General features: G+C 44.1%; 2 protein-coding genes across 7 annotated transcripts; one reads left to right on the top strand and one right to left on the bottom strand.

Annotated features, from left to right (window-relative positions):
- Positions 1–35,003: 35,003 nt before the first annotated feature.
- LOC120962107 (uncharacterized) lies at positions 35,004–49,042 on the bottom strand. Of its 4 annotated transcripts, none has more exons than XM_073511346.1 (8): positions 48,735–49,042; positions 47,735–47,774; positions 47,603–47,665; positions 47,466–47,528; positions 36,286–36,381; positions 35,817–35,933; positions 35,481–35,730; positions 35,060–35,397 (listed from the first exon to the last, which is right to left on the bottom strand). In XM_073511346.1, exons 2-8 carry the CDS (start codon positions 47,738–47,740, stop codon positions 35,393–35,395), a joined length of 600 nt encoding a protein of 199 aa, XP_073367447.1. In that variant the 5' UTR covers positions 47,741–47,774; positions 48,735–49,042; the 3' UTR covers positions 35,060–35,392. The 4 variants fall into 4 exon arrangements, with proteins under 4 accessions (XP_073367449.1, XP_073367448.1, XP_073367447.1 ...); XM_073511345.1 differs by having other exon boundaries at positions 35,066–35,397; positions 35,485–35,730; XM_073511348.1 differs by lacking the exon at positions 35,817–35,933 and having other exon boundaries at positions 35,004–35,397; positions 35,485–35,730.
- A 1,718-nt stretch (positions 49,043–50,760) lies between these two features.
- LOC120962108 (uncharacterized) lies at positions 50,761–53,888 on the top strand. 3 transcript variants are annotated; one of them, XM_045233976.2, is made up of 3 exons: positions 50,761–51,727; positions 53,379–53,475; positions 53,548–53,888. In XM_045233976.2, exons 1-3 carry the CDS (start codon positions 51,618–51,620, stop codon positions 53,881–53,883), a joined length of 543 nt encoding a protein of 180 aa, XP_045089911.1. In that variant the 5' UTR covers positions 50,761–51,617; the 3' UTR covers positions 53,884–53,888. The 3 variants fall into 3 exon arrangements, 1 of the variants encoding a protein (XP_045089911.1); XR_012205782.1 differs by lacking the exon at positions 50,761–51,727 and adding an exon at positions 51,760–53,302; XR_005752938.3 differs by lacking the exon at positions 50,761–51,727 and adding an exon at positions 51,760–53,302 and having other exon boundaries at positions 53,379–53,888.
- The last annotated feature ends 7,060 nt before the right edge of the window (positions 53,889–60,948 follow it).

Raw genomic sequence — 60,948 nt, forward strand, 5'->3', positions numbered from 1 at the left:
GCAAACCAAATGGGCGTGTAGCAGTGTTCAAAACTGCATGTAGGCACTAACACGTTCTCTTCTTTTGCAGTGCATATTAGGCCCGGTAGAAGATGTTGATAACGACAATCACATCGAATGCCTGGATCTGCATCTCTCAAATATTACTTTGAACTCCTACCGAGGGACCCCACCGGAGATTACACTCGCCATGTTCTTTCTTGCCAGAGCAAAGGTGCTGAGGGTACTGAGGTTGAACACGCATTTAATAAGGAAAGATAAATGGTATGATTATCAGAGGCGGCTGGTACTGCAGAATGGAAGTGCCTCCAAAAATGCCAAACTTCGTTTTGGAAGAGCATATGGCAAAGCAATTGGAAGTTATTGTGTCAAACCAATACATGACTTGTCAGCGGCTGATCCCTTTTCAGAAATAACGCAGCTTGCAATGTTTGAATTTGGGCATTGTAATCTTTGAACTTGAACATTGCAATATTTATGGTATTTGTTATATTGAACCATTTCTGTTCTCTTTTCTCAACGCAAACAGTTCATCCGGGTGAACCGAATGTCGTACATCGCACACACCTTGATCTGGCTGACCGTTTCTTTTGTGTTGCCCAATCACAAACAGTTCATCCGAGTGAACTGTATGCTGTACATCGCACACACCTTCATCTGGCTGACCATTTCTTTTGTGTTGCCTAATCACGAACAGTTCATCCGAGTGAACCGTATGCTGTACATCGCACACACCTTCATTTGGCTGCCCATTTCTTTTGTTCCTCCTCATCGAAAATGGTTAATTGAACTGAACCGTATGCACTGAATCGCACACGCAACTAAAATTTGAACCGTGTTTGATGCATCCGTCATTGCAAACGTTTTGCACCTTTTTTGATGATTTTTTACAGCACCGTTTGCGATTATTGCATCACACACAGTTTCGTCGAAGGGTCTCTGATTGTAGTGTCACGTTAGCAGCATCCTGCAGTAGTGATTCTATAGCCTATAACAATTCTTTGTGGAATAAGTTCATTCTTATCATTAGGAACAACAGTAATACCTCCTTTCTTAGGAACACAATGAACAGGACTTACCTATCTACTATCAGCTATGGAATAGATTAGACCTTCTTCCAGATGTTTTAGGATTTCCGTTCTTACCACTTCCTTCATTTTTGGATTCAACCGAAGTTGGTGATCAACAACGGGTTTAGCATCAGGTTCCATATTAATTTTGTGCTGACATAGAGTGGGACTAATGCCCTTTAAATCATCAAGAGTATATCCAATAGCAGCCTGGTGCTTCCTTAGAACTTTCAATAATCTTTCTTCTTCATGTTCTAAAAGGTTACACTACTAGGGAAAAGCCTAGCAGTAGCGTGGGTTTTAGGTATAGCAGTAGCGCGGGGTCCCGCGCTCCTGATATGGCGCTACAGCTAACCTGTAGCAGCAGCGCGTGTACACCGCACTCCTGTTATACAAGCGTAGCAGCAGCGAGCGCTATGAAAGCGCGCTACTGATAATAGCTCTAGCGCACTTTATTAGGACGTGCTACTGCTAGTGCCACGTTGCTGCTTACTTTTCTCCACTCGCTACTGCTAATTTTATTAGTTTTTGTTTTTTTCCTGCATATTTGTTTTGTATTTGAACAGGCTTTATACAAGAATCCTTAGCACATACAAATGTCATCATCATACACATACAAATGGCCGCGAGACCACAAATGTAATCATAGCATATACATACAAATAGTCTCATCATAATCATCATCCAACACAAAGTGGTCTCTCGTCATCATCTCGAAAATAGCGATACATGCAAGTCTCGAATACTTGCAACTACAATGTCATCCATCTAAAGAAAGATATACGCGAGAAGTGCTATCACTATGAGTGATAGCAGAACTATGCAGTACATGAGGCGGCGGTTATGAGGCCTCTCTCGCGCTAGCGTGTACCTCAAGTAACTAGCTTGTGCTTCTTGTCTGCTTTTGAAGCCTTTATGGCTGGCGCCCGAGACCCCGTCCACTTGCGCCTGGCACTCATACCACTCGTCTTACACTCCCGGAACCTTCCCTTCGTACACGACATAGCACTCCTTCGCCATCAAGAGTCTAGGTACCTGTTAGAGATGCATCTTCATCAAGAGAATGTACGATCATATGCAACAAAATATACTAGAGCAACGCGAAAAATAAAGAGTTAGCAACTAGATGCAACATATAGTACGCAAACTAATTAACTAGAGGTACGCATGTCATCGTACCCAAACTAACAAAGTAGCGTTACACAAGTTCGGCAGGGACCGTGGACATCACAAAGTTCAATCGCTACAGAAAGTATACAAGTTCAACCGACACATATCATCATCATCGGCATCGTAAATCACTAGAAGTTCCATCCTTCCATATCATCAAGGATGGACCCTAGCTTCTTGAACGGCGTGAGGTCATGACGTTGCATGCCTATGCGAGTTCAGACGTCAGCTCGCGATATAGGGCCGTGGTGGAACATCCCCTTCTCATCGACGACTTCTTTCATGATGATTGTCGCAATGTCCCTTTGGATGTGAAAGAAGTCATCTCTAAGTTTATAATCCGCTTCTCCATGAGATTCTAACCACTTGCGGATATGATCATCGTTTTTGGTTGCCATACGAAGCTTTTGGTGATCCGTGTTGAACTCAATCATGAGATGGAGGAGGTAGAATCCATCTTTCTTGCTTGGTTTTGGAACATGGATGCAGCAGAAGTTAGTTTTATGCGAGAAACCCAACTTCTTGTTCCTTTGTTTCCTGATCTGCAGGTGGCCACCCCTAATGCTGAAGCCTTGCAGAGCATCATCTAGAATATTCATTATGTGGGTGTAGTCCTTCTCCTCGTAGTCTCTGGTAGGGTCGAAATACACGGCGTGGGAGACTCCCAGGTAAAGAACGATAAGGACGGCGCGCCCGTTGCTGTGGGGAAAAGACACCTCAAATTATTCTCCATATGACCGAGAAGGAATGATTGAAATGTACGAAAGTGTTGTCTGAAACTGACTTACTTTGGATGATAAGGGAGGAGGACAATTACCTCGTCATTATTCTGTACCATGAAGTTTTCGAGGTAGTCCCTAGCAGTTTCACGCTCAAAGTCGCCAAGACTCAAGAAAGACTCGAGCATGTAGTACAGATCCGCCACACAGATTTGCGAGACTTCTTCTCTCTTCATAACGGAGCTCATATGTAGCGCAAAAAGGCGGACGATTTTAAAATCGAGCCGCCTTGTTAGAAACATATCAAAGATATGGTCAAACTGCAGGAAGAACACCTCCGCTGGCCGTGTGTCGACGTAGCACTTCCCCTCAGGCACACGAGCCGCGTATGTCGGATATCCTGGATCCTTCGAGGCTAGTAGGCATTTCTCAATCGATAACACATGGTCGTGCAGTCTCCTGAGATCCCTTGATAGTGCCTCCAGCGGTTTTGGCGGTAGCATCGGCTCGCCCGTGAGATGGAACATGGCCGCACCTTTCACGGGTACATGCTCTTCAGAAACCACCGTCTGGCTGCTACGTGCTTTGGCTTGTTTGGAGGCAGCTATCTTCCCCGGTCTCTTCCTCTCCTTTTTCTTGGGCACACCTTCCAGACCCTTCCTTAACCCCTGCCCCAGTGTTGCCAGGCTAAGCACTGTACAACCCCCGGCTAGTTGAGCCTGTGTTGAGGCGGCATCTTCAGGCGTGTCCTGTGAGGATTTCATGAAGAGAGACTTCTTGCAATCCCCACTATGACGTTCCTACCCGGGCAGATCATCCATATCCTCATTAGCATGCTGATAACCTAATTCGTCATATGGTTGACTCATCATATCTATGTCACCCTCATGCACGTTTGTATTGAGGAAACCCATTGGGTCCTCCATCTCCTCCGTCTCATCATCCATTCTCTGTTCTATGGGACCGATTACATCAGCCAGTACTATTGCACCCCCTTCATCACGTCGTCCGCCACTCTCACCCGACACTACAGAAGCTGGTAATTGCGTAGGTGGGGTGGTGATCTCCATACATGCTTGTTGATGTGTGGTTATTGGTGTGCTCTCGGTCAGCTCCAGACGAAGAAGATTCTTCGGCCATAGCAGCACCCAACCCTTGCAGCTTCCAATCCACGGCGGGGCCTCGTCGTCATCTCCCCCTAGGCGTAATGGAGGAGGCAAATCCTCGTGCCTCGATGTCACACTCGACAAGGTAACCCTGAAGTGCCCAGCAGGCATCGGCTGGTTGTGGAACATGAGATCTAAGGGCTTCGTTATCACCCCCTTTCCCACGTCCACCTTCTGACCTTTGATCAAGTAGAGTACGGTGCACGGGGTTTCGTCGGCCTGCAAACACATGTCTGCGGCGTAAAACATCCGAAAGGCAATGTAAATGGAATATTCTAGATATATATGTCCGTGCGACATGTAATTACCGTGAGGGCGTCGAGCTCAGCCAAAGAAGAAGGCGCGCCTAGCAAGCCAGAGACTGAGGACGGCCTGCGATGAGCGGGTGCGGGTGCGAGAGGAGGCCCGCTTGCGTGAGCAAGTGATGGTGCGGTGGTGTTGTTGTTCATGGAGTTGCTCGCGACGAAAATGGGCAACGGGAAATCATGTACCGTCTTGTCTGGATTTTCCTTCGTCCAGTTGATGATAGCCAAGACTGCTACCTCTTGAGCATGCATTGGTTTTCCCTTGAAGAGGTAAGGGTGATGCAGCAAAGTAGCGTAAGTATTTCCCTCAGTTTTTGAGAACCAAGGTATCAATCCAGTAGGAGATTACACGCAAATCGCCTAGTACCTGCACAAACAATCAAGAACCTTGCAACCAACGCGATAAAGGGGTTGTCAATCCCTTCACGGCCACTTGCAAAAGTGAGATCTGATAAAGATAATAAGATACATATTTTTGGTATTTTTGTTGTATAGATTGAAAAGTAAAGATTGCAAAATAGTAAAACGAGATGTGATGTAAATAAAAGAGATGCAATATAATAAGAAAGAGACCCGGGGGCCATAGGTTTCACTAGTGGCTTCTCTCAAGATAGCATATATTACGGTGGTGAACAAATTACTGCCGAGCAATTGATAGAAAAGCGCATAGTTATGAGAATATCTAGGCATGATCATGAACATAGGCATCACGTCCATGTCAAGTAGACCGAAATGATTCTGCATCTACTACTATTACTCCACACATCGACCGCTATGCAGCATGCATCTAGAGTATTAAGTTCATAAGAACAGAGTAACGCATTAAGCAAGATGACATGATGTAGAGGGATAAACTCAAGCAATATGATATAAACCCCATCTTTTTATCCTCGATGGCAACAATACAATACTTGTCGGTTCCCTTTCTATCACTCGGATCGAGCACCGCAAGATTGAACCCAAAGCTAAGCACTTCTCCCATTGCAAGAAAGATCAATCTAGTAGGCCAAACTAAACCGATAATTCGAAGAGACTTGCAAAGATATCAAATCATGCATAGAAGAATTCGGAGAAGAATCAAATATTGTTCATAGTTAATCTTGATCATAGACACACAATTCATCGGATTTCGACAAACACACCGCAAAAAGTATTACATCGAATAGATCTCCAAGAACATCGAGGAGAACTTTGTATTGAGAACCAAAGAGAGAGAAGAAGCCATCTAGCTAATAACTATGGACCCGAAGGTCTGTGGTAAACTACTCACACATCATCGGAGAGGCTATGGTGTTGATGTAGAAGCCCTCCGTTATCGAATCCCCCTCCGGCAGATCGCCGAAAAAGGCCCCAAGATGGGATCTCACGGGTACAGAAGGTTGCGGCGGTGGAAAAGTGGTTTCGTGGCTCCCCCGGATGTTTTCAGGGTATAAGAGTATATATAGGCAAAAGAAGTAGGTCGGTGGAGCTAGGAGGGGCCCATGAGGGTGGGGGGAGCGCCCTCCTGCCTCGTGGCCGCCTCGTTGCGTCTCTGACTTCCACTCAAAGTCTCCTGGATTGCATTTCTTCCAAGAAAGATCCTCGCGAAGGTTTTGTTCCGTTTGGATTCCGTTTGATATTCCTTTTCTGCGAAACACTGATATAGGCAAAAAAACAGCAACTGGCACTGGGCCTCCGGTTAATAGGTTAGTCCCAAAAATAATATAAAAGAGCATATTAAAGCCCATTAAACATCCAAAACAGATAATATAATAGCATGGAACAACAAAAAATTATAGATACGTTGGAGATGTATCAGCATCCCCAAGCTTAATTCCTGCTCGTCCTCGAGTAGCTAAATGATAAAAACAAAATTTTTGATGTGGAATGCTATCTAACATAATTTTCAATGTAATTTTCTTTATTGTGGCATGAATGTTCAGATCCGAAAGATTCAAGACAAAAGTTCAATATTGACGTAAAAATAATAATACTTCAAGCATACTAACAAAGCAATCATGTCCTCTCAAAATAACATGGCCAAAGAAAGTTATCCCTACAAAATCATATAGTCTGGCTATGCTCTATCTTCATCACACAAAATATTTAAATCATGCACAACCCCAATGACAAGCCAAGCAATTGTTTCATACTTTTGATGTTCTCAAACTTTTTCAACTTTCACGCAATACATGAGCATGAGCCATGGACATAGCACTATAGGTGGAATAGAATGGAGGTTGTGGAGAAGACAAAAAGGAGAAGATAGTCTCACATCAACTAGGCGTATCAACGGGCTATAGAGATGCCCATCAATAGATATCAATGTGAGTGAGTAGGGATTGCCATGCAACGGATGCACTAGAGCTATAAGTGTATGAAAGCTCAACAAGAAACTAAGTGGGTGTGCATCCAACTCGCTTGCTCACGAAGACCTAGGGCAATTTGAGGAAGCCCGGCATTGGAATATACAAGCCAAGTTCTTATAATGAAAATTTCCCACTAGTATATAAAAGTGACAACATAGGAGACTCTCTATCATGAAGATCATGGTGCTACTTTGAAGCACAAGTGTGGTAAAAGGGTAGTAGCATTGTCCCTTCTCTTCTTTTCTCTCATTTTTTATTTTTTTATTTGGCCTTTCTCTTTTTTTATGGCCTCTTTTATTTTTTATTTTTCGTCCGGAGTCTCATGCCGACTTATGGAGGAATCATAGTCTCCATCATCCTTTCCTCACTGGGACAATGCTCTAATAATGATGATCATCACACTTTTATTTACTTACAGCTCAAGAATTACAACTCGATACTTAGAACAAAATATGACTCTATGTGAATGCCTCCGGCGGTGTACCAGGATGTGCAATGAATCAAGAGTGACATGTATGAAAGAATTATGAAGGTGGCTTTGCCACAAATACGATGTCAACTACATGATCATGCAAAGCAATATGACAATGATGGAGCGTGTCATAATAAATGGAACGGTGGAAAGTTGCATGGCAATATATCTCGGAATGGCTATGGAAATGCCATAATAGGTAGGTATGGTGGCTGTTTTGAGGAAGGTATATGGTGGGTGTATGATACCGGTGAAAGGTGCGCGGTATTAGAGAGGCTAGCAATGATGGAAAGGTGAGAGTGCGTATAATCCATGGACTCAACATTAGTCATGAAGAAGTCACAAACTTATTGCAAAAATCTATTAGTTATCGAAACAAAGTACTACGCGCATGCTCCTAGGGGGATAGATTGGTAGGAAAAGACCATCGCTCGTCCCCGGCCGCCACTCTTACGGAAGACAATCAATAAAGAAATCATGATCTGACTTCATCACATAACGGTTCACCATACGTGCATGCTACGGGAATCACCAACTTTAACACAACACTACTAGGGAAATGCTTATAGACAGGACCTCAGGAGTAGCGCTGGAAAAAAGAAAACGCTGCTGCTAGTTAGCAGTAGCGCCGATCCTAGTAAGCGCTACTACTAACACCTTAGCAATAGTGCTTGTTATCAAAAACGCGCTACTACTATGTGGGACCAGACGATGCCACCGACGGTAGCTCTAGTAGAAGCGTTGCCCAAAATCCAACGCTACTGCTAAGTGTTTAGCAGTACCGCTTCGTTTTGCAGCACCGCTACTGCTAGTGGGCCCCACTTAGTAGTAGCGCTCGCGGGGGACAAGCGCTACTACTAGTAGAATAGCAGCAGCACTTTCTTGTATGCAGCGCTACCGCTAGTTGCGGCTGGTGCCACATTTTCACCCCCTCCCCCTCCTCTCCCCCATTTCCCCTCTCTCCCCCTCATTTCCCCTCTCCACTCTCCACCATTGTTGCTCTTCTTCTCTATTCCTCCTACCTATCTTCTCTCCTCATTAATGTCCCCCTCCACCATAACTCTCCTTCATAAATGGCCTCTCTCACAACTCTCTTTGTCCTACCTCTCTTCCTCTCCCCATTAATGCCCCCCTCCACCATAACTCCCTCTCCATTAGTTAGATAGCTAGATTCACCTCTCCTCCCCAGCAACTAGATCTAGCTAGCTATTTAGCCATCCACGCTTGCTCTTTCGATCGGTCTCTCATCATCTCTCTCGATCGGTCTCTCTCGGGAGATATATATAGGTGAGTAAAAAGTTGTTCATTTCAAGAATGGGAATATGTGTGTGAATGAGAATATGTGTGTTTGGGACATATATATATATATATAGACATTTCGGCAAAACATATATATATATATATATATGGAGAGATTTGTGCTAGTGTCATGCCCTCGAGTTGCTTATGTTTTGCCGAAATGTCGATTTATTTCCGTTTCGGTGAATTTCGAGCAAACTCATATGTCCTATTTTTAGGCAAGGTCATGCCAAAATTATATTTATATATATATATATATATATATATATATATATATATGGCTTTGAAGCATGCATTATTTATTTCATAACCCTTTTGCTTGTTATACCATGCAGTCGGTCATGAAGGTGAGTGGATGGAAGGTGGAGCGGTACATGCAATCCGCGGTGATGGACATGTATGCAAATAATCGGACTAGGATTAGATGTCCGTGTGCAAGATGCAAGGAAGGAGCCCTTTTGGACCCTTTTGATCGTGGCACTTTGAAGGCGCACCTGCTGATGAATGGTTTCATGGATGGCTATACTCAGTGGATAAGTGAAGAAGATGATGAGGAGGAGGACGTCCACATGGCAAGGAATGACGACATGGGGCTAGACGAAGAGATGACCGATTGACAAGAAGACGATGGCGCCGGACATGTCGGCGGGGAAGAGTCCGGAAATGACGACGGTGGCGGAGAAGATTCCGGACATGGCGAAGAAGAGTCCGGACATGGCGGAGAAGAGGTGGTGGTCACGTCGCAGTCTTCGACGCTACTAAGTGCAGTCGTGCAGGACCCTCATGTTCGAGACCTCCTTCGCAAGAGTACGACTACCGAGAGAGCTGCTTCTAGAGAGGAGGCCAAGCTGGCGTAACTTGAAGTAGACTCGAGGACTCCATTGTATGACGGTTGCGATCCCGAGGTGACCCGCTTGAGTTTCACACTCGAACTTCTAAAGACGAAGGCCAAAAACAAATGGACAGACAAAAGCCTCGATGAGCATTTGAAGTTTGTACATAATAAAGTTCTTCCCACGGGGAACCTGTGTCCTACTAGTGTCGAGGAGGCCAATAAAATCGTTTTCCCTTTTGATTTGCCGCACATTAGGTACCACGCATGCATCAACGATTGCATCATTTATCGGGGGGAGCACGCGGGAAAAACCAGTTGTCCAGTGTGTAATACTTCTCGATACAAGAAGGCAGGAAAGTAAGCTCCTTAGAAAGTTGTATGGTACTTTCCGATCACTCCCCGTCTGCAGCGGTATTTTGTAGATCCTAAGGACGCAAAGCTCATGCGCTGGCACTCGGAGAGGAAGAAGCCCGACGATGGAGATGATCCGAGGCTGAGACACCTCGTAGATGGTAGCCAGTGGAGAGCATTCAACGCCGTATATGGATTTGCTGCAGAAGATCCAAGGAACATGGTGCTTGGTGCGAGTACCGATGGCATGAATCCGTTTGGAAACCAGAACACCAACCACAGCACATGGCCCATGTTTGTATGGATGTACAACCTCCCCCATGGAAGTGCATGAAGACAAAGTACATACACATGAGCATGCTGATTCAAGGGTCGAAACAACCGGGAAATAGTATTAACCTATATATGGGGCTTCTGCAAGAGGAGCTAGACACGTTATGGAAAACACCGGCATGGACATGGGACGCCAGCAAAGGAGAATATTTCCATATGAGAGTTGCGCTGATGACGACGATGCACGACTATCTCGGTTACGGGTACACCTCAGGCCAGGTGTGCCACGGATACTACGGATGCACGAGGTGCATGGATGATACAACGTCTCAGCAGCTTACGTCAACGAAAGATGGTGGGTCCGGGAATATCGTGTACATGGGGCATCGTAGATGGCTCGAGAAGGATGACCCGTGGAGAAAGCGTGGAGATCTATTCAATGGGATGGCTGAGCTTCGAGGGCGTCCACGTAAGAGGAGCAGCGCCGAAATCGACGAGTTGTTGAGAAACTGGGAACAATGCCCCGCGCCGGGAAAGATCAAAAAGGCGCCAGAGCCGCTGCTGAAGGTATGGATAAAGAGGTCTGTTTTCTTGGACTTGGAGTACTGGCCCAATCATGACACACCTCATTGCCTTGATCCAATGCATATCACGAAGAATGTCCTCGAGAGCTTGCTTGGCACACTGATGAACATGCCGGAGAAGACCAAGGATGGGCCGAAGGCAAGGAATGACTTGGAAGATTTGAAGATCAGGAATGATCTACACCGTAAAAAGTTGATGGAGGAGACGGAGACGGAGGCGGAGGATGGGGAAAGGGGCAGAAAAGTCAACAAGAAGGAGGAGAATTATTGCCCCCCTTCTTGCTTCACCTTAAGTGCGAAGGAGATCAATCAATTCATCAAGTGCCTTATGGTAATCAAAGTCAGTTCCGGTTACTGTGGGAAGATAAGAAGATTTCTATACCCCAAGAAGAAAAGGTTCAGCGAGATGAAGTCTCATGACTGTCACGTGATGATGACGCAGATACTCCCGGTTTCCATTAGAGGGATAATGGAGAAGCACGTCCGTGGCACGCTTACTGGTCTCTGCAACTTCTTTGACGTTATATCTCGAAAGTCCATAAGTGTGAAGCAGCTCCAAAGGCTACAGGAAGAGATCATTGTCATACTATGTGAGCTTGAGATGTACTTCCCGCCCGCGTTCTTTGATGTCATGGTGCATCTGTGTGTCCACATCGTGGATGACATCATCGACCTTGGGCCGACATTCCTTCACAGCATGATGCCGTTCGAGAGGATGAAAGCGATCATCAAAGGATTCATTCGTAACATGTCCCGTCTAGAAGGGAGCATCTTCCAGGGGTATCTGACGCATGAGTGTGTCTCCTTTTGCGAGAATGATATAAGCGTCGGAGACCCTGTTGTTGGTTTGCCCGTCAAGAAGCACGATGGGAAGCTCGAAGGAGATGGTCACAACAACGGCCGCAGGGAATTGCACATGGACTACTCGGATAGACGAAACGACTTTGACAGGGCTAACTTAGTAGTGCTACAACACCTAGATGTGGTAGATGATTATGTGGCACAGCACAAAGAAACCATCGCAAAGAGGTACCGTGATAAGGGGATGCTCAAGACGGATGACGAAGTTACTGTAGAGCACAACGCCACTTTCTTGCGCTGGTTTAAACAACAAGTTCTTGAAAATCCCCCGGAAGAGGGCAGTTCAGACGGATTGCTTGTAGACGCCTTAGCACATGGCCCCGCGCCCAAGCTCGCGACCTATCAGTCCTACGATATCAATGGGTACACGTTCTACACAGAGGCCAAAGACATGGACAGTGATTACCAGATCTCTGGGGATGACAATTCGATGTGTGACTGACGCCAATGGCACAACTGAGAGATTCTACGGAAGGGTCAAAGAGATCTGGGAGCTTGACTATGCCGGAATGCACGATGCGACGATGTTCCGTGTTAGATGGGCCAAGGACGTCGTAAGAGAAAACAAGTATTTCACCACCATGTCTATACCCGACGCGAAGAGCACTCCCATGAACTTTAACGTCATCGCCAAAAATGAGCCATGAGTACACGCTAAGCACGTGACACAATGCTTCTTCATAACCGACCCGGCCAATCCCAGCCGTGTTGTCAAGAGGAGATCCAAAAGGAGCATCGTCGGAATGGATGGAGTAGCCAGACTACGACCAATACGGCAACCCAATGAGGGAAGATGACGATGACGATGAAGCATACGTGAAAAGAAGAATCGATACTACATTACCTAAGAAAGATCGTAATCCATGGCTCCGGAAAAGTCACAAGGAGGGGCTCAATTACTCGGCAACGAACAAGAAAGGGAAGAAGCTCAATGTGAAACGTCGTCGACGCAGTTGATCAGAAACCTACATTTATATATATGTATCTATTTTGTGTACGCACTTAAGTGACCGTTATCGGTCAACTGATATGTTACCACCACATGCATGGTTCCGGTGATATTCGCACAGTGGGGGAGAGGGAGACGCCCTCGTCGGAAGAAAAACAAAAAAACAAAAACAAAAGGGAGAAAGCAGTACAAAAGAAAAAGTAAAGTAAACACAAAAGAAAAGAAAAATAATAAATAAATAACAAAAGGACAATAATAAAAGAAAATAAAACTGAAAACTAGAAAAGGAAAATAAAAAATAAAAAAATAAAAATTAGAAAAGATAGCGGTAGCGCTGGTTTGTAAACAAGCGCTATAGCTAACTTAGCTATAGCGCTTGTTTACAAGCAAGCGCTACCGTTATTGTGAGTCAACACCCACCGCGCGGGCTCAAAATTTCACCAAGTCCTTTTCCCCCCATCTCCACCTCGCCCCTGCTCCCGCCGTCGACGCCCTCGTGACCTCGCCGCCCTCGCTGCCCTCGTCGCCCCGGTCCGTCGGCCGTCGCCCCTCGACCTGGACCTCAACGCCAGCTCGAGCCCCTGCCCGCCCTCGGCCTCGACGCCATCCTCCTCCTCCTCCTCCGCGCCACTCCAACCTCCTCCTCATCTACGCTGCCGCCACTCCGACCTCCTCCTCGTCCGCTCCGGCCTCCTCCTCCTCCTTGTCCTCTCCGGCCTCCTCCTCCTCCTGAGATACTGCCAACCCCCTTCCCCCACCTCCCCCTGTCTCTGGCTCTTAGGTTTTCTTTTTTTAGAAATGAAAATAGGTTTTCAATTAAGGGTTCAATTAGGTAGGGTAAATTTAGCAAATACAGTACTCCCTCCGTTCCTAGATATAGGGTGTATAGTTTTTTGCACGGAAATTAAAGAACACACGTGGAGGGAAAATTTCACAAGTTTTGAGTGAGATTACACATGACTAATTGACATGAGAAAATAGAGGAGCTTACATGATATAAGGAAATGCAATCAAATCCCTAAAAAAATTATCCAAACGAGTGGTGCAACGCAATACACCTTATATTTCGGACTTTTTCTCAAAAAATCTATACACCTTATATCAAGGAATGGAGGGAGTAGCTAACTAGTAGCGAATTTTAGGGCAAATTTAGCAAATTTTAGGGCAAATTTAGGAAATTTAGCAATTTTTTTAGCAAAGTTAGCAAATTAGGGCAGTAGCAAGTTAGCAAATTTTTAGCAGAGAGAGAGCAAATTTTTTTTAGCAAGAGGGCAAATTTTTAGCAGAGAGTGAGAGCAAGTTTTTGTGTATAGCATATGCCATTTTGTCATTTTTGTGTATTTAAGTACAAGCATGCTTTTGCTTGAATCATATATTTTGCAAATGATATATGTCATTGATGTTATATGTTGGTTTTCCAATGTTGGTTGAATGTCGAAGAATATCCGAGTGGCCTATGTTTTGCCGGAATGTTGATTCTTTTCCGTTCCGGTAAAAATTAGGACATATGTAGTACCCGGAATTTGCCGGAAGGGGAATGAATCAACATTCCGACCAAATATAGGCCCCTTTTTTCTTTTCATTATATCTTTTATTTACAATTGCTGAATAGGAAACATGTCTACCGACGCCGAAGTCGCGGGTGGTTCTGCTCGCCTCGAAGACCCCATCAAGGCAGCAAATCACTATTTCGATTACCTGGACCAACACCAGATGGGGTTGCATGGTGGCGGCAGTGGCACCAACCCCGACACTGACACTGGCACCAACACCGGCACCGACACCGACACCATCCCCGAGACCGGCAACGATGCCGTTGTAGCCGGTAAAGCACCGAAAAAGAAGAGGACACGAAGACGAAACGAGCTTGGCATCGGACATATTGTGGTCACGGAGATGCACCCCAAGAAGTTTGAGCCAACAGCGCCGGAGGAAGCGCGCTCGTGCTAGGCAATCAACTTGGATGCATCCTCAGGGAAACCGCCAACATCAACGACGAGAGGTTGAGGTGGATACCACATATGGAGAACATGCTCCTAAAGAAGTTGCACAATAGATTCTTGTTCCCCGACCGCAATGAAAAAGAATATGAAGATCCGTGGAAAGACATCGCCATGACAAAGATAAACGACAAGGCGATGGTGACGTTCACCAACGACTTGTCCTCCTGGAAAGTTCGGGTGAAAAAAGCGATTGCGAAGAATGAACCATGGTCCAAGATTCATGCTGACAATCCGTCAATAACGGAAGAGTACTTTGCAAAATTCAAGGAGGATTGTGCTAAAGAAGAAGTCAAGGCAAAGTCGGAGAAAATGAAGGCGCTCCAGGCCAGGAACACGCCTCCCCACCGCCTCGGAAGCCGTGGTTACAAGGGGAAGAGGGCCGTATGGGCCAAGGAGGACGCCGAACGTGAAAGTCACAGAATCCCAGACCCCTTGGCGGAGTTCACTGACCCGCTGGAGCATGACTGGATCAGGGCCCGGTACAAGTGGGACAAAGAAAAAAAGCTCTTTTACACGGAACTGATCACGAGGGACTTCATGAGACTTCTGGTAATTGTTATATTACCACATTATAATATTATAGCTTCCAATCAATTCAACTGCAAGTTTTGTCACATTAGTAAACCATCCACGTTCCTTTTGCAGAAAGAGCAGCACCAAAAGGCAGCCGAAAGCGACGAGTCGTCACAGTCGTCAGCGAGGCCCAAGTGGGACACCCCATTCAACCGGGCCCTGAACATACTGAAGAAGGTCCCGGTGGACAAGCCGCCGTCCTATGGACGTGTGCACGGCGTCGGAGATGGCACCTCGTGGAAGACGTGCTACCCCGAGGATCTAGAGGAAAGAAGGAAGAGACGCTCGGTCGTCACTCAGCAGAGCATCGACGAGAAGGTCAAGATTGCGGTCGATAAGACCAAAGCTGAGACCAAAGAAGAGTTGCTCGGGGCCGTCAATGCAGCGGTCACTGACGCGGTGGTCAGCTTGCTTCCGGCACTATGGGATTTCACGAAGAACAATCCAAATGCACGGACGGAGGACTTTCCCCTTCCCAGCTTTGTCGGGAGCAATTCGGTGAACACCAGAGCACCAGCACCTGCTCAAGCAACCGCAAAAGGTCCCGCTCCTGTTCATAGCAGCCCGACCTCCGTCTCTTGCATGGTCGGTGGGCCTTCAACGCTGGCTGAGCTCGACGCCCTCACGGTAATTACGCCTTTTCAGCAGCATGTCTATAGTCTTCTGTTTCAGTTGCCTTTCGGATGTTTGACGTCGCAGACATGTCTCCTTCGTAGGCCGACGACACCCCGTGCACCCTACTCTACGACATCAAGGGCTAGAAGGTGGTCGTGGGAAAGGCAACGATCGTGAAGCCTAAGGACCGCATGTTCCACAACCGAGAGATGCCCGATGGCGTCTTCAAGGTTAACGTCGCCAGTGTCTTAGCGGGCTTCGAGGATTTGCCTCCTCCTGTACCAGTCGATGACGACGAGACCCCTAAGATGATTGGCGCATGCAAGAGCTAGTTCTTGCCTTGGCCCAAGTCTCTTCTTCGTCTCGAGGCTCCTAGTATCACGCCAACGCCACCTTCTCAAGAAGGTATGAACACCACCCCACCTACCACATTACCTGCACCTGTCGTGGCGAGTGATAGCAGACGACGCGAGGGGGAGCCTCCATTAGTGCCAGATGATGTAGCCCCCATTGTTGAAGAAGCAAATGTTGATGATGACATGGAGGATGATGATGATGATGACCCAGACAAGTATTTCAATACCGCCTATGATGCTGGAGGATTGATGGCTCAGGACGGCGAAGACTCGGGCTATGAGCGTCGAGATGATGACTTGATGCTGCCTGATTTGCCGGAGCCGGAACGTCCTAAGGCGGAATGCAAAAAGTCTCTCTTCAAGCGATCCTCGCAGGAGACGCCTCCAGATGCCGCCTGTACCCAGCAACCCCCCGACGCCCATCCACTTATTAGCCCGACGACACTGGGTGGTGGTTAGGGAAGGTATGGTGGGCTCACTACCACCACCCACCAAGAAGCAAAGGAGGAGACCGAAGAAAGGCCCTAAAGGAGCCAGAGCTGCTTCAAGCAGCCAGCCAGAGCCCCGGGTGGTAGACAGAATACCTGTCCAAGGTGCGCAGCGCTTCCATGAGGCCGGCCAGCCGATCCTACCTGCGAAAGCGCTAGAGCACATATTGAACAATGATCTAAGGAGACTCCATGAAGATGTGCTGGCCAGAGAGAAAAGCCTTCTGGTCGTGGAAAAACCAGGATACCCGCTTTACGCGGCTCAGGTGTCGGGTGGGAGGTTGTACATCGAGAGATGGCCCGCGAATAAGTTCATCCTGCGATTTGACTACATCTACGACATGTTCCACATGACCAAGCTGGATTTCCAGTTCATCCGCATGTATGCTCCGTATCTGAACTACTTCATCAGGGTCGAGAACATCAAATATATCTGCGTCGCGGACCCGTTCTATATGCACGAGAGCTTCTTGGAAGTTTGCAAAGAGCACCGTGACTATGCGAGCAAGTACCTCAGCGAATTCATGATCGCTAATAAGGACAAGGAAGTGATTCTCTTTCCTTACCATCCCACGTCAGTCATTCGCACATATCCTTTCATAATTGTTAATCGTTCCTTTGCAAGCATGGAGGCTAATTTGAGGTGTACTTAATTTGCGCAGCGAGCGGGGGGGGGGGTGCGCCATCCTCATTGTTCTGTCCCCGGAATACTCCCATGCGATGTACTTGGACTCATCGAAGAACCTCAGGAAAAAGGATTACAAGCACATAAAGAGTGTTCTCGATAGTGCCCTGTTAACCTCCAGCCTGTCTGGTGGATATATCAAGGTGAAAAAGTACAGGAATCGCCGGCTGGCTTTCGGTCATAAGACCGACTTCTGCTGCATCCAGCAACCGCACACCAGTATGGCTGATGGATTCTACCTCATGCATCACCTGCTCGAGTACAGAAGGGATAATCAACGCCTTCGCATGTCACCTACTACCAACGATGCCGAGATTGTCAGCTGGGACACAAGCATAGGAAGGACACCGGATCATCAAATCAGAGCTGAGTTTTATCACGTACAGTGTGAACTTGCCCAAGTGATCATGAAGCAGGTCCTCGAACCAACAGGGATGTTCTACCATGGGCCAATCACGCGGGAAGATGTCCCAGCACTGCTACTCGCTCAGCATCTGGACTTGAAGCCTTTCAAAAATCTCGGGTGCTTCCTCCCTGACTATGAAGGTTGGACCGCCGACATGGAGGACTGATTGTTGATGACAATGTGTCACTACTGTCTTTCTATGGCAAAACTTTTAATTTATGCACGGCGAAACTATGTGATGTAACTAAACCGTGGTCCTGAACTAGCGTAGATCGCTCTAGTTAATTAGTTTGGGTATGAGGAACTTCGTCATTTATGTTTACTATTGTTTGATTGTATTTTGCTAATTATGCCTCCTTGTTTTCTTAAGTACATTATGTTGCATATTATCGTTCAATTCATCAACTCCACGATGCAGGTACATACATCAGAGATGGCGAAGGGCTACTATGCCGTGTACGTTGGGAGGGTTCCAGGAGTCTACGACCACTGGCCAGCCGCTCAGGCCCAGGTGCACAGGTACCCGGGTGCTAGCCACAGAGGGTTCGACAGCAGAGCCGAAGCGGAAAGTAGTTACTTGAGGTGGACACTCCAGCATGAGCAGGGGCGGGACCGCCGGTACTACATAGTTGCGCTCTTGCTCATGCTGATTGCTCTTCTCTTCAACATCATTGGTTTAGATAGAGATGATGAAACTTGTGTGTGTGCCATGACCATGCAGTTGCACTTATTCGAGACATGACATGATCGCACTTGTGTATCGCTATTTTCGAGATTTGATGATATTTGTGTTGAATGATGATGATAGTATGATGAGACTACTGTATGTCTATGATATGATGAGAATAATGTATGTTTAGTATGATCTGATGAAACTATTGTATAGAGCCTGTATAAATACACCATAAATACTTAGGGGGTGAGGGTCGTTGGCGAAAGCAGGAACATTAGCAATAGCGCTGGAGAATAACTATCAGTAGCACTAGTCTAGGAAGCGCTACTGCTAACAATACTTTGTAGTAGTTCTACCTATACCAGCGCTACTGCTACAACTTAGCTGTAGCGCGCTAGCAGTAGCGCTGGACCCAGCGCTACTGCTATGCATATTTATAGCGCTACTACTAGGGTTTTCCCTAGTAGTGCAAGTATTACTCAAATTCACAACTACTCAACTAGCATGACTATAATATCACCATCTTCATATCTCAAAACAATCATAAACAATTAAACTTCTCATAGTATTCAATGCACTTTATATGATAGTTTTTATTATACCCATCTTGGATGCCCATCATATTAGGACTAATTTTATAGCCAAAGCAAATTACCATGCTGTTCTAAAAGAATCTCAAAATAATATAAGTGAAGCATGAGAGATCAATAATTTCTATAAAATAAAACCACCACCATGCTCTAAAAAGATATAAGTGAAGCACTAGAGCAAATTATCTAGCTCAAAAGATATAAGTGAAGCACATAGAGTATTCTAATAAATTCCGATTCATGCATGTCTCTCCCAAAAGGTGTGTACAACAAGGATGATTGTGGTAAACTAAAAAGCAAAGACTCAAATCATACAAGACGCTCCAAGCAAAACACATATCATGTATTGAATAAAAATATAGCCTCAAGTAAAGTTACCTATAGACAAAGACGAAAGAGGGGATGCCTTCCGGGGCATCCCCAAGCTTAGGCTTTTGGTTGTCCTTGAATTTAACCTTGGGGTGCCTTGGGCATCCCCAAGATTAGTCTCTTGGCACTCTTTATTCCAAAATCCATCAAATCTTTACCCAAAAACTTGAAAACTTCACAACACAAAACTTAAACAGAAAATCTCATGAGCTCCGTTAGTGTAAGAAAACAAACCACCACTTTAAGGTACTGTAATGAACTCATTCTTTATTTATATTGGTGTTAAACCTACTGTATTCCAACTTCTCGATGGTTCATACCCCCCGATACTATCCATAGATTCATCAAAATACATGAAAAACAGAATCTGTCAAAAACAGAACAGTCTGTAGTAATCTGTATCAAACGTATACTTCTGGAACTCCAAAAATTCTGAAATAAATTGGTGGACGTTAGGAATTTATCTATTAATCATCTCCAAAAAGAATCAACCTAAAATAACTCTCCAGTAAACAATGGCAGCTAATCTCGTCAGCTCTAAAGTTTCTGTTTTTTACAGCAAGATCGCAAAGACTTCACCCAAGTCTTCCCAAAGGTTCTACTTGGCACAAACACTAATTAAAAATAAAACCACATCTAAACAGAGGCTAGAAGAAGTATTTATTACTAAACAGGAACAAAAAGCAAGGAACAAAAATAAAATTGGGTTGCCTCCCAACAAGCGCTATCGTTTAACGCCCCTAGCTAGGCATAAAAACAAGAATAGATCTAGGTATTATCCTCTTTGGTATGCAATTCTTAAATTTAACACTTATAACCCTTAAAAGTTTCTTTCTTTTTATTGATGATCAAACTCCTAGGCAAGAAATCAAGAAATTCATTTGTAGCAAAAGGTTCCTTAATTATAGCGAAAAAGTTGGGGTGAACACTTATTGATTTGAAATCTTTATTCTCCTTACAAGAAGATTCACCCTTATTTTTAGGAACATACATAAACTTGGCAACTTTGGTAGGAGGAGGGTTTGAAGTGTTTCTCATGGCAGAAAAGGTAGACCCCAAGTTGGTAATAATATCCTCAAGTTTATCAATTCTAGTGGAATCTTGATCTATCTTTTCATTAACTATGGGTTCTTTTTCTCTAAAAAAATTCAGAGTAACTCCTACCTTAGATCCATATTGGGTAATTTGGTTGTACATCTTTTTATCCAAATTATCGATCAACTCTACAGTGGCAACTTTATTTTCAATAATTTGAAGCCTTTGCATCACATGTTCCAAAGTTAAAATAGTTCCATTAACCATAAGAGGTGGTGGACCAAACAAATCTATCATAGCATTATAAGAATCAAAAGTATGGCTACCCAAGAAATTCCCTCCGGTAATGGTATCAAGAATATATCTATTCCAAGGAGTGATGCCTACATAAAAATTGCGAAGGAGAACGGAAGTAGATTGCTTCCTAGTGGATGTATTCTGAGCATTGCAAATTCTATACCAAGCATCTTTTAGATTTTCTCCCTCCCTTTGTTTAAAATTAAGAACTTCATTAGCGGGAGTACTAACAATGATAGAAGGACTGGCCATGATGGCAAAACAAAGGATCTAACACACGGATACACAAGAAGCAAGCAAAAAGAGGCGAACGAAAAAGGGTGAATAAAACGGCAAAGGTGAAGTGGGGGAGAGGAAAACGAGAGGCAAATGGCAAATAATGTAATGCGAGGGAGAAGAGTTTGTGATGGGTACTTGGTATGTCTTGACTTGAGCGTAGATCTCCCCGGCATCGGCGCCAGAAATCGGCAAGTTGATGGGAGATCAAATCTTGACTTGACTTGGCGTAAACCTCCATGGCAACGGCGCTAGAAATCCTTCTTGCTGCCTCTTGAGCATGCGTTAGTTTTCCCTTGAAGAGGAAAGGGTGATGCAGCAAAGTAGCGTAAGTATTTCCCTCAGTTTTTGAGAACCAAGGTATCAATCCAGTAGGAGATTACACGCAAATCGCCTAGTACCTGCACAAACAATCAAGAACCTTGCAACCAACGCGATAAAGGGGTTGTCAATCCCTTCACGACCACTTGCAAAAGTGAGATCTGATAAAGATAATAAGATAAATATTTTTGGTATTTTTGTTGTATAGATTGAAAAGTAAAGATTGCAAAATAGTAAAACGAGATGTGATGTAAATAAAAGAGATGCAATATAATAAGAAAGAGACCCGGGGGCCATAGGTTTCACTAGTGGCTTCTCTCAAGATAGTATAGATTACGGTGGGTGAACAAATTACTGCCGAGCAATTGATAGAAAAGCGCATAGTTATGACAATATCTAGGAATGATCATGAACATAGGCATCACGTCCATGTCAAGTAGACCAAAATGATTCTGCATCTACTACTATTACTCCACACATCGACCGCTATCCAGCATGCATCTAGAGTATTAAGTTCATAAGAACAGAGTAACGCATTAAGCAAGATGACATGATGTAGAGGGATAAACTCAAGCAATATGATATAAACCCCATCTTTTTATCCTCGATGGCAACAATACAATATGCGTCGGTTCAATTTCTGTCACTGGGATCGAGCACCGCAAGATTGAACCCAAAGCTAAGCACTTATCCCGTTGCAAGAAAGATAAATCTAGTAGGCCAAACTAAACCGATATTCGAAGAGACTTGCAAAGATATCAAATCATGCATATGAGAATTCAGAGAAGAATCAAATATTGATCATAGTTAATCTTGATCATAAACCCACAATTCATCAGATCTCGACAAACACACCGCAAAAAGTATTACATCGAATAGCTCTCCAAGAACATCGAGGAGAACTTTGTATTGAGAACCAAAGAGAGGGATGAAGCCATCTAGCTAATAACTATGGACCCGAAGGTCTGTGGTAAACTACTCACACATCATCGGAGAGGATATGGTGTTGATGTAGAAGCCCTCCGTGATCGAATCCCCCTCCGGCAGATCGCCGGAAAAGGCCTCAAGATGGCATCTCACGGGTACAGAAGGTTGCGGCGGTGGAAAAGTGGTTTCGTGGCTCCCCCAGATGTTTTCAGGGTATAAGAGTATATATAGGCAAAAGAAGTAGGTCGGTGGAGCTTGGTGGGGCCCATGAGGTTGGGGGGAGCGCCCTCCTGCCTCGTGGCCGCCTCGTTGCGTCTCTGACTTCCACTCCAAGTCTCCTGGATTGCGTTTGTTCCAAGAAAGATCGTCGCGAAGGTTTCTTTCCGTTTGGATTCCGTTTGATATTCCTTTTCTGCGAAACACTGAAATAGGCAAAAAACAGCAACTGGCACTGGGCCTCCGGTCAATGGGTTAGTCCCAAAAATAATATAAAAGAGCATATTAAAGCCCATTAAACATCCAAAACAGATAATATAATACCATGGAACAATAAAAAATTATAGATACGTTGGAGACGTATTAGGGACCAAGTTAGTAGCGAAATCATTTCTGCAGGCAGTTACAGCGGCACTGACTGCGTGCTGCAGCAACTCATTTTCTCCTCCGCTGTTTTTTTCGCGTACTCAGCTGCTTTTTTCTCGAACACAAGCTTCACCTTCTCATTGATGTACGCCTGACTAAACTTGTTTTTCTGCTTCTTGGCCTCCGGGCCCTCATTGTAAAACACCTTCCACGTGGCGTCGTCTCCGGCGCCGTGCACACGACCATATTGCGGCCGCTGGCCCAAAGGCAGTCCCTTAAGTTCGTTCAAGGCCCGGTTGAGAGGGGTGTCCCACTTGGGCCTCATCGGATAAGTAGGGCTTTCGGCTGCAAGCTGGTGTTCCTTCTCCTGCAGAAGGAACATGAACTGTTTACGAATGTGTAGTCGACTAGATCTTGAGCTAAATGTAAGGTGGTAAAAGAATAATTACCAGTAGTCTAATCAATTTCCTCATGATCTGGTCCGTGTAAAAAACATTCTTTTCCTTGTCCCACTTGTAGCGGGCCCTGATGAAGTCACGCTCCAAGGGGTTGGTGAACTTCGCGAAGGGGTTCGGGAGACCCGCGGCTTCACGTTCCGCGTCCTCCTTATCCCATATGGGCCTTTTACCGAGGTAGCCACGGCTTCCAAGGCGATGCTTCCCAGTGTTCCTTTGCTGAAGGCTCTTGAATTTCGCAGCCTTAGCCTTGGCTGCCTCGGTAGCGCAAGTGTCCTTGAACTTTTCGAACCGCTCTTCCGTAAGTGTCGGATTTTCCTCCAGAATCTTGGACAGGGGTTCCTCAGCCTCAATAGATAGTTTCACCCTCCCTTTCCAGGAGGCCAAATCATTGTTGAACATGCCCATGGCGTGATTGTTAATATTTTTCATCTTCGGATCATCCCACGGTAGTTCTATGTTATCATCCCGGTCGGGGAACTTGAATCTCTTGTGCAGCTTCGTTAGGAGCAACTGCCTCAAATGTTCTTTACTCCTTCAGTCATCGTCGTTGATGCTCGCGCATTCCCGTAGGATGCATCCTACTTGGTTCCCATAGCACTTGCGAGGTTCTTCCGACTCTAATGGCTCAAACTTGCCAGGTGCTATCTTTGTGATCACTAGTCGTCCAATGCCTAGTTTGTTAGGTTTTCATATCCTCTGCTTCTTCTTTTCGGTAGCGGCATCGGCGTTGGTACGTTCCCCGCCGGTATCTTCCCCGCATGTACCTTCCCCACCGATCTCGGCTCCGCCATCGGTGCCGGTGCCTTCGGTGTCGATGTCGGCGTCAGTACCATCATCGAGGCCGACCTGCAAACCTTGACTGTGCTTAGGAGACAAATAGTCGAGGTACTCTTGTTCACCCTCATAATCCATCTCGTCTGCATCTTGGTCAGAAGGCCCGGTTTCTTCGTTGTTTGACATCTTTCCTATGATTAAGTCTCCTCGTTTAATTCTAAAACTATGAAAAAATGAGAAATGACATAAAAGATCTATGTTTGCCGGAATGCCGTTTCCCAGCAACTCCTGACACTCGATATGCCTACTATCTAGCACAAGTCATGCCAAAATTCACGGAAAAATTCGGCATGACCTTTGCTAAAAAATTGACATATCAAGCGCCTGAAATTCACCAGAACGGAAATGAATCAACATTCCGGCGTAACATAGGCCACTCGGATCATTTACCCTGCACATAGTCATCATTTTCCAGATATGACATGTCCAAAACATCACATGTCCAAATGACATATCCAAATTCCAAATATGACATGTCCAAAACATCACATGTCCACTTCAAATTTGCATATAAAAAGGAAGAAAAATATAGAACTTGAAGAAAAATGCAAGAACTATATTTGAAAGTGAAATTAAAATTTGCTTAAACTTATTTGCTTTAACAAGGGATGTTGATTTGGACAATTGCTTAAACTAATTCTGTTTTTTTAATGCTAATTCCAATTAACTAACTAGCAATATAAAATTTAAATAGCAACAAATACTTAAACTAGAAAACCTAGCCAAATTCATAACTAAATAGATAACCTAATTAACCTACTGCCCTAACTAAAACCTAAGTAAATTAACCAAATAACCCTAGCTAGCAGAGAGAGGAGGAGCGGTGGGGGGGTTACAGAGTGTGCAGGCCCGACGACGGCCGAGGTTGGGAGGGGTCGGGTCGGGGTCGGAGTCGGGGTCGAGCGCCGGGGCCGGAGCCGAGGTCGGGGTCGGGGCCGGCCGGGGCCGGGGGCGAGCGCCGGGGTCGGGGGCGAGCGCAGGGGCGCGGCGAGGGCACGGCTCCAGTGGCGCGACGGGGGAAGAGAGAGTGGGGATTTGGGGGGGAAAAGAGGCGGGATGAAGCAGAGGGAAAAGGATTTTGAGGGTTATGTGGACATAGCAGTAGCACGTTTAAACCAAACGCGCTATAGCTAAATTAACTATAGCGGTTTTACGCAGACCGCGCTACTGCTATTACATGTAGCTATAGCGATTTTATAAGGAAACCGCTACTGCTACCTTTACTAGCAGTAGCTCTTTTTCAGAAAAGCGCTACTGCTATTACCAGTACCTATAGCAGTTTTCCTGTTTGTTTTCTTCTATTTTCTTTTTCCTTTATTTTCTCTCACTTTTTTTTCTGAGAGCAGTCAACGAAGGGAAGGTGATATATATTGCATCATTTGATGGTTAAGTAAGTATACAAAATAGGAACATATATATTACGTCATTGGACCCATGCATAATGGCTAAGTGTGTATACAAAATAGGAACATATATATTACATCATTTAACCGATAACATTAGGTTCCTCAGCGCTGACGTTTTCATTTTTGAGTGAGCTTATTTACCTTCTTGTTCGTTGAAGAATAATTGAGCCCCTCATTGGGACTTTTCCGTTTCCATGGAGTATGATTTTTCTTAGGTAATGTAGTATTGATTCTTCTTTTGACATATACTTCATCGTCATCGTCATCTTCCCTCATTAGGTTGCCGTACTGATCGTAATCTTCCTCGTTGGCGACTCCATCCATTCCAATCATGTTCCTTTTGCCTCTCCTCACAACAACAAGGTTGGGATTGCACGGGTCGGTTATGAAGAAGCATTGTTTCACGTGCTTAGCGTGTACCCATGGCTCGTTTTTTGCGATAGCGTTCACGGTAGCGCTCTTGGCGTCGGGTATAGTCATGGCAGTGAAATACCCCTTTTCTCTTTCGACATTCTTAGCCCATCTGACACGGAACATCATCGTGTTGTGCAGTCCAGAGTAGTCAAGCTCCCAGATCTCCTCGACCCTTCCGTAAAATCTCTCAGTTGCACCATTGTCGCTGCCGGTCATGCATTCCATCGTCACCCCTGAGTTATGATCATCACTGTTCCATATCTTTGGCCTCCGTGTAGAACGTGTATCCGTTGATATCGTATGCCTGATAGGTGACGAGGTTGGGCGAGGGGCCATGTGCTAAGGCGTATATGAGCAATCCATCCTTAGAGCCCTCCTCTGGGGGATTAACAATAATATGCTCTTTGAACCAATGCAGGAAAGTGGAGTTGTGCTCTCTAGTAACTTCGGTGTCCGTCCTGCATACCCCCCGATCACGATACTTCTTTGCGATAATTTCTTTGTGCACTGCCACGAAAGGATGTACCTCGTCTAGGTGTTGTAGCACTACCAAGTTTGCTCTGTCAAAGTCGTTGCGTCGATCTGAGTATGCCACGTGCAGTTCCCTGCGACCGTTGGAGTGACCTTCTCGTTTGAGCCTCCCATCGTGCTTGTTAACGGGAAAACCAACACCAACACCAGGCGGCTGGTCTACGCCATATAGAAAATTCTCGCAGAAAGAGATGCACTCTTGTGTCAGATAGCCCCGGACGATGCTCCCATCCGGACAGGACATGTTACGAACGAATCCTTTAATGATCCCATTCATCCTCTCAAAGGGCATCATCTTGTGCAGGAATGACGGCCCCAGATCTATTATGTCATCCACAATATGGACACACAGATGCACCATGACGTCAAAGAACGCGGGCAGGAAGTACATCTCAAGCTCATTCAGTATCACAACGATGTCTTCCTGTAGCCTTCGGAGTTGCTTCACACTGATCGACTTTCGAGAGATGACGTCGAAAAAGTTGCAGAGACCAATAAGCGTGTCACAGACGTGCTTGTCCATTATCACTCTAAGGGCAACAGGTAGTATCTGCGTCATCATCACATGCCAGTCATGGGACTTCATCCTGCTGAACCTTTTCTTGTTCGTGTCTAGATATCTGCTTATCTTGCCACAGTAACCGGAACTAACTTTGACTCCGGTAAGGCACTTAAAGAATTGATCGATCTCAGCCTGACTTAAGGTGAAGCAAGAAGTGGGGCAATAATCCTCTTCCTTTACTTTCTTGCCCTTCTTCTCCCGCGCCTCTGTCTCCGTCACTGTCTCGTCTGTCTTTTTACGGGGCGGCATGTGCGGATCTTCCCTGATATTCAAATCTTGCAAGTCTTTTCTTGCCTTCGGCCCATCCTTGGTCTTCTCAGGCATGTTCATTAGTGTCGCGAGCAAGCTCTCAAGGACATTCTTACATATATGCATTTGATCAAGGCAATGAGGTGTGTTGAGTTTGTGCCAGTACTCCAAGTCCCAGAACACAAACCTTGTCTTCCATACCTTCAGCAGCGGCTCCGGCGCCTTTTTCATCGTCTTTCCCGGCGCGGGGCACTATTCCCAGTTTTTCAACAGCTCATCGATTTCGGTGCCGCTCCGCTTACGTGGAGGTCCTCGATGCTCAGCGTGACCATTGAATATATCTCCACGGTTTCTCCACGGGTCATCCGGATCGAGCCATCTTCGATGCCTCATGTACACGATTTTCCCAGACCCGCCATCTTTCCCTGATGTTAGATGCTGAGACGTCGTATCATCCATGCACCGCGTGCATCCGCAATATCCATGGCACACCTGGCCTGCGACATATCCGTAACCGAGATAGTCGTGCACTGTCGTGATCAGTGTGGCTCTCATGTAGAAATACTCGCCTTTGCTGGTGTCCCATGTCTTGGCCGGTGTTTTCCTTAACGTGTCTAACTCCTCTTGAAGTAGCCTCAGATACAGATTAATATTATTTCCTTGTTGCTTCGGCCCTTGAATCATCATGCTCATGTGAATGTACTTCGACTTCATGCACAACCAGGGGGGAGGTTGTACATCCATACAAACATGGGCCATGTGCTATGGTTGGTGTTCTGGTTGCCAAACGGATTCATGCCATCGGTACACGTGTCGAGCACGATGTTCCTTGCATCACATTTGAAATACCGATAGAAGCCCTTCAACATTCTCCACTGGCTTCCATCCTTGACGTGTCTCAGCTTCGGATCATCTCCATCGTTGGGCTTCTTCCTCTCTACATGCCAGCGCAAGAGCATTGCTTCCTTGGGATCTACGAAATACTGTTGGAGACAGGGAGTGATCGGTAAGTACCATACGACTTTCTGGGGACATTTCTTCCCGCCTTTCTTGTATCGAGAAGCACTGCACACCGGACAGCTTGTTTTTACCGGGTGCTCCTTCCGATAAATTATGCAATCATTGATGCATGCATGGTATCTAACGTGCGGCGGATCAAGAGGGCACACGGTCTTCTTGGCCTCATCCACACTAGTAGGACATAGATTCCTCGCGGGAAGAACATCCTTTAGGTACTTCAGATGCTCATCGAGGCTAGTGTCGGTCCATTTGTTTTTAGCCTTCGTCTTCAGGAGTTGGAGCGTGAAACTCAAGCGGGTCACCTCAGGATTGCAACCATCATACAATGGAGTGTTCGAGCCTACCACGAGTTGCTACAGCTTAGCCTCCTCTCTAGAAGCAGCTCTCTCAGTACTCGTCTCCTTGCGAAGCAGTGCTTGAACATGAGGGTCCCGAACGATTGAACTTAGTACCGACGAACTCTGCGGCATGGAGTCCACGTTCTCTCCGCCGCCATGTCCGGCCCCTTCTCTGCCGCCATGTCCGGCCTCTTCCACGCCGCCATTATCAATCATCTCTTCGTCTTGCCCCGGGTCATCATTGCCTGCCCCGTCGGCGTCCTCAACATCATCATCCTCATCTTCAATTATCCACCGAGTATAGCCATCCATGAAACCAATCATGAGTAGGTGTGCTTCGACACGACCTTCGTCATAGGGGTCGAGCCAAACTATTCCTTTGCATCTTCGACACAGACATAAAACCTTTGTCAGGTTATTTTCTTTCATGTCCTGCACCGCCGACCGCAACCACCTGTCCACCATCGTTCCACTGACTATCATGAATGCCTGCATGGTAATAATAAACAAATGGATTATAAAAATGCGTGCATGCATCAAAGTCATAAAAAATTCGGCATGACCTTCCCTAAAAATAGGACATATAGATCTAGAGTTTGCCCGGAATTCGCCGAAACGGAAATAAATCGACATTTCGGTAAAACATAGGCAAGTCACAAGCACAATTCGGCGTCAACTCATGCCACACACACAATTTCCATCATATCGCCCAATTATCATATCGCGCACACATATACATATTTCCATTCTTGCAAAAGCATGAATTTTTAATCACACACCTATCTCGAGATCGAGCACACGGTGGAGAGATGATGATGTAGTAGGGAGATCAAAAGTGGACAAAGCTCTTCTTGACAAAGCTAGATCTAGTTAGGGGGCACATAGGTCACTCCACTAAATGCTACATCTACCTAGCTAGCTAATTTGGGAGGAGACAACTTCAAGTAGTGGAGGGGGAAGGAAAAAGAGAAAGGAGATGCTTTAATGGAGGTGGTGGCAGAAGAGTAATGGGGGGAGAAGTATTGAGGAAGAGAGGAGATGGGTGAGGAGGAGGGGGAGGGGGGAAAGGTGGCATTATGTTGCGTCTTAGCAGTAGCGCGGGTGGCTGAGTGCGCTACTGCTAAGAGAATAGCAGCAGCACGCTTCCTGTGCACGCGCTACTGCTAAGCGGGACCCGCCATGTGGCCAGTTTCAAAATTAGCAGTAGCGACAAGAAAAAAAGCGCGTTACTGCTATTACTTTAGCAGTAGCACGGGTCGCGTAAGCGCGCTGCTGCTAAACCTAGGTTGGTGGGTACCGTCGGTCGCTTTTAGTAGCAGCGCGGTTCTGCTCGGCCACGCTACTGCTAACTGAGTAGTAGTAGCGCTTGTTCCGTACCCACGCTACTGAATGTTAGCAGTAGCGCCTCTTTTTGTACCGCGTTGCTGCTAAGATTCTGTGTATAAGGTTTTCCCTAGTAGTGTTAGCACTAATAATAACAGGATATATATTCTTTTCATCAAGATAAGCATATTTCAAAGTGTCTGGCAATTGTTTTAATTCAAACACAGGATCACCTTTAGGTGGAGGAGGACCTCCTAGAGTTTCAATAGGCAAATTGTGTTTAAGCAGAGGGCGTTGTTCAAAGAAAATTTTAACTATTTCATTTCTTTCATGCATATGTAAATCATTTTCATGGTCCAGTAGATATTGTTCTAAAGGATCAGTAGGTGTAACAACAATAAAAGCAAGACCAGTTAATTCATCCTTACTAGGCAATTCTTTTTCATGAAGATTTCTACTAAACTTGGAAAAATTAAATTCATGAGACTCATCATCAAAGCTAATACCAACAATTTGTTTCTTACAATCTATCTTAGCATTAACTGTATTCAAGAAAGGTCTACCAAAGATAATGGGACAAAAGTCATCTTGTGGGGACCAAGAACAAGAAAATCAGTAGGGTATTTTATTTTCCCACACAAGACTTCAACATCTCTAACAATCCCAAATGGTGATATGGTGTCTCTATTATCAGGTTTAATAGTAACATCTATGTCTTCTAACTCTGGAGGTGCTATGTCTTTCATAATTTCTTGATATAAAGTGTAAGGAATAGCATTCACACTAGCACCCATGTCACATAAACCATGATAATAGTGATCTCCTATTTTAACTAAGATGACAGGCATGCTAACAATAGGTCTATGTTTATCCTTTTTATCAGGTTTGGCAATTCTAGCAGCTTCTTCATAGAAGTAAATAACATGCCCATCTATATCTTCTTCTAGGAGATCTTTAACCATAGCAATACTAGGTTCAACTTTAATTTGTTCATCAGGTTTAGGTGTTCTAATGTAGCTTTTGTTAACCACAGTTGAAACTTTAGCATGTTCCTTTATCCTAACAGGGAAAGGTGGTTTCTCAATATAAGCAGAAGGAACAACTGGATCAACATAATAAAGTATAGTTTCTTCTTTAATTGGTACCGGTTCTTTAGTTTCTTCTTTAACAGGTGGGTGATATTTAAACCACTTCTCTTTAGGGATTTCAACATGAGTAGCAAATGATTCACAAAAGGAGGCTACTATCTCATAGTCAAGTCCATATTTAGTGCTAAACTTTGAAAAGCATCGGTATCCATAAAAGATTTCACACAATCATATTTAATTTTAATACCTGACTCTTTACCTTTGTCGAGTTCCCAATCTTCAGAGTTGCATTTAATTCTTTCCAAAAGATCCCACCGGAATTCAATAGTCTTCTTCATAAAAGAACCAGCACAAGAAGTATCAAGCATGGTTTGATCATTACGAGAAAGCCGAGCATAAAAATTCTGGATAATAATTTCTCTTGAGAGCTCATGATTGGGGCATGAATATAACATTGACTTAAGCCTCCCCCAAGCTAGAGCGATACTTTCTCCTTCACGAGGCCAAAAGTTATATATATAATTCCGATCACGATGAAGTAGATGCATAGGATAAAATTTCTGGTAGAACTCTAATTTCAAACGATTCCAATTCCATGATTAAATATCATCGCATAACCTATACCATGCCAATGCTTTTCCCTTCAAAGATAAAGGGAAAACCTTTTTCATAACTTGATCCCTGGGTAAGCCTGCAAGCTCAAACAATCCACAAATTTGTTCCACATATATCAAGTGCATATTAGGATGTTCGGTTCCATCTCCTGCATAAGGATTAGCTAGCAGTTGTTCTATCATACCCGAAGGAATTTCATATTCAATATTTTCAGTAGGTGCAATAGGTTGAGGGGTAATTAATTTTGGTTCCAAACGAGGTGAAGATACCCCAAACAAACCCCTCAAAGGATTGTTTTCCATAGTAAAAAGTGACAATAAATTTCAGCACACTATATAAATGTTTCCTTACCAAATTCCACTTACCAAAGGCGCTTCACTCCCCAGCAACGGCACCATAAAATAGCCTTGATGACCCACAAGTATAGGGGATCAATTGTAGCTCTTTTCGATAAGTAAGAGTGTCGAACCCAACGAGGAGCAGAAGGAAATGACAAGTAGTTTTCAGTAAGGTAGTGTCTGCAAGTGCTGAAATTGTAAGTAGCGGAGTAGTTTGATAGCAAGCTAATTTGTAACGAGCAAGTAACGATAGTAGTACAAAAAGTGCAGCAAGGTAGCCCAATCCTTTTGAGGCAAAGGACAGGCCAAAACGGTCTCTTATCATAAGCAAAGCGTTCTTGAGGGTACACGGGAATTTCATCTAGTCACTTTCATCATGTTGGTTCGATTCGTGTTCGCTACTTTGATAATTTGATATGTGGGTGGACCGGTGCTTAGGTGTTGTTCTTAGTTGAACAAACCTCCTACTTATGATTAACCCTCCCGCAAGCATCCGCAGCTACGAGAAAGGTATTAAGAATAAATTCTAACCATAGCATTAAACTTTGGGGGTCCAATCGGTCCCTTACGGAATAGCGCATAAACTGAGGTTTAAGTTTCTGTCACTCTCGAAACCTACCATCTAATTGCTACTCCACAATGCATTCCCTTAGACCCAAATATGGTGAAATGTCATGTAGTCGACGTTCACATGACACCACTAAGGGAATCACAACATACATACTATCAAAATATCGAACACATATCAAGTTCACTTGATTACTTGCAACATGATTTCTCCCGTGACCTCAAGAACAAAAGTAACTACTCACAATTGATACATGCTCATAATCAGAGGAGTATTAAATAGCATATTGGATCTGAACATATAATCTTCCACCAAATAAACCATATAGTAATCAACTACAAGATGTAATCAACACTACTGGTCACCCACAAGCACCAATCTATAGTTCCGGTAACAAGATTGAACACAAGAGATGAAGTAGGGTGTGAGAGGAGATGGTGTTCTTGAAGATTTTGATGGAGATTGCCGTCCCCAAGATGGGAGAGTTGTTGGTGATGATGATGACGATGATTTCCCCCTCCGAGAGGGAAGTTCCCCCGTCGGAACAGCTCCGCCGAAGGGCAAAAGTGCTCCTGCCCAAGTTCCGCCTCGAGGCGGCGGCGCTTCGTCCCGAAAATCCTCCTCTTCTTTTTTCTAGGTCAAAACGACCTATATACCAGAAGATGGGTACCGGAGGTGGGCCGAGGAGGCCACAACCCCCCAGGGCGCGCCAGGGGGGCCTGGCGCGCCCAGGTGGGTTGTGCCACCCTGGTGGCCCCCCTCTGGTAGTTATTTGTTCCAGTAATTCTGATTTATTCCATAAAAAATCCCCATGAAGTTTCAGCTTGTTTGGAGTTGTGCAGAATAGGTAGCCTGGCGTAGCTTTTTCAGGTCCAGATTTCCAGCTGCCGGAATTCTCCCTCTTGGTGTGTACCTTGCAAACTATGAGAGAAAATGCATTATAATTACTCCAAAAAGCATTATTATGGATAAAAACATTATAAATAACAGTAAGAAAACATGGTGCAAAATGGACGTATCACAAGTGGTTTTCAGCAAGGTAATGTCTGCAAGTGCTGAAATTGTAAGTAGCAGAGTAGTTTGATAGTAACATATTTTGTAACGAGCAAGTAATGATAGTAGTAACAAAAGTGCAGCAAGGTAGCCCAATGCTTTTGAGGCAAAGGACAGGCCAAAATGGTCTCTTATGATAAGCAAAGTGTTCTTGAGGGTACGCGGAAATTTCATCTAGTCACTTTCACCATGTTGGTTCGATTTGTGTTCGCTACTTTGATAATTTAATATGTGGGTGGACCGGTGCTTAGGTGTTGTTCTTACTTGAACAAACCTCATACTTATGATTAACCCTCCCGCAAGCATCCACAACTACGAGAAAAGTATTAAGAATAAATTCTAACCATAGCATTAAACTTTTGGATCCAATCGGTACCTTACGGAATAACGCATAAACTGGGGTTTAAGCTTCTGTCACTCTCGCAACCCATCATCTAATTGCTACTCCACAATGCATTCTCTTAGGCCCAAAGATGGTGAAGTGTCATGTAGTAGATGTTCACATGACACCACTAAGGGAATCACAACATACATACTATCAAAATATCGAACACATATCAAGTTCAGATGATTACTTGCAACATGATTTCTCCCGTGACCTCAAGAACAATAGTAACTACTCACAAACGATAATCATGCTCAAGATCAGAGGGGTATTAAATAGCATATTGGATCTAAACATATAATCTTCCACCAAATAAACCATATAGTAATCAACTACAAGATGTAATCAACACTACTAGTCACCCACAAACACCAACCTATAGTTCCGGTAACAAGATTGAACACAAGAGATGAACTAGGGTTTGAGATGAGACGGTGTTGTTGAAGAAGTTGATGGAGATTATCCTCCCCAAGATTGGAGAGTTGTTGGTGATGATGATAAAGATGATTTCCCCCTCCGAGAGGGAAGTTCCCCCAGCGGAATCGCTCCGCTGGAGGGCAAAAGTGCTCCTTCCCAAGTTCCGCCTCAAGACGGCGGCGCTCCATCCCGAAAGTCGTCTCCTTTTTTTCTAGGTCAAAATGACTTATATACCAGAAGATGGGCACCGGAGGTGGGCCGCGGTGAGCACAACCACTACTACAGGATTGATCTTTTGTAACACGTTGATGTGCTACTACAGCTTAGATATTGTGTTACTGAAGCACACAGTAACACACTTCTGTATGTGTTCCTGTAGGCTATGTTACTACGTGGTGTCTATTGTAGCACATAAGAGTTGTTCCTATATGTATTTAAATGTGTTACTAAGTATTGTTGCAACACACGCCATGTGTGTTACCGAAGGCCCTGGTAACACTTTTTTAGAACTATAGGCACACACTTTGTAACATGTTTTTCCTGGTGTAGTAACATGGTTAGTAACACGCTTTAACAAAATTGCAACACAATTATTAATGATTCGCATTAATTACAATAGGCCTTTGTAACAGGTTTGATATTTCAGCAACATATTTTCTTTATTGTAGCAATGCAACAGTAACAATTTTTTTGTATATATTGTAACATCTCTAGTGGTGATTGGTAGCCAACCTAGTAACACATTTTCCTAACTATAGTAACACGACATAGTTAGTCCAATGTGCTATTGGAACCATTTTTTATGAAATATTGTATCAATACATTTTTGTTTTTATACTTTCTCATAGTGAAAATCGATAAGCATATGACACACAGTGTATACTATATAAAAAGGCCATGGACATAAAGCTTGCATATATGCACGAGGATATAAAATATCAATATGGTCCATGCCATTCCATAGCATTTGTAACAATAAACATATAGAAGATCCATATTTTAGGGAAAAAATACATTTCTCAACCCATTAATGTAAACTATAGTATGCGAAAGATTTCCTATCACTGATACCATGTGACACCCCTATTCATGTTCAATAGAATGTGCCCCTCGAATATTTCTTGCATCAATATGTCATATTTGCATCTCGATTCCTCATGCAAAATCATCCAAATCAACTCAACCACTGAACCTCTCAATCTGCAAAAAAAAAAAATCAGTTACGACTACATTAAGTATATCATAAATTTAATTTAACAAAACCCAAGAAGTTAAACATTGACCTACACATGCTGAAGGCCAAGCAATTGTTAATCCAGAGGTGAAAGTATCGCCAATTGTCCTACAATTTTCCCTTTCCCTTACCAAGAGCTCACATTCCTCAATAGGTTGATCAACTTGCACTTCTATGAACTGCCGACCTAGCTCAACACCACCAACAATTTTTTTTGAATTGCAACCCAAAATGCTAGCACGTGCCACATGCCTTTTGTTTGGATATACTGAGGACTTCAGAATCACTTTTGTGCCAACCTGAAATGTGGTTCAAATTATAATATACAGTAATAAAAACCAATTTTGTGAATATGAATCTAGTATGAACACGCTATTTTTGTTACCTCCATGGAAGGACTACGTTTCTGCTTAGAGGACACATGGACTACAGACTTGTCTTGAGTGCTTTGTTTGTGTACTCTAGTCAAATTTCCATCCATATTCTCCCTGCTCTTTCTCATCTACAGATAAACATAAGAGGAAAAATGATTTATCCTTGTGATTTTGCGATGCAAAGTTCACAGTACATTTTATTCATCAAATATTACATGTGCCAACATCATTTTATAACCTCAGGAGAGTCCATTCCATGCAAATCAAACTTAAAATGCAGAAACTCATTCATTCAGCATTATACAAACAAATATGAGTCAATAGTATCAATATTGGATTGCACTTGAATGAGAAATCGCTAGTACAACATGATATTTTAACTCAAAGTGCGTGAATAACAAATCACGCCATCAATACTTCATATGGAAAATGTTTCCTATCACTGCCTAGGAAGCAGATTTCTCAAGAGATAACCATTACCTCTCCATAAAAAATAGGATCGAAAACAGGATGGGCTGGTGATGATGGTGCTTGATATGAGAGTTTATTGCAGCCCTCATTTTCAAGATGATGCTTCTATACAACAATGTAACACTAGTAGAAAAAGAGGCTTCCATACGCCCCCATTAGTCCCCAAAATAATCGAACCGCGACAAAAGGGGTCTTTAGTCGCGGTTCGGGAGGAGACCCGCAACCAACTATCTGGGACCCGCGACCAACTATCTGGACCCAGCGCGCTCGGTCGACAGCTGGCGGACGGGAGGGGCTTTAGTCCCGGTTGGCCTGGCCAACCGGGACTAAAGGTCCCCGAAGGCCTTCAGTCGCGGTTGGCTAGGCCAACCGGGACTAAAGGCCCATCCAGCTGGCGGACGGGAGGGGCTTTAGTCCCGGTTGGCCTGGCCAACCGGGACTAAAGGTCCCCGAAGGCCTTTAGTCGCGGTTGGCCAAGCCAACCGGGACTAAAGGCCCATCCCTATATATAGGACTCAGCTCACTTCACAATTTTCAGAAGGGGGTGGTGGGTTTGCTTTTGGTTCCTCCTATGCACACAAGGTGTTCGATGAAATGCCCGAGAGCCTGAAACAAACATGATATGAAGTGTCCGAGCCACACTTGAGCTTTCTCATTTATTTTTCCTCCGCGATCGCGGTTAGCAACTTGAACCTTTCATGTGTCATTGATAAAATATGCATGTGTGTAGTTCATTGTTTAATTTTTATTATTTCTAGCTAGTTAGTTTAACAAATGCATGATGGTTAATTATATACTTTATATAATAATAATGCAGATGAATCGGCAATGGATGTACGGTCCCCGACTCTCCGGCGAGTTCAGTACGGGTTTGAAAGATTTCCTCGTAGTGGCAAATGCGAACAAGCAGCGAGGTTTTATTATCTGTCCATGTGCTGTCTGTAAGAATCAGAAGGGTTACTCCTCCTCAAGAGAGGTTCACATGCACCTGCTTCGGCGCGGTTTCATGCGAAGTTATAGTTGTTGGACCAAGCATGGAGAAAGAGGGGTTAGAATGGAAGAAGATGAAGAAGGGGATGATATCGATGACAACTATCATGATCATTTCGATGATACTTTCATGGAGGATGATGCTGAAGGTGGGGAAGGGTTAGGTGAAGGTGAAGAAGAGGCACATGATGAGCCCGCTGATGATCTTGGTCGGACCATTGCTGATGCACGGAGACGCTGCGAAACTAACAAGGATAGGGAGAATTTGGATCGCATGTTAGAGGATCACAAAAAGTCGTTGTATCCAGGATGCGATAATAGTCTGAAAAAGCTGGGCTGCACACTGGATTTGCTAAAATGGAAGGCACAGGAAGGTGTAGGTGACTCATCATTTGAAAATTTGCTGAAAATGTTGAATAATATGTTTCCGAAGAATAACGAGTTGCCCGCCAGTACGTACGAAGCAAAGAAGGTTGTCTGCCCTCTAGGTTTAGAGGTTCTGAAGATACATGCATGCATTAACGACTGCATCCTCTACCGCGGTGAATACGAGAATTTGAATGAATGCCCTGTATGCACTGCATTGCGTTATAAGATCAGAGGCGATGACCCTGGTGACGATGTTGAGGGCGAGAAACCCAGGAAGAGGGTTCCCGCCAAGGTGATGTGGTATGCTCCTATAATACCACGGTTGAAACGTCTGTTCAGGAATGAAAAGCATGCCAAGTCGTTGCGATGGCACAAAGAGGACCGTAAGTCCGACGGGGAGTTGAGGCACACCGCTGATGGAACGCAAAGGAGAAAGATCGACAGAGTGTTCAAAGATTTTGCAGCTGACGCAAGGAACATAAGATTTGGTCTAAGTACTGATGGCATGAATCCTTTTGGCGAGCAGAGCTCCAGCCATAGCACCTGGCCCGTGACTCTATGCATCTACAACCTTCCTCCTTGGTTGTGCATGAAGCGGAAGTTCATTATGATGCCAGTGCTCATCCAAGGCCCTAAGCAACCCGGCAACGACATCGATGTGTACCTAAGGCCATTAGTTGAAGAACTCTTACAGTTGTGGGCCAGACCTGGTGTACGTGTCTGGAATGAGCACAAAGGAGAGGAATTTGACCTACGAGCGTTGCTTTTTGTAACCATCAACAATTGGCCTGCTCTCAGTAACCTTTCGGGACAGACAAATAAGGGATACAATGCATGCACGCACTGCTTACATGAGACTGAAAGTGTACGTTTGGTTAATTGTAAGAAGAACGTGTACCTGGGTCATCGTCGATTTCTTCCCCGAAATCATAACGTAAGAAAGAAAGGCAAGCATTTCAACAGCAAGGCAGATCACCGGCCGAAGCCTGCGGAACGTACTGGTGCTGAGATATTTGATATGGTCAAGGATTTGAAAGTCATCTTTGGAAAGGGTCCTGGTGGACAATCAGTTCCGCGGGGAGTTGACGGGCATGCACCCATGTGGAAGAAGAAATCTATATTTTGGGAGCTAGAATATTGGAAAGTCCTAGATGTCCGCTCTGCAATCGACGTGATGCATGTTATGAAGAATATTTGCGTGAACCTGCTAAGCTTCTTGGGCGTGTATGGGAAGACAAATGATACAAAGGAAGCATGGCAGGACCAGCAACCTTTGAAAGACCCAGATGACCGGCATCCGGAATGGTTTCAAGGTCGTGCCAGCTACGCTCTTACCAAAGAAGAGAAGGTCATTTTTTTTGAATGCCTGAGCAGTATGAAGGTCCCGTCTGGCTTCTCGTCGAATATAAAGGGAATAATAAACATGGCGGAGAAAAAGTTCCAAAACCTGAAGTCTCACGACTGCCACGTGATTATGATGCAATTGCTTCCGATTGCTTTGAGGGGGCTCCTACCGGAAAATGTTCGAGTAGCCATTGTGAAGCTATGTGCATTCCTCAATGCAATCTCTCAGAAGGTAATCAATCCAGAAGATCTACCACGGTTACAGAACGATGTGGTCCAATGCCTTGTCAGTTTCGAGTTGGTGTTCCGACCATCCTTCTTCGATATTATGACGCACCTCCTGCTCCACCTAGTCGAAGAGATTTCCATTCTCGGTCCTGTATTTCTACACAATATGTTCCCCTTTGAGAGGTTCATGGGAGTATTAAAGAAATATGTTCGTAACCGTGCTAGGCCAGAAGGAAGCATCGTCAAGGGCTATGGAAATGAGAAGGTAATTGAGTTCTGTATTGACTATGTTCCTGACCTTAAGCCGATTGGTATTCCTCAATCGCGGCACGAGGGGAGACTAAGTGGAAAAGGCAAGATCGGAAGGAAATCCACGATATGTATGGACGGTCATTCTATGACTGAAGCACACCACACAGTTCTGCAAAATTCCAGCTTTGTGGCTCCGTACTTCGAGCAACACAAGAATATTTCACGCTCGGACAACCCGGGGAAGCCTGAATCCTGGATTAGAAAGGCCCACATGGAGACTTTCGGCAGTTGGTTGCGAAAACATTTAATGAATGACAATGATGTTGGAGATCAGCTGTACATGTTGGCCAACAAACCATCTTCGACTATAACGATTTTCCAAGGGTACGAGATAAATGGGAATACATTTTACACCATCGCCCAAGATAAAAAGAGCACCAACCAAAACAGTGGTGTCCGCTTTGATGCAGCAACCGAGAATGGGCGAAAGGTCACATATTATGGTTACATAGAGGAGATATGGGAACTTGACTATGGACCCTCCTTTAAGGTCCCTTTGTTCCGGTGCAAACGGTTCAAGCTAACAGGAGGTGGGGTAAAGGTGGACGAGCAATACGGAATGACAATGGTGGATTTCAACAATCTTGGTTACCTTGACGAACCATTCGTCCTTGCCAAAGATGTCGCTCAGGTTTTTTATTTGAAGGACATGAGTAGCAAACCGAGGAAACGGAAAGATAAGAAAACGATCAGTACATCATGCGATGATCCAAAGCGCCACATTGTTCTTTCAGGGAAAAGAAACATCATGGGAGTGGAGGACAAGACAGACATGTCAGAAGATTATAATATGTTTGGTGAAATTCCGCCCTTCAAAGTGAACACTGACCCAAGGATTAAGTTAAATGATGAGGATGCTCCATGGATACGGCACAATCGTAAGCAAGCAGGGACACAAGGGAAGAATTGATGTGTAATAATTTATTGTACCAAACTTTGTATTTGGTCGATGAATTGAATGATGTATCAAACCTTTTGTCAAACCTTCAAGGGATCGATGAACTGAATTTTTTGATATATTATTTGTATTTTTAAGATTTTAAAATGAATTAGTTTTATTTTTCTGATTTTTTTGATATATAATTGTATTTTTAAGATTTTAAAATGAATTAGTTTTATTTTTCTGATTTTTTTGATATATAATTGTATTTTTAAGATTTTAAAATGAATTACAAACAAAATAATATAAACTTTAATAAAATATATAAGTACAAACAAAATAAAATAAATTTTAATAACATAAATAAAATTTATGACACTAAAATTATCAAAGTATTTTCTGTTCAAAACATTATAAGCAACCTCTGGTATTTTTGAAACTAAAATTATATAAAATTGATTCAACTAAAAATATCGAAGTATTTTCTGTCAAAATCATTGAAAGCTAAAAGAATTTTCATAAAGAACTTTTTTTCTTAGAAACTTTAATAGCAAAAATAATTATCATAAAGTAAAATAAATAAGTAATTAGAAACAAAATAAAATAAAATAAATAAGTTTTTTGTTGTAAGTAGAAACAAAACAAAATAAATAAAGCAAAAAAGAAAACAAAAAACAGGCAAAAAATAAAAAATATGCCACCTACTGGGCCACCACGGCCTGAATACGACTAGAAACCCATCGATGGGCCAGGATTCAGGCCCGCAGAAGGCCCAGTAGGCCCATCAGGCATAGCAGTCACAGTTAGGCCCGTAAGCCTGCAATGGAGAGGAGCTCAAGAGGGGAGCGGCAGTGGGGCTTATAAACCACTGCGCGCCCCTCTCAACTAGCGAGGTGGGACTAAACTAGCGAGGGGAGCGGCAGTGGTAGCAGCACAATGCCTTTAGTCGCGGTTGGGGAGGCGGACCGCGACTAAAGGGTACCCTTTAGTCGCGGTTGTTGTCCCCAACTGCGACTAAAGGGTCTTTCTGCGCGGGAACGAAAGCGGCGCCAAAACCCTTTAGTCCCGGTTGGGGAGGCGGACCGCGACTAAAGGTAACCTTTAGTCGCGGTTGGTGTGGCCAACCGCGACTAAAGGGTACCATTAGTCGCGGTCCGCCTCCCGAACCGGGACTAAAGGGTTTTCTATATATACTGCACTTAACAGTTTCCGCCACTTCCCATTCTCCTCTCTCGACGCCGAAGGCCTACCCCGACGCCGATCGCCGCCCGACGCCGACGCCGACGCCGAAGCCCTGCGCGCCACCGCCCCCGTCCCCAGTGAGCGTCGCCGCCGCCCGTGCCCTGCCCTTAGCGCTCCGCCGCCGCCGCAGCGTGCCCGTGGCCCTTGCCCGCCCTTGCCCGCCGCCCGCCGCCCACCGCCCGACGCCCTGCCGCCCGCCGCCCGCCGTCCGCTGCCCCTGCCTGCCGTCCTCCGCGCGCCGGCAGAAGAAGAAGGAAGAAGAAAAAGGAAGAAGAAGAAGAAAGAAAAAGGAAAAAGGAAGAAGAAGAAAGAAAGAAGAAGAAAACAAAAGAAAAACAGAAGAAAAACAAGAAAAAGGAAGGAAAAAGGAAGAAAAAAAAAGAAAAGAAAAGAAAAGAAAAAGGAAGAAGAAAGCAAAAAAGAAAACAAAAGAAAACACAAGAAAAACAAACAGAAGAAAAAAGGAAAAAGGAAAAAAGAAAACACAAGAAAAACAAACTGAAGAAAAAAACAGAAGAAAAACAAAAGAAAACAAAAGGAAAAAAGGAAGAAAAAAGGAAAAAAGGAAGAAAAACAAAAGAAAACAAAAGAAAACAAAAGAAAACAGAAGAAAAAGGAAGAAGAAAAAAAGAAGAAAGAAAAAGGAAGAAGAAAAAAATGAAAACCAAATGAAAACCAAAAGAAAGAAGAAAGAAAAAGGAAGAAGAAAAAAATGAAAACACAATGAAAGAAGAAAGAAAAAGGAAGAAGAAAAAAAGAAGAAGAAAGGAAGAAGAAAGGAAGAAGAAGAAAGAAAGAAGAAAGAAAAAGGAAGAAGAAAAAAGGAAGAAGAAAAAAAGAAGAAAGAAAAAGGAAGAAGAAAAAAGGAAGAAGAAAGAAAAAGGAAGAAGAAAAAAAAGAAAACAAAACAAAAGAAACCAAATGAAAACCAAAAAGAAAAAGAAAGAAAACCAAATGAAAACCAAAAGAAAGAAGAAAAAAAAAGGAAGAAGAAAAAAAGAAGAAAGAAAAAGGAAGAAAAAGGAAGAAGAAAAAAAGAAGAAAGAAAAAGGAAGAAGAAAAAAATGAAAACGAAATGAAAACCAAATGAAACCAAAAGAAAGAAGAAAGAAAAAGGAAGAAGAAAAAAAAAGAAGAAAGGAAGAAGAATGGAAGAAGAAGAAAGAAAGAAGAAAGAAAAAGGAAGAAGAAGAAAGAAAGAAGAAAGAGGAAGAAGAAAGGAAGAAGAAGAAAAAAAGAAGAAAAAAGGAAGAAGAAAGAACCAAATGAAAACCAAAAAGAAAAACAAAGAAAACAAAACAAAATACTTGGCAGTGCTTAATAATCTTATTTTTTTAATTCCTCCTCCTGTATGTCCCCTTAATCTTATTTTTTAATTCCTTTATACTTAAAGAATTTTTACTACATGCAGGAGTGACATATGGCGGACGATAGAACAGAGCCGCTTAGGGATCCGGAGGCTGAACGTTATCTAATGGGCATCATCAACAACGAGATTCCTTATGTGCCGGGCTCAGAATATGAGCAAGAAGAGGATGTAGTCTCTTCTTTTCTGAACCTTGAAGGTGGAACAGAGATTGTCGATGATCAAGAAGGTGAAGGAACGGACATTGTCGACGGAGGTCAACCGTCAACAAACGACGATCTCGAATTGCAAGTAGCAACCACCTCCGGCGAGGTATATATATACATTGAGCCTCTCGTGATACAAACTTACTGAAATATGAATACATATGTATTAACGCGCGCGACTCTCTTTCTTTTTTTAGCCCTCCGGATCGAGTACAACAAAGCGTGGCAAATCGAAGGCGATGAAAACAGGAGAAACATATGCCATTGAGTTTGTAAGTGAAACCGGCAAGCCCCTACAGCACACCTCAAAGTTTATCAACCAATGCGGAGTCGTTGTTAGAGACAACGTCCCGATCACCGTCCAGGAATGGAAGGAGCCAAAGAAGGCACGTATTGGTTTCAGTTTTGTCGACAAGAGAACGAAAAAGGATTGCTGGAGAAAGCTTATGGAACATTTCATTCTACCTCCGGAATACAACAAAGTCGATGAATTCGGTAACGAGGTTCCGGGTGGACGTCAGAGGAGGAGGCTAGTTAAAGAGTTCGCTCTTCAGAAGATGGGCGAAGCATTCCGGAACTTCAAGAAAAATTTAACCCGTGACTATGTCAACAAGGCCAAGACTCCGGATTTCAATGGACAACATGAGAAACTGAAAGATTATTGGCCAGAATTTGTGAGGCAAAAGCAATCGGAGCATTTCAAGGAAATATCGAAAAAAAATAAGGATAATGCGAGTAAGAAAAAGTTCCATCATATTATGGGGCCAGGAGGATACCGCCTTTCGGAGCCTAGGTGGCAGAAGATGGAGGAGGACCTGAGGGTGCGAGGAATCCCTCTAGGTACAGAGGGATGGGACCCAAGGGCCAAAAGCTGGTGGTACGGACATGGGGGATCGCTAGACCCGGAGACAGGGGTGTGTGTTCACCGGCAAAGACAGTTTGCTCCCACCCAAGCCCTTATTGACGCAATGACCCAAGCTCAAGAGGGCTTGATCAAGTTCAACAGAGAGAAAGACGCACTGACAACAGCCCTCGGGAATGATGAACACGGAGGACGTGTACGAGGCAAAGGCAAAGTTCCGTGGAAAGCAGGGTTTTCCCAGGACAATGACCTGTACTGTTACAGAAGCCGTAAGAGAAAGACGGACCGGGATGCAGATCTTATGACGAAGTTTGCATCGGAACTCCATGAGTTGAAGCAGACCATGCATGAACTAGTAAAAGAAAAATCGGCTGCAGGGCCGCTTGAAGATCATGAAGCGGATCGCGGAAGCCAGCAGCGGAGAAGCAGCGTGGCTTCCACGGATGCCCCGCCTGGTGCTAGTGCACCGATGATCGAGATTCGTGCACCGGAGCCTCACTACCCCGTGGATGATGTAAAGGAGATGAAAGAATGTGATCTGCATTATCCCGTGGGGAACGTTTCCACGAAGGTAGCTAGCGTCAGTGCTTTACCCTGTACACCTGGAGCACTCCACCACAACAACCCCATTGCATATAGCTATGCTCGTGTCACGGTGGAAGACATAGTCCAAGGGTTTGAGGACCTGGAGATTGACAAACCTACACCCGAAGGGGAGAGAAGACTTGGAGATGTCAAGCGCCAGTTCATTCTATGGAAAAAGAAGTACATAGTGTTTCCAGGCGAGGCGCCAAGGCTAGCAAGTCCACCCCCCTCCGATGGTGGTGGTGGTGGTGGTGGTGGCGGTGGTGGCGGTGGTGGTGGTCGTGGTGGTTCACCTACACCTCCTTCACGCCATTCGACGCCGTCCCCCGATCCACAACCTCCGGCGGGTACGACGCCCCCCAATCCTCCTCCGGCGGGTACGACGCCCCCCAATCCTCCTCCGGCGGGTACGACGCCCCCCAATCCACCTCCGGCGAAGAAGCAAAAGCAGGCGGACAGCAAGGAAACCCGCTCCTGGACTATTAACCCGGACCCTTATGTACCTAAGACCACAAGGGTACCGGAGCCATCACTGAAGCCTCTCCTCCCAAGGCCTGGGGAACTTAGTGAAGCTGAAACCAAATTGGCCGCGTCTGCTGATTATGAGAAATGGAAGGCGGATATGAAGGCGATAAAAGAGCCTGAGCCCAAGCAAGTATTCACTGAGAAGCAAAAGAAGTGGGCTAAGGATTTTTTGACGACACCGTCCCAAGCCGAGCTGAATATGCCTGACGACTATGGACATGAACTTCGTAGGCAAGCAAAAATATTGAAGGAGGAGAAAGAAGAAAGTAAAAAAAGCGGGAAACAAGTTGACCAGCTCGGGATGCAGAAGAAACAATCGATCCCCCCGCTCATAGTGAAAGCCGGTCCGGAAGAGGACCCCGAGATCATAGCAGCTGCGGCAGCACTTGGATTGATTGTAGCGAGTGCCATGAAACAAGCGTCCGAGATGGGTTTGACTCTTCGTGCCTTCTTAGGCCTTGAGGATGCGCCAGTATGTGAGATAGCATTACAATATGTGCGGAATGGGCCTCTCGTCGAGCCTGCGCGGGAGAAGAGTCTACCGCCACAAATGCGAAATCTGCTACGTTGGTACAAGCAATTCATAACATGGGCCGACAAAGAATATATTTATGCGGATGTTACAGAGGAGCATCACACCAAACGGTACTCTGTACAAGTTCATATGAGTGAATTGTTCCAGTTGTTCAATCTGCGCGACCTCGACAAATCTATGCTGAGTTGCTACGTTCTGTAAGTGATTTATTTCTACCTCATCTCGTTCTTCATTGCCTGCACTATATATATATATATATATATATATATATATATATATATATATATATATATATATTCTCCTAACTATATTGTTGCGTACGCTATTATGCAGATTGAAGATTTGGGAATGCAAAATAAGAAACATCCATGATGTTGGGTTCATTGACCCACATATCGTTAATGGACATGTGTTACAATATCACCCCGAAGACGTGGAGAAAGACTTGTACAAGTTTCTTAGAAAGCATCAACTCAAAAGTCATATTCTATTTCCTTACCATTTTGGGTGAGTGTTTCTCTCTTGTGCCCATTCTCTTTTGTTTACTCCATGCATGGTATGTCTAATCGATGAGTTATGCATGACTGTGCATGTAACGTGTCCGCAGGTTCCACTGGATTCTGCTAAATATTGAACTTCACACCTCCAGAGTTCTAATCATGGACTCTATGGATTCGGATCCAAAGCGTTGGGCCGACATGAGAAAAATGCTGCAAAAGTAATTATTTTCAATCATTTGAGCTCTATATCGATCGGTCTTTTTCGTTCATTTCCTAATATCAAGTAACTAATAACTCCCTTGTTCATTTAATTTTCTTTGCCCTGTAGGGTTTGGAGACGGTTCTCAGAAGAAATTGTCGGTGAATTCAAACATGAGCTAGATTTCAGAAGGTTAGTTAATGTGGATAAGCAGCCACCGGGGACCAATCTATGTGGATACTATGTTTGTGAGAACATCCGGAGACTAACCTCTGAGCGGAAGGCATCGGATAGCGTGCGGAACGCGACGGATAACTTGCGGAGGAGGCTTAGTCTAGAAGCTCGCTTCCGACCAATTCAAGATGAATTAGCAGGATTTTTCTTCAGGGAAGTCATCAATCCTAAAGGAGAACACTATACCGAGGACGCAGACATTTATATGCATACCCGAGATTGAAACTTGTTCGAAGTTGTATATGGTCCTCCATCCTAATTGTGTATGGAAACTTGTTCGAAGTTGTATATATGGTCACCCGAGATTGAATATATATTATATATTCCTCTTGAATTCTTCTTGTTTGAAATTTCATATGCATGTATATAGTATCGTATAATATGTGTACTGAAACTTCATCAAAATTAAAACAAAACACAAAATAAAATATAAAAGAAATAAAACACTACAAATTAAAAAGAAACCAGGTTTAGGGGGGCTAAAACCCTAAACCTGCGGACGAGGCCTTTAGTCCCGGTTAGCCACGAGAACCGGGACTAAAGGTCCTCCGCCCCGACGGACCCCTGGCGGCCACGTGGACGGGCCTTTAGTCCCGGTCAGCCACGAGAACCGGGACTAAAGCCTTTAGTCGCGGTTCGTAAGTGGCGCGACTAAAGGGGGGGTCTTTAGTCGCGCATATTTAGTCCCGGTTGCACAGCCGGGACTAAAGGCTGTTGCGAACCGGGACTAAAGGGCTTTTTTTCTACCAGTGTAAGTACATTAATAAGTTGTAGTCTATCCTTTATAGCATGAGTAACAAGAAGATTCTAACCTGTTTGCCTGACAGAATGTCATTATCTTCGTGCGTGCCATGTCGATGTGGGTGAGTTTTATTCTGCATTTTACATGAATAGGCATTAATTCGTTATTAGACACTTATAAAGTGTAGTAATAAATAAACAAATTTACCATTGTTGTATCTCTGGGTTTGATCACTATGTATTCTGCATTGGGTCCATTGGCATGAACTCTCTACAAAATGAAATATTTATAAAGAGGAGCTGAAAATGAACTAACACATGTCGAATATATTGACAATACCTTCATAGGACAGGCTAATTTTCCAATTTTCCACAGCCATCTACAATGACATATTGTTGTTAAAATCTAGGATTTATTCATACAGAATTGGAGGAAAATTACATGATAATATGTAAGTGTTTTACACGATGGAGGATACAATATACTGCTGGTCAAGCCACCACCAAGGTTGTTATTTCTCTGACCAAGCTTAGTTTTAGTACACAGTGCACATACTGACTTCCTAAATCAAGGGTATAAACTGAATACTGACTGTATAAGATGTACTATGAATTTCAGGGTACATAAATTTTAAAAATCAGTACTAATCAGAGTTCAGAGTACAAGATCTTTGGCCCCAATCTAACTACTGCATATATCAATAATAATCAGAGTTCAGAGTACAAGATCTTTGGTCCCAATTTTTGTCTAAGTACTGCATATATCAGTACTACTCTGAGTACTATGCATTTCAGAGTACTGATCTCAGAGTACTATCAGTACTCTACAAGATATACTATGAATTTCGGAGTACAAGATCTGGGGCCCCTAATATTGTATAACTACTGCATATATCAGTACTAATCAGGGGTTTACAGCCTACAAAATCAGGGAGTTAATGACTGAAACCTTAAACTGCAAAAGGGGGGAAAAGCAGCCAACATCTCACGTATATATAGATGCTAAGGTCAATGGTAATATTGCCAGCATTCATGTTGAGAATACTAATGTGATAGGCTTGTAGCACACAAAACTGCAGAGGAATAAAAAAAATTCAGAGAACATGGTACTACTTCTGCAGTGCACAAAAACCAGACTATAAGTCGTATCTCAGTTTAACATAGTGACTAATGATTACAGCCCATCCTCCATTCTTATCCTAAATTAACCACAGGTTGATTTACTGCCTGGTACGCACAAACCTAATACCAGATTCAGAGAGGAAAACAAAGGGAGGAGGAAAGGGAATCAGTCAGGCATAGAAGGGAGAAAGCAACGAAATGGGAGTTTAGATCGATACCAGCCGCGAGAATGGTGTAGTCCTTCTGGATTTAGTTCCAGAGTTGAGGATCGACGATGTCGTTGCCACAACGATGCAAACCACTGAGGCAGATCTGGGCAGCGATGGTTTCAATCGGGCGTTGACGGACGGGCAGGCGCGTGGGTAGCCGCTGACAGGTGGCGTCGGATGAGGATGCAGCGAGCGTTGGAGGGGCGGCGAGGTGGCCCCTGAGGGGCGGCGACGGAGGCCGCCGAGGTGTGGCTTTGAGGGCGGCGCGAATGATGCAGATGGGATTAGCGATCTAATTTATTTAGCGCTTTGTTAGTTAACCGGGGGGAAAATTAAGCGGGACTAAATGGGGAGCTCTGGAGGAAATTTTTGTCCATCGAGAAGTGGAGGAGGGAAATTGAGATCTGGAGGAATTTTTTGCGGGAATAATCCGGAGACTGTTTGGCAAAAAAAATTGTTTGGAGAAAAAATATTAGATCTATAAATAATTCGAGAAATGTTTAAAATGGAAAGAATGGAGCATATTTTGTATTTATTTCATTACTGGGAAGGAAATAATATATAGTTATAAATAGTAATTTCTTTATGAAGTGAATATAACAATATAATTTTGTGAATTTGTATAGCAAACGTGGTAAAAAACAATTACTTACCTTCATTCGTACTGCCACAAGTCCGGCGACTCCGAGGTGGTGGACTGGTGGTGCGCCTCGATTGACGCCTCCTGATATGGATGTTGCGGATGTTGCGTGCCCACGCCGCCTGTGGAGTCCAACGACCTGGCCGGGAAAAAGAGATTCATGTACGTGCGAGGAATTGATTGATGATCCGTCATTGACTGTAGAGGGAGGTCGATTGAGGAGGGAAGCCCCCGCGCCTGCTGCAATGTGAGAAGACAGGTGAAGTACAGGTGCTCCCAAGGGACTCCGGCGGCGAGAGAGCAAGCAACCTCCGAACGACGTGACGTGCACGCATATATAATGATCTGACCTATTCGCTTCGCCTCCTGTATCCTCAGAACAAAGAGATGCTCCTCGCAATAGTGGCACCGGCGGTGTCCAGCAGAGAGATGCACTTTCCCACCATCTATGGTAAGGCAACATGAGAGACAAGTGAGTTTGTGGAGTCACGCCTTTGCAGGGAGTGATGAGAGTAGTGCTCTCTTCTAGAGTACCACGGGGAAAGGTATTTGCAATCAGAACCGATGATTGCTTTATATTCACCAAGTTGTGTTTGTGATTTAATTGATGGAATAGAAATAAGGCACTGAGACGACTACAAGCACTGAAGCGAGTCGAAGGTGCACCGCTGTCATCGCCTCTCCCTCGTCGGAGCAGGTCAAACCTTGTTGTAGTAGACAGTCGGGAAGTCGTCGTGCTAAGGTCCCATGAAACCAACACACCAGAAATCCACACGTCCACTGACGATGCTAGACGCATCAACGGAATGAGGACTAGACGGGGAGACCTTTATTCCATCTTCAGGGAGCCACCACCGTCTTGCTTTCCCGAGTAAGACACAAACCCTAACAAAACTCGAAAAAAGATCTAAAAATGGAGCCCTACCACCGCCAAGGGTCGGGATCCACTCCGCCCCATGACCCTAAGGCCACCGGAGACGGGGTGGACCGGCGCTGGTGGGAGGTAGAGGAACCCTAACTTTTTAGGGAGTGGGCGACTGGCTAGGTCGTACACGGGTAGTTGAAACCAATGATTTGCTCTGAACTGACCGGTTCACTTCAATCACCACAAATACCCCCCCCCCCCCAAAACTGAGAAAAGGTTGTGGTAGGCATCAACTGGCTAGTACCACCCCTGGATCAGCTGTGTGATTTTAAGTGTTATTCAAGTGAAAACTAACTGTTCTATTTTGATCAATTTCCCTATAAAGGATAGGTTAGAGATCTGTCGACTAGAAGCTGTTTTTGGATCGGGTGATTCATTTTTGAGTCGTCTAATGCAAAATCAACGCCCAGATGGCATTGTACAACATCCTACCTTTGTTGTTCATCTTCTTCATCAAACCGCCCCACAGACCCTTGGTCGAATCACTAGCCTCTCTCGCCCGCGGTGCTCCCATGCCAGCCTCGCAGCCCCGGCCTCCCCTCACCACCGTCCCCGGCCATCCCTTCGCCGACTATCGCGCACTACACTTGTTCCTGGCCGAGGTCTTGTCGGTGTCTCCATGCCTCGCTATAGCTTGCCCCGGTGCCGCAGTCGACTACCTTGGTGCTTCGCCGCGCGTCCGTCTTCCTTTCCATGAGATTCGACCGACCCAAATCCATTTTTTAGGCAACTTATACTTAAATAAATATACTTGCTTGTAATACAATTTGGTCCCAATTGATTACTTATGTGCGATTGGCATGTACACGAGCCGCCAATACAAGAACGCGTGCATACATGATAAAAGACAGCTGCTATAGGGATAAGAAACCTATTTTTGACACGTACGGGATATAAGAAACTTGTAGAGAAAAGACGTGGCAACAAGTTTTGGGAGGTGGGCACACGCACGCACGATAAGAGTTGGACGTCTCCTGCGCGACCTACACGAAGCTTCAAATCAGCCGGTTGAATTATGTAAATATTAATTTCCCAAAAAGAAAACACCAAAAGAATTCTAACCTTTATCAATTCGTTCCTCATCTCTTGCCTCGACCCCCTGTTCCGCCGCCGCCCGACCTGAGCGCTGGCCGCATCGCCGCCACAGAGAGGTCGTGCCGCCGCCGCTCGAGTCCACACGAAGCGTCGCATCCGCTCGATTCCATACCTCCACGGCTCCACCGGCCGCTCTAGTCCACAGCCCACCCCGCCTCCTATCGGCGCTCGAATCCACTCGTCGACCGGCCGCAGGAGCCGCCGCCCGATTCCACAGAAGGAAGACAGGGAGATGGCGGGAGCGCAGGACATCGCCTCCGCCCGACCATTACCTTTAACGCTGCTTCTCCACAATCTGGCGGCGGGGGTCGTTGCTTCTCTACGTCGTCAGCGCCAGCTAAGGTTTGAGAGCTCGAGATTCAGAACTCCCTGCTGTGCCTCTCATTTAATTTTTTTCTTTAAAGGAACACACGGCGCGTTCCGTTACATAATAGTACTGGGTATATCGCTAGTTCATAATGTTCAGAATTCGGAATTCCATTGCCTTCACACAGTGCCAATCGTGCTTCCCATAACTTGTGAAAAACTCAATGCCTTGTTGTGCTGTTAGAGCTGCAAATGAAATCTTGCACTTAGAACGTTGTGAGTCACAACGCATACTGCAGAATATGATGTCCACTTTGCCTTAGCTCAGTATTACAAAAGTATTAAGAAATCAATATGCATGATTCAACATTATCATTTGGATCAGGATGTATTCCTGAGAACCCCAATCCTCTGTCTGCAACCATCAGAACCGACAATTTTATTACCTCTGTCATAAAAGGCACAACCATGTATTTCACGTTGAGGCCATTAGTGCGAAATTAATTCCGTATTATAATAAATTAGCTATTAAAGTACTGATGGTTCAATACAATTTCAACCTTTTAGCATTATAATAAATTCACTAATGACATTTGCTACTTTAACACAGCGAGTCGACGGATCTAACAACCATTAAAAAGTTACTCAGTTCTCGTAGACCAAGTGCAGACTACTTGGCTGGCATAGATGGTTTTCTTCATTTTGCATACACTGGAAAAAGTTCAGATACCAAGATCCATTGTCCATGCGTTAGATGTGTCAATAGGAACTTGTTGAAGCGAAACACCGTATATGATCATTTGGTGTGTAATGGAATGCTACTTGGATACACAGTTTGGGGTTGTCATGGTGAAACTGCAGGATACATCTCCTCTAACAAACGAAAAAGGTCAAAACAGGAAGGCATAAACTCTAATATGCGCCAGCTAGTCCATGATGTTTTCGGGAACATAGATAATGGGTCTCAAGTGAATGACTTCGATGACCCAAACCCTCCAGAACATGGACCAGATCCTGAAACCCAAGCTTTTTATGACTTGTTGAGAGATGCAGATGTACCTTTGTGGAATGGGTGTCAACTATCAGAACTTTCTTTCCTTGTGCTTCTGTTCAACATAAAATTCACTAACAAGTGGAGTAATAAATCTATAAATGATTTGCTAGCAGTTCTGCAGCAAGCAATTCCAAATGGTAAGAATTTACCTGGAACTTTTGCTGAGGCCAAGAAGATCATTGGAAAGCTTGGGCTTAGTTATGAGAGAATTCATGTTTGTGAAAAAGATTATCAGCTTTTTTGGAAAGAGAAGGCTAATGATGACTTTTGCTCGGTATGTGGAGCATCAAGGTGCAAAAACAAACCTGATAAAACCATGCTAATTAACAACGAAAGGAAAAAAGCAACCCCGAAGAAGGTGCTCTGGTACTTCCCTATTAAGCCAAGGCTTAAGAGGAGTGGGTTGGGCATCATGATATTGCACATGGATCAAGATTATTTCCTCATTCTGGCAATCCACTTGGAAAGCCTAGGAATTATGTACGGAGCGGTGTGGCAAAAGTACAGGCACATAGATATGTCTTGTTCAATTGCTCTGATGTGAATTCATACCTTAGGTAATATCTCATGCTTATAAATTGTCTTAGTTACCCTTTTCCCCTACTTTACCTCTGTCTATGAATTACTTTGCAGAGCTCATGCTGATGAGATCACTAATGGACGCAATTTAAACCCTGATGTTGTCGAGAGGATTCAAAATGATAAGTTCCACGAATGGATCCAAGCTCATGTAAGTGCCATATTTTGCATATACTATACACGTATCACTACATTTAGTTGTAATCGAATTCTAAATATTCAGATAAAGAAATTGGAGAAGGAAAATGGCATCCACAACATTGAAAAGGATATTAGATTGCTCGCCCGCGGCCCAGTTAATGCAGCCAAAATATATTGCGCTTTCAACTCCCGAGGCTACCATTTTACGCCTAAACGCTTGGATAAAGAGACACAAAATAGTGGAGTCATGGTAACTGCAAAAACAGCTAGTTATGATTCAGCACGTGATGCCAATCCTGTTTTACATGATGTGACGTACTACGGGAGGGTAATTGATATTGTCGAGCTAAACTACTCTGGACAGTTTTCAGTGGTGTTGTTTAAATGTGGATGGGTTGATGTGTTCTCAGAAACATGAATGAAAAAAGACAAGTACGGTTACATCTACTTCTCACATCTAATACACAAAGGAGAAAAGATTGAGCGTGAGCCTTTTATTTTCCCTAACCAGGCTAATCAAGTGTTCTATGTGGAAGATGAATTGAATCCAGGTTGGTCTGTGGTAATGAAGTTGCCAAAGCCTAGAGATGTATATGACTTAGGCAACTTGGAATGGGAAGCGCAGACAGAAAATGAGCCATTCCATGTTTCACAGCTTGGAGAGATTTTGAAGAGAAAGAACAATGAACAACATTGGGTTAGAACAGACGTTGAGGGGACAATAGTGGATGCTAATAATGCTTTGAGCAACGAAGAATAGTTGAGGTTAGTAGCAATATTCAATTTGCAAGATCTGTTTTTTACCTCTAATATAATTTGTTGTTCAATCTTTCTGTTCTTCAATTATGTTTTTGTGCGTTCTTTCTTTTATGCTGGGTTGAAACTTTCATATCAGATATGAAATTTTAGTGATAAAAGTAGCACAAAATGTCTCTTCTATTTTCTTGTTCATGTTTTGAATTATTTTGGCTGCATGCTTCAGGTTCAGACTGCATGCTACATGGAGGCATGGAGGGGGTGGTCGGCTGTGTGCTTTGTGTTGGTACAAAACAGCCTACTATTTTTTGCTTGCTGGCTTTCGGCTGACTACTTGACCAACTTGCTTGATGATATACTGCTGTGTGAGACCATGTGTTGGCCAAAACTTAGTATACTCTTATATTCATGCTTGGTAATTCGGTCAGCTGCGACACCACGTGCTTGTTTGGAACATCATTTTGTACTTTGGTCAACAACAGTTCAGAATTGAGATACACGCATCTTGTTTGGAACTTTATTTTGTACTTTGGTTAACAATTTAGAATTGGCATACTCTTGCAGATGTTCAAAAATCCTGTTTTCGGATCACATGTTGCCATTTTTTCTAGTCTGAATCTATGCTGAAGCAGTATGAAAGTGTTAGTTTCTCTACATATACTTCACTTGCTGATGATTAGATTAGATGGTTAATAGTCTAGACTCTCATGTGCAAGATGACAGTTCAATGTTGATTGAAGTCTCATGTACCAAGTAGAAAGTTCAATGTTCTGCCAACGACACTCAGCTTTCTCACGATATTTGCTCTTTGAACCCAGCAATCAAAATGCATTGAAATTTAGGTTCTCATTATTCCAATTACACGAAATAGTATCTGTTGAATATGTCTCCGTATCTGGACAAGTTGAGCAAAAAACAGTATATACTACTCCCTCCGTAAACAAATATAAGAGCGTTTATAGATCACTAAAGTAGTGATCTAAACGCTCTTATATTTCTCTTATATTTGTTTACGAGGGAGTATTATCTATCTTCTAGAACTGAATTTGTTTCATTTTGCTAATTTCAAAAACTGATTGGCCCACCTCAATGATAGGTAGCACAAATTAGTACGTTTTCTTTTAGGGAAGCATGGATTAGTACTTGCTTTTACTTGTTTTAGCCAGGATTCTGGATCAGGGTGGTCCAACTAATAAAAAGTCACAGATATAACATGCCAACATACAGTATTCCTTCATCGCAAAAAAACATACAATATTCATTTTATCAAAAAGCGCTTCCCAAATACAACACGTCCACATACTTATATACTTTATAATAAAAATACGGATCAATGAATCTTCAAAGCTTATAAATTAATTAAGTCCGAAATTACTTAAAAGTAGCTAGCACACCTTTTAATTTTAACAAATTTTGGGAGTAGAAAACATTTTTTTCCGAATACCCAAAAGAGTTGCACATCTTTTATATTAAGATTAGAGAAAAAATATTTACAAGATTAGGAACACACACAGTATAAAGCACAAAACTTTGAGTTTGCACTCTCATCCAGTCTTAGAAAATAGGGTCATACGTACCCAAGTATAGGGAATTTTTTTTAGAATTTTGTACAGGTAAACATCTTTTTTAGAAGAACTTACAAGAATTTTGTACAGGTAAACATCTTTTTTAGAAGAACTTACAAGAAACAGTGAGCTGCTAGTTTGAGTCCCATCTTCTGTGGGCTTTGGTAGCTGGGCTACGCCAATTGTTTTATCCTAATATATCCTGCCAGTAAGCAAACACGCATCCTCTAAACTTCTATACGTAGCTAACACGTGAATGGCACAAGCCCATAACTAATAGCTCAGAGGCCACGTGCTACGATGGGATCGACCTAAGAATTGATCCCATGCATCTTGCAACAAGTCTTCTCATGACAAGAAAGAAAAATTCAATCCAGTATTATTACGTGTGTAACATTTACCTACGTAGATCACCTATGTGTTACAAACTTGTAACACAACATTGCATATCATATATGCGTTACAATCTTGTAACACTCTCTCAACCGGCATAAATAATGTGTTACAACACTGTAACACATTTAACGCATGTGGAATATGTGTTACAAAATTGTAACACTTCCCATACAATGTGTTACAACTTAGTTGTGGACACAAATGTTGTGTTACCGGGATTTCAACTAGTAACACATGTTTTCTTGTGTTACCGGGATGTGTTACCAAAGCTAATTCCTGTAGTAGTGAACCCACCAGGGCGCGCCTGGGCTCCCTAGCGTGCCCAGGTGGGTTGTGCCCACCTGGTGGGCCCCCTCTGTTAGTTATTTGCTCCAATATTCCTCATATATTTGATAAAAAATCTCCGTGAAATTTCAGCTTGTTTGGAGTTGTGCAGAATAGGTGGCCTGACGTAGCTTTTCCAGGTCCAGATTTCCAGCTGCCGGAAAATTCTCCCTCTTTGTGTATACCTTGCATATTAGGAGAGAAAAGGCATTAGGATTACTCCAAAAAGCATTATTATGGATAAAACATCATAAATAATAGTAAGAAAGCATGATGCAAAATGGACGTATTAGGTTCCTTTGTGGATATCATAGAATCAACAATTTCATCATCCTCCAGCGCCCACACACACCTGGACATAGAACACTTGAGAAGTGTATGTCTCCATGAATCCTCAGAGCCGCATAGTCCGCAGGAGCTAGTTACGGCCATGTTTCGATGTGCTCTCACATCTTCTGTAGGAAGGGATTGTCTAGCCAAGCGCCACATAAACATACATACTTTCGCAGGAACCTGTGTGCGCCATGGTAGCTTCCAAGATTTTTCTTCAGTTCGAGAGTTGGAGGTGCCCGCGCTGCCCTTGAGCCAAGCCTCCCTTTGCTGCCTAGTAGCCATGAGCACTCTGTAGGCGGATCATACCGAGAAAATGCCATTTCTTTCAGAATGCCAGGCCCAGTAGTCATCAGTGTTTTGGGTACTGAGCGGAATTGAAAGCATAGCAGAAACATCCATGGGCATGATGGTCTGTTCGATCTTTTGCTTATCCCAAGTAGCCTTTGTATAGTCAAAGTAGTCCGAAGCCGGCCTAGGTGGGTTCGCCACTTTGCTCCCATATGCACGCAGCATTTCATCTCTAGTAATCCAATTATCCAACCACACATCAGTGTCGTTTCCATTGCCAATACGCTTAATGAGTCCCAGTTTTAAAACTTGGACCCCTTCCAAAACGGCTCCCCAGATTTGACTACGTTTAGAACCCAGCTGTGCTTGCAATATTGTTGTGTTTAGGAAATAGATACTTTTGAGAATTCGGGCACTCAGCGAGTCCGGTTGTTGTAGGATCCTCCAACCCTGCTTTGCAAGCATCGCCAAATTGAACAGTTCAAAATCTCTAAATCCCAGGCCTCCCATTGCTTTGGGTTGTGTCATATCCTTCCATGAGACCCAATTAGGTTTTTGGCGCCCATCCTTACTACCCCACCAAAACTTTCTAATGAGCGTATTGAGGTGTTCACAAATTCCCCGAGGAGGCTTAAAACAGGACATAGAGAAGACCGGCACTGCTTGCGACACTGACTTAACCAAAACCTCCTTACCTGTTGTGGACAAGATTTTCTCAATCCATCCTTGGATCTTATTCCACAAACGGTCTTTCAGAAATTTAAAAGCCCCATTCTTTGAAGTTCCAACATCGGATGGCATGCCCAAATACTTCTCACTCAAAGTTTCATTGGATACTTGAAGCAAACTTTTAACTTCATCACGAACTGTTGGAACTTGGAGTGAGAAGATAGATGATTTGCCATATTTAATTCGTTGTCCCATTGCTTGGCAATAGATGTCCAACACTTGGTTCACCTCCGCTGCTCCCGCACTATTAGGTGATTTCCTGTCAAGTCAGCCCTGCTCAGTATCGAGCCATCATTGTTTGACCGAGACCACAAAAGGGTCTGTTCTATGAGTACTTTTGTTATTTTTTTTGAAAAAGCCAAGTTTATTCATCAAAAGCCACGGAACGTGGGATACAGTTCGGATCATGCGGTTGACCCAACCAAATGTGTCAACCCTGACCGAGAGTAAGTGAATACTTGGCTAACCTATGTGCATCAACATTGACTGCACGACTTTAAAAAGTAAAGTTACAATGAAATAAAGATGTTGTAAGCAAGATTTCATGAACTATGGATCCATTCCTCCCTATTGTGCCCTAATTGATGTCAGCAATTGTTTGCTTGGAGTCTGAAGCAATGACAAAGTTATGCAAGTTGAGGTCTGCTGCTAGCGCCAGCCCTTCTCTACATGCAATAGTCTCTAAGATGGAAGGATCATCAAGACCTACAACCACTAGTGCCGAGCTTCCCAGGTAGTTTCCTTGTGTGTCCCTACAAACTGCAACAACAGAACCCCGTGTGCCAGTTCTCACACCCACATCAACATGGATTTTTGCGAAACCAAAGGGAAGAGCTTTTGCATGGGCAGGGTGTAGAGGAGGCGCGCCTCCATGCCTGGGAACTGGTTGCTTGTCCTTAATTACCTCTATCTGTAATATGAACTTTTGGACAAAGAGGTTTGTAGCTCGTGGTGTTTGGAAAATCCCTTCATGGATGGCTTTGCATCGAGCTGTCCAGATCGCCCAGAGGGTGACATCGAGCTTCATGAATTGATCATGTGATAACTGCTCCATCATAGCAAATAACCACTGCCTATCTTTTGGCTCCGTGGTTGACACTAGGTTCTGCGCAGGATCCTCGTTAACCAATGCCCAAGTGCACCTAGAGGCTATGCAGTTGATAAGAGAGTGCCACCAAGAATCCAGGGAGCCACATAAACCACAAGAAGAAAAGTTTGCCATATGACGATGCGCCCGGACATCCTCTGTAGGCAGCGACTGTTTTGATGAACGCCTTAGAAACATTTTGATCTTTCCACTTGTGTCTTCCAGAGGGTCTTCCACGATCCTTTTTCCATCATGCCCGTAGACGAGTCAGCCCTGCCCTCGAGCCAAGCCTCCCGCCTCTGTCTTGTAGCTACCAGCATGCAGTAAGCTGACTTTACAGAGTAGTTGCCATTTTTCTCAAAATTCCAGCTCCAACTGTCATGTATATTCCGAGTACACAATGGTATGCCCATAATAGTTCGAGCATCCATCGGAAGAAAAACCTGTCGGACGCGTTGATAGTCCCATGATGCACTAGTATGGTCAATCAGCTCCGAGACCAAGATAGGCGGGTCTGCACATAAACACCCGTAGGGTCTCATCATCTCATCCCTGGGGAACCAAGAGTCCTCCCAAATGTGTGTGTTTTCGCCATTGCCATTTCTGCGTATCAAACCCTGTTTAAGCGTGTCGTGACCTTCAATTATAGCTCGCCAAATCTGACTAGGATGATTCCCATGAGTTGCCTGCAGGATTGTCGAATCAGGGAAACAAATGCTCTTCAGTATGCGGGCACTAAGTGACTTCGGTGATTGGAGTAACCTAAAAGCCTGACGTGCAATCATTGCAAGGTTAAAGAGCTCAAAATCCTTGAAACCGAGGCCCCCCATTCCTTTTGGTTGCGTCATTGCCTTCCACGAGACCCAATGAGCTTTCCTATTTCCATCCTTACTTCCCCACCAAAACTTCCTAATAAGCATATGAAGGTGTTCACATAACCCTCTTGGAAGATTAAAGCACGACATGGAGAAGACTGGTATGGATTGGGCAACTGACTTTACTAACACGTCTTTGCCTGCGGTTGACATGGTGTTCTCTATCCACCCCTGCACCTTACTCCATAGACGGTCCTTCAAATATTTAAAAGCACCATTTTTTGAGCCCCCAATATCTGACGGCATACCCAAGTACTTCTCAGTCAAGGTCTCATTTGGAGCATTAAGCAAACGTTTGATTTCCAATCTGACATTTTCTAGAACACCCTTGCTGAAAAATATTGAAGATTTTCCAAGGTTAATTCGTTGCCCTGACACTTGACAGTAAATGTTCAAGACTTGGTTCACCTCATTTGCTCCATTACTATTCGCCTTACAAAACAGTAGGCTATCATCAGCAAATAAAAGATGGTTTACCTGTGGCTCCGTAGGTGCCACTTGTACTCCACCCAAGTTGGATGACTCACTTCTGGATTTTAACAGGCACGAAAGGCCCTCTGCTGCTAGCAAGAACAAGTACGGAGATATTTGATCCCCCTGTCTGATACCCCTTGATGGCTCAAACTCCTCTAACTTTTTCCCACTGAACATGACAGAGAATTTAACTGTGGTCACTAGTCCCATAACTATGTTCACCCACCTTTCAGTGAAGCCCAATTTGATCATAATTGCTCTAAGATATGGCCACTTCACCCTGTCATATGCCTTCATCATGTCAAGTTTCAGAGCAAAAGACTGGTGCTTCTTGGCCTTATTTCTTTTCATAAAACGTAGACACTCATATGCTATGATAATGTTGTCAGTTATCAACCTACACGGGACAAAAGTTGATTGCTCCTCGGAGATTATGTCAGGCAAAACCACTTTCACGCTGTTTGAAATCACCTTTGAGGCAATCTTGTAAAGAACATTACACAAACTAATTGGACAGATCTGAGACAATAGGGTGGGGTTTTTTACCTTCGGAATCAGGACCAGGACTATTTCATTAATGCATGTAGCTGACTTCGTGCCCTCCACAATTTTTAGAACCACCTTGGTGACGTCATCCCCACATACCTCCCAGTGAC

The sequence above is a fragment of the Aegilops tauschii genome, chromosome 3 (assembly GCF_002575655.3).
Source record: "Aegilops tauschii subsp. strangulata cultivar AL8/78 chromosome 3, Aet v6.0, whole genome shotgun sequence".
Taxonomy (NCBI): domain Eukaryota; kingdom Viridiplantae; phylum Streptophyta; class Magnoliopsida; order Poales; family Poaceae; genus Aegilops; species Aegilops tauschii.

Bases quoted from the DNA above. Each gene is read 5' to 3' on its own strand.
- LOC120962107 (XM_073511345.1), bottom strand. The intron at 35,934-36,285 runs GTAATGGTTATC...GTTTATCTGTAG, and splicing joins ATCCTATTTTTTATGGAGAG to ATGAGAAAGAGCAGGGAGAA. The intron at 35,398-35,484 runs GTAGGTCAATGT...TTTTTTTTGCAG, and splicing joins TTGCTTGGCCTTCAGCATGT to ATTGAGAGGTTCAGTGGTTG.
- LOC120962108 (XM_045233976.2), top strand. From the start codon at position 51,618: ATGGCGGGAGCGCAGGACATCGCCTCCGCCCGACCATTACCTTTAACG. The intron at 51,728-53,378 runs GTTTGAGAGCTC...ATTACTTTGCAG, and splicing joins CGTCGTCAGCGCCAGCTAAG to AGCTCATGCTGATGAGATCA. The intron at 53,476-53,547 runs GTAAGTGCCATA...CTAAATATTCAG, and splicing joins ACGAATGGATCCAAGCTCAT to ATAAAGAAATTGGAGAAGGA.